The following is a 72,089-nucleotide window of genomic DNA, read 5'->3' as shown; positions in this document are numbered from 1 at the left end:
AATGGAGCAAATAGAAGCAAATGACTTTATGAGAAACCAAGAAATCACAAAACAAAACCAAAAGAATGAAAAAATAGAAGACACCGTGAAATATGTCACTGGAAAAACAATTGACCTAGAAAATAGATCCAGGAGAAATAATTTAAAAATTATTGGTCTACTTGAAAACCATTATAAATAAAATAGCCTAGACATCATCTTCCAAGAAATTATCATGGAAAACTGCCCTAATATTCTAGAACCAGAGAGTAAAATAGAAATGGAAAGAATTCACCATCACCTCCTGAAAGAGACCCCAAAAGGAAAACTCCTAAGAATATTATAGCCAAATTTCAGAGTTCCCAGGTCAGGGAGAAAATAATACAAGCAGTCAGAAAGAAACAATTCAAGTATTATGGAAATACAATCCGGATAACACAGGATTTAGCAGCTTCTATACTAAGGGATCAAAGGACTTGGAATATGATATTCCAGAGGTCAAAGGAGGTAGGATTAAAACCAAGAATCAACTACTCAGCAAAACTGAGTATAAAATTCAGGGAAAAGAATGGAATCTCAATGAAACAGAGGACTTCTAAGCATTCTTGTTGAAAAGACCAGAGTTGAACAGAAAATTTGACTTTCAAATACAAGAATCAAGAGAAACATGAAAAGGTAAACAGGAAAGAGAAGCCATAAGGAACTCATTAAAGTTGAATTGTTTACATTCCTACAAGGAAAGATGGTGTTTGTAACTCATGAGACCTTTTTCAATATTAGAGTAGTTAGAGGGAATATATGTATGTATGTATATATATATACACACACACACACATATAAAGATATCTATACACACACATATAATACATATGTATATACAGGTATGTATGTGTCTATGTATGTGTAGGTACGTATATATGTGTGTATGTGTATACATACATATATACACATATATACACACAGAGGGCACAGGGTGAGCTAAATATGAAGGGACAATACCTTAAAAATAAAATTTACTGTTGAGAGAAATGTACTGGGAGAAAGAGAAAGGGAGAGGTAGAATGAGGCAATTCATTTCACATAAAAGAGGAAACAAAGAGCTTTGGAGAAGAAGAGAGGGGAAATGAAAGGGAATAAGTGAAACTTACTGTCATGGGATTTGGCTTAAGGAGGGAATAACACACACTCAATTGGGTATGGAAATCTATTTTACCCTGTAGGAAGGCAAGGGGGAAGGGGATAGGAGAGGGAAGATAATAGAAGGGACAGCAAACTGGGGAAAGGGATAATTAGAAGCAAACATTATTGTTGGGGGGACAGGTCAAGGAAGAGAATGGAATAAATGGAGGGCAGGATAGGACAGAGGGAAATGTGGTTAGTCTTTCACAATATGACTGTTATAGAAGTGTTTTGCATGGCTACATATGTCTGACCTTTATTGAATTGCTTGCTCTCTCAATGAAGATGGGAGGGGAGGGATGAAGGGAGAGATTATGGAACTCAAAGCTTTAAAAATGAATGTTAAAAATTGTTTTTTGCATGTAACTGGGAAATAAGATGTACAGGCAATGGGGTATAGAAATCTATTTTGTCCTATAGGAAAATATAGGGGAGGGGGGTTGGGAGAAGGGGGGAGGTGATAAAAGGGAGGACAGACTGGGGAAAGGGTTGGATGGGGTACACACTATTCTGGGGAATAGGGAGAGAAGGGGAGAAAATTTGGCATTCAAATTCTTGTGGAAATGAATGTTAAAAACTGAAAAATAAATAAATTATATATTTAATAATAATAAAAAAAGAAATGATGAGCAGGATGCTTTCAGAAAAACCTGGGAGATTTATGTGATCTCATGCAAAGTGAACTGAACAAAACCAGAACATTGTATACAGTAACAGCAATATTGTAATGATAATAGATTGTGAAAGGTTTAGCTACTCTGCTCAGTACAATAATCCATGATAATTCCAAAGGACCCATCATAAAAAATGCTATTCACCTCCAGAAAGAACTGATGAAGCCTGAATGTTGATTGAAACATAATTTTTATTTTCTTCATTTTTCCTGCTTTTTGTGTGTCTGTTTTCTTTTGCAACATGGATAATTTGGAAATATACATGGTATATCATCAATATCACATTACCTGCTTTCTCGATGGATAGTGGAGGGGCAGGAAGGAAGGAGAGAATTTGGAACTCAAAATTTTAAAAAAATTAATGTTAAAAAAATTTGACGTGTATTTGGGAACTATTTAATGAAATAAACAAAAAATATCTAAACAAAAAAAAATAAGAAGAAAAAGAAAAAGGAAATTCTGTGTCTATAGACCTTATCAAAGAAAGTACTAGGATCTTCCATGTTGAGGCTACTCACAAGGTCAGGGGTTGGCAAACTTTTTAACCCTGAATACTACCAGTGGTGCTTCTGCCAGGAAAGTAGGAGAAAAGAAAAAGCAAAGAAAAGCAGAGGAGGAGGAGAAGGGGAAGAGATGTAGCTGAAGGAAAGGACGAGGAGAAAATAAAAAGAAAGAGTTACACTTTGGTGACTCCTCAGAGTAGAAGTGACACTCAGTGGTTTCCATGTTCCATGGCACCTATTTACTCCTAAAGACAAAGTGGTAATGTTAAGACTCTCTGTGATGAAAGACATTAATTCGGTTAAGTTCAAATAGAACTTATTAAGTGTCTTCTATGTGCCAAGCATTGTGCCAGGCTCGGGGGACGTAAGGAGAAAAACTAAAAGAGTTCTTGCTTTGCAAAAGCTGCTGTTCTACTGGGAGGAAACAAAAAATAAAAGATAAGTTAATGCAAAATGTACACACACACACACACACACACACACACACACACAGAGTATTTTTTTATTTGAGAAACTATTTATTAAACTATTATTATGTACCAGGAATTGTAGAAACATTTTAGAACACATAAACAATCTTATGTCTCTTGAACATAGCAGTCATTAATGCTGGTCATACTGAATTCAAACCTGGCTCAGTCCATGGATTGGGGAGCACTTACATCCATTTATCATTTGGGAAATAGTTCTTATTCTTATAAATTTGAATCAGTTCATAACATATCTTGGAAATGAGACCTGTATCAGAGAAACTTACTGTCAATATTTTTCTCCCAGTTAATTGTTTCCCTTTCAATAAAGCTAAGATTAAAAGGGAAATGGTTAATTGGGGGAGGGGAGAGTCTTGGCAGCAGATTTCTCAGATCCAGTTCTCATTTCCAAGATGAATAAATACCAAGTAATTCTAGGTGTGAGGTGGCAAAGTACTAACAAATGAGGCAATTAGGAAAGGCTGAGCCTTTCCTGTTGAAAGGGGCTCTTGAGCTGAGCCATTAAGGTAGCTGGAGAGCCCAAATGGCAGAGGAAAGAAAGGAGTATATTCCAGACATGGGGACCAGACTGGGCTAGGGCACAGAAACAGGAGATGGAACATTGTTAAAGGCATGGAGAGTCAACTTGCTGTTTGAGGGGTAGAGAAAAGGTTACCTGAAGGTCCCAAATGCTTTCAGACAAATGTGTTAGTTTAGAGGCAAGAAATAATCAGATTATAACTCCTGTATCTGACTACTCCCTGTCTGAAGCAATTTTATAGGTAACTTGATTGCATTACCTATCCCTGGGCAATCTGCTTTCACTTATTATGGTGATTCTGCATCTGAATGACTTGTAGAAAACTGGATGTTCTTTTCTTTCTGCATGATTACACTTCTTGTCATCTTTTCAGAGTTCTTGATGTTTCCTGATGTGGTGCTTACTTTGTGTTTGATGCAGGTAACTGATAAGGCTGAGTCAGTTAAATGTCAGAGGTAGACTTCATTTAAGACATTTATCCAAACCCTTCTTTATATGATGTGAACAGCATTATCTTAAACAGGAACATTCAGAAGCCGAAGGTTTCTATTGTTTCCTCTTATCGGACCAAGTGGCCAATATACTGAGTCATCTATTACATAGAACTTTTGGCCTACAGAAGAACTAAGTTCTGTTCCATTTCTACCATTTTCTTGCTGCATGACTAGGAACAGGTCTCTTCTCTGGGTCCCAGAGAATTTTCTTATCAGTTTCCTTATCAACAATTTCCTTATCAGTTACTTAATGGTAATACCTTTCTAGTTGACCTCACAGGGTTGTGTTGAGGATTAAATGAAATCATGTTTTTTAGAAGTGCTTTGAAAAAAATACAAAGTATTGTGAAATGCAAGGAATTGTTATTGTTATCCTTTTTCTTAAAATGGTATTGAGATATTACATGTTCTGTGACAGTTACAAGTGAAGCCTAAAACAGGGAGATATATGGTCACCAAAAGCGGTCATCGCTGAGAAGGAATCCCTAAAGATGATAAGATTCTCCAGATAAATTAATTTTCAGTGAATATTGTGTTGATCAAAAAAAAAAGATCAAATAAAAGAATAAAATAAAATAAAAATAAACTGTGTAAAAATTACAAGACCTCCTCAAAAAGATCCTTGATCATTCAAAATATATTGGCCTAACAAGAAAAAACAAACAAAAGCAAATGAAAGAACAACGCCTGTTTTCCAGAGTATGATGTGCAGTTCGATGGTTAGTCTATTGAGTGAGTTATTCCATCACTTCACATATCTTGGTCAGGTACTGAAGGTGATCAGAAATGAATAGAAGATAGAGAGAGAACTGGATTGCATGTGAGAAATAGCAAAGTGCTATCGGTGATTCCAACCTGGTTGCTAACACCTGGTTAACCTGGTTAACCAGGTAACCTGGTTGCCTATCTTTTTAACATCAAGATTCTCCTGGTGGTGCTTTATGTTGGTGAATCATGGAACACCATGAATTCTGAGTAACCAAAATTGTGGGTGACCCAAAGAAAGATGGAAAGACTCATGGTGAGTGCTCATCCCTATCCAAACACTGACCATAGGTTACTCTGCCTTCTCTGTTATGTTGCCCTGGAATTGACTCTGGAAGAAGTTGTAGAACTATGATGATGGAGTCCACTACAAATTTATGTCAGCTGATCATTGCTGGGCCCCCACTGCTGCAGTCCAGCCTTTTATTGTTTCCTTACTGATTCTCCATCTCACCTCCTATAGTGGCTATTCTAAACTTTCTCTTCCCTTCTCAAGTTATCCACACTACCCTCTCTATCTGCCATCTTTCTTAGCAGAGTATGTAATTTTGTACTTCACTGAGAAAACTGAGGCCATCTCTTTTGATCTCTCCTTCCTAATTTCAAACTTCAGATCACTTCAGCATCAGTTTCCATCCACTCATCTTTTCTTTCATCTTGGATGATGAGATGGCCCTTCTCCTTATCATTTTCAGTAACTTCTTTTTGTACTGCTAGGCACATACCTTTTCAATCATCTTTTCTTTCCCCCAGTCAAACAGTCATTATCTCCTGCTTCCTTAAATTAAGGTTGAAAAATGTTAAAACAAATTTGTAAAAAGACTAAACTACAGATTGAAACATAAGCAAGATCCTACACTTACAAAACTACAGGGCTACATTTTAAAGAAGTCACAGTGGACTAATTGAGGAGAAAAGATTTACATGTCACAAAGATAAGGAAAGATTCAGCATTAGTGAAATTCTTTCATGGACAAAATCTTTTGGGAGGTTTTAAAGATGCTGAATTCTCTTATTCTTTGTGTGTGTATGTGTGTGTGTGTGTGTGTGTGTGTGTGTGTGTGTCTGTGTCTGTGTCTGTGTGTGTGTGGTTTCTTATCTGAGGAATGTCAAAAATCTTCCCTAAATATTATCATTTCATAAGCCAGATTTTAGCTAGGTGAGGTTAATAACATCTAAAAATTAACACTAACTAGTATTATTAGCTACTACATATATTAAAACAAGAAAGAATAAGACTTTAAGAAATACAAATGCAACATGATGTAATCCTGCCATTTCTTGGTTCTCCTTCAACCTATCTGACCACTGCTTCTGAGACCTTTGCTGGTTCTTCATCCATGTAATGCTGACTAACCAAGGATGTCTCTGAACCTTCTTTTCTTCTCCCTCTTGGAGAATCTTGGTTGGTGATCTCATCAGTTTCAATGAGTTCCATTACTATCCCTTCCAGATCTATAAACCAGTCCTGGTTTATATCTTGTTTTCTACTTCATCACCAGTTGTATTTTGTACAAACTCAGCATGTCCAAAACAAACTCATTATCTTTCCCCCACACCCTGTCTGCTCCCCAACTTTTTTTATTACTGTTCAGAGTACCAACAGCTCTCTCTCAACAGTCCCAGTCACCCAAGCTCGCTATTTTGGTGTTATCCTCAGCTCCTTCCTTGCAGTCATGCCACATGTTCAATCTTTTTGCCAAGTTTTCTTATTTCTCCCTTCACAATATCTCTTCTATATTTCCCTTTATCTCTTCTCACATGGCTACCACCTAGATACAGGCTCTTCTCACCTCATGACTGGATTATTGCAACAGCCTTCTGATTGGTCTCCCCATCTCATCTCTTCCTACTCCAATCCATCCTCCGCATAACTGTGGCAGTGATATTCTTAAGCCACAGATTTGACTATATTACACCTCTACAGGAAAAGCTTCAACGTGAAGTATGATTTCATCTGATTGGGGAGTCCAAGTTTCTCCTGTCATGCCACATACTGTTTTACAGCAAGTGTTTTCTCTCTTCTATCTGATTTATGAAGTTTAGCTTCTATTGCTCTATAATTTGTCTGTATGAAGCAACCAGACATTCTATCTCCTGACTCTGACTGTACCCCATGCCTGGAATACTTTCCCTTCTCATCTCCACCTCCTGGCTTCCCCAGGTGCCTTTAAGTCCTAGCTAAAATCCCATCTTCTCCCATAACAGTGCTTTCTCTCAGCTATAATGTCCAATTTATCCTATAAGTAGATTGTTTGTACATAGCTGTTTGTATGTTGTATCCTTTGTTAGACTCAACTCAAGGTCTGTCTCCTTTAAGAGGCCTTTCCTGGTTCATCTAGCTGTAAGTTAACCTCCTACCCATAACTTTGTATTTAATTTAGATAATATATTTTGAATTTTGACAACATGTTTTGCATTTCCTCATTTGTGTACATGCATTTTTTCTACAGTAGAATACAAGCTTCTTAACAGTTTAATCTTTGTATCCTTAATGCGTGGCAGAGTGCCTAGCATATAATAGGTGTGTAATAAATGCTTGTTAAATGGAATTAATTGGTACCATTTATATAGCTCTTTAAGGTTTGTAAGATGCTTTACCAGTATTATCTCATTTGATCCTCCCAACTATCCTAGGCGCTATTTTTATATTTTACAGATGAAGAAACTGAGGCAAATAGCAATCAAATCACTTGCCCAGGGTCACATAATTAGAGTCTGAGCCTAGATTTGAATACAGGTCTTCTTGACTCTAAGAATCCACCACCTAACTGCTTAACTGAGTCTATAATTAAATTGAATTTCTGGCTCCAACTCCAGCACTCTAACCACTGCTCACTACATTGCCTCTGAGGTCCTTTCATCATCTGCTTCAGGGTGATGATTCAATGTTCCTTAAAATATTCACTAATTATTCTAGTCTTAAAAACCAGTGGAAATGACAGAATTGCATTAATAAAATAGATAAAGGAAGGCACTTTCTAATGTTAGGGTATGTGATCTTATAGCACCAACAAAGGAGAAAGTTGTACTCTTCAGCTAGGTCAAGTTATGATTAGCATTGGCTTGAAATCAATATTTTTAGAATTTCTAGTTTGCTTTTCTGGTTCTTATTGTATTACTATGAAATACGTAAAGTTTAGTCCAAACCATTTATTCTTCCTTTCCCTGTTATCTCCTGGGTCTACCTGTGACAGCTCAATTGGACTATAGACTGATCCTCTCTTTTTCAGAGTGTTCCCAATCAATGCTGAAGGATCTAAGCATGTTGACCACAGGGGTCATCTTCCAGAACTATTCAGGTTGAGGGCATACATAGTCTGTCTTAAAAGACCCCTTACCTGGCTGACAGTTGATCTGTAGTTTATCAACCTATGACTTGCCACGAGCTTCTCCTTTATTTTATTTTATTCTTAAGAAATGGGATTAGATAAAAGTCACCTGATAAAATTACATAGTACAGTTGTAAACACATGTGAAAGAGATTATAGAAGCCTCTAGTAAATTTTAGCCACTTTCTTTCCTAAAATCTTGATATGTTTTTAATTTTTCATGGTTACCCTCCATTTTCTCTTTCCTCTCTGTTAATCCATGCTCATCTCCTCTTTTTATTTTTGAAAACCCCCATCCCCACTCTCATCATTCTCATCCAGGGCCTGCTCAGTGTTTAGGCATGATACTTCCTACTCCACGGATGGCTGTAACTTTGTACCCTGTTTAATAAATGTCATGGCCTCTGGCCTATCTTCTCCCTGCCAGAGTGGTTAGTATAGTGTTCAACACATAGTGGGCCCTTGGAAAATGTCACTGAATAACATGCTAACTTGTCAACCACTGATGCTTATCCTTATTTGTCACCTGGGATGATCCAATTTGCTGCTAATTTGCAAAGCAGTAAGAGATAAGGATGTTTTAGGATTAGCAGAGCTGTTCGTGGTCCTGTAATGCTTCCATGGATGTCCTCATGCAGCATGGTATTTGCATTTTGTTGCCATGGATGTCTTTTCCAAACCAGATGAAACTCTAGACATATTGTAATCAACCAAGCAAATTGTGTTGATGAATTTTGAAGTCTGAGATATATTTTAGAAATGCTACTAATATAGTCTCACCTCAAAACCATTCTTTCTCTGTCTTACTTCCTCTCTCTATTTTTATCTCTACTTCTTTTTCTCTTTCTCTGTTTCTTTCTTTCCCTTTCTCTCCATCTCTCTGGTTTTATTTCTTTCCCTTTTCACTCTGCTTTGACCCCTAACTCATCAGGACTCCTTATTCTCCTTCCTTAAGATACCTCCTTTTCTCCCCTCTTCCTTTAACTGACCATACTGGATATGGTTGCTATTTGTTGTACTTACTAAATAAAGTTTTATAATCCTTGAGATTTTCATTTTAAAAGTAGATGAGTTGACTGAGGTATCCTCTCATACAAATTAGATTGACAAAGTTGACAAAAAAGGAAAATGTCAAATACTGGAAGGGCTGTGGGAAAGTAGGTACATTAATGTGCTGTTGGTAGAGCTGTGAACTGGTCCAGCTATTCTGGAAAATAATTTGGAATTGTGCCCAAAAAGCCATTAAACTTTTGACCCAGTAATACCATTGCTAGATCTGTACCCCAAAGAGATCAAAGACAGAGAAAAAGAACCCAAATGTACAAACTTATTTATAGCAGGTCTTTCTATGGCAAAGAAACTGGGAGTGCCCGTTAACTGGAGAATGACTGAACATGTTACGGCATATTATGTCATGGAATGATATTATGCTGTCAGAAATGATGAAGAGGATGGTTTTATAAACACATGAGATTTGTATGAACTGATGCAAAGTGAAATGAGCAGAAGCAGGACGACAATTTATACAATAATAACAATCCTGTAAAGACAAACAACAATCAGCAAAATGAACCAACCACAGTTCCAAAGGATGGACACATGCATATATTACACATATATGATATGATATGATATGTATATCATAGATATGCTCCAATGTGCATTTGTATGTGTATAAATTTATATATATGTGTATATATGTGACGTATATGTGAATGACATGACTAATGTGAGAATTTCTTTTGCTCAACTATACACATTTGTAATGGGCTTTTTTTCTTACTTTCTCAGGAGTTAGGGGAAGGGGAGGTAGCAAGGAGGGAATTCAGAACCAAAAATAAAATAAAATTGAAATTTTTAAAAAAGTGAGTGTGTTGAATGTTTTATATTCCTCTAAGAAGAAAATACCCAAATTCAATTGCCTTGTCAGGTCATTTCACTTCCCCCTCCCCAGGGGATTAATAGCCCTTCAAGTGTTATTATTTATTATCTCCAGGTTTTTGAAAAGTTGTTTACTTCTTAGTCCAAGATCTGCTCTAATCCTTAAATGTTTGGAGTACTATTCTGAGTTTGATAAGCAGAACAACGTAACATGATCGAAGTTATTCCATGGGCTATAGCAACAGAGGCCAACCAGTGCCATATCATACTGAAAATCAGATGAAATCAAGCAAAAAACTGGATATGGCTCCTGCAACCGAGTTTCACGATGCCTACCTTAAAGATCCAGAAAAAGGTCTACAACTCTAACTATCCTTAATGTTTCTATACAGTCACTGTATATTAAGTGCTGAGCATACAGTCAAAATAATAGTTGAAATACATAAAAGTTAGGTTTAAAGATAGCTGACAATCAAGGAACTTTTAAAATGATAAATAGTCAATGTAAATGGTAGAGTGTAAAACTTTGGAGGATTTCTTCATGAAGTAGCTCCCCAAAAGCTGGAAAGTGAATATAAGCTAATTTAAAGAAAATACTAAAAACAAACTATTCTTTTTTTTTTTTTAACTTTTGAGTAATGGGAAGACTTTTGGGAAAGGATAATGTTTTGTGGACAAAAGTATTATGAAGTACACCACTAACCCTTTATACCAGTACTATATAAACAAATCATAAATGACATGAGGTTAGAACTGTAATTTTCTAGTCCCACAGTTTATGCTTCATTAAAAAAATAATATATCCCATTTCCCACAATTTCTATTTCATTTATATCTTATTCTTAAAATTCTCTAATCATAGTATTTTGTTCAGTTCTGGGCACCACATTTTAGGAAAAACATTGGCTGACTGGAGTGTGTCCAAAGAGTGAGAGCATAGAGAGAGAACTGAGACTGTGCCCTAGGAGAACTGGTTGAAGGATCTGGGAATATTTAGTTTAAAGAAGAGAAGGATGGAAAGGATGGACTTTCTTTAAGTACTTGAAAGACTGTCAAGTGGAATAGGCATGAGACTTGTTATGCTTGGCCCCAGAGGTTAGAATCAGGAAGCTGGAGTGGAAGCTGCCAACAGGCAGCTTTCCATTAATCAATTAATCAATCAACAAACGTTCATTAAGTGTCTATCATGTGTGAGGCCTTGAATGAAGTGACAGATAGACAAATAAAAGCAAAAATAGGATCTCTGCTTACAAGGAGATCATATTCCAATTGTCTAGACAATATGCAAATAACTACGTATGTGTAAAAGACATACAGTATAAGTGAAAGGTGATTACCAAAGGCAGGCCCTAGTAGTGGAAGGGACTGGGAGGGGGCTTCTTATAGAAAGTGGGATTTGAGCTGAGTCTTAAAGCAACCCGAAGAAGCTGGGAGGCAGAGCTGAGGAGGAGCACTCCCTGTATGGGCGACAGTCAGTTTAAATAGACCGTAGAACCAATGGAAGTCAGCTCATTCCACTTTTGTACGACTCTGTTAGGAAGTCTTACAGCTCTTGCCTTCACAACATCCCTTCCACACTGTCCCCTTCTCTTTACTCACATGGCCACCACTCTGGGGAGGGACCTCATTACCTCACACCCAGAATATTACAATGGCCTGCTAGTTGGCTTCTCTGTCTCAAATCCCCACTCCAATTCCAGCTTCCACATTGTTGCCAAAGATATTTTGTTTTTGTACCCCAGGATCTAGCAGAGTGCCATCTGGGCATAATAATAAAAGCTTTTTTAATTGGTTTGAATAGAATAATCTTGTGACTCACAAACTTTCTGCCACAGTTGACCCATTCACTTGAAACCCAAATTTGGTAGAAGTCCATCAGTAAAATATGTTCAATGGTACCACATAAATAAGACCAATTTAAAGTTTTCCATTCAATTTGCTCTCTGCAAATGTTTTATAATCGAGAATCACACTATTAAAGCTTACCTTGTTAAGATGCTTCCTCGCCATTTTAATTTTTCTGTTTACTGTGACATCACTTAAGCATTTTAGGGAATTGTTTTAGGCTTGTCAGAGGCTATTAAACATAACTTGCACAAAACCAGGAAGTGTTTCTGCCACAATACACAAAGCTTAATGTTGAATTTGACTGCATTAAGAGAAGCAGATGGTCCAGAGCAAGAGGTTCATCATCTTGCAATGAGAAGACACCTGTGTTATTGTGTTCAGTTTGCAGCACTGAATTTCAAAGGAGACTTTCACAATCTGGGGCATGTGGGGACTATATTGTCTCATTACATTTTTTTCCCATTAAAATGAGTTTTGTTTTAAAATTATCTGGTTTATTTGCAAGTGCCTTAGTAATTTTGTTGTAATCTAGATTCTTTTTTTAAAATTTGGTAGCACAGCATGCATTACATCAGAAGTAAATTCACATCGTGCATGGCTGTTGTTTACCATCGTGTTACTTTTGAGAATATGTTGCTTAAAGTTCTCATATGTTTGTTTTATTGTTAGGATCTTGATCATTAACACTCTTACTTTCTTTTCTCTTCAGACTTTCCTAATTCTATCTAATTATCCATAATGAGTTTCAGGACAAAAAACCACTTTTATCAACCCTTCAGCCTCCAAAACGATACAGCAATTATTTTAAACACACACCATGGAGACAAGCCAGCAATTAACTGATAGTGCATCATACCAAATTAGGTGAGGTCAATAACAGATTCTAGACTAATAGGAAGCCAACTTTTCAGTCATATGATCAATTTCAATCAATCTTCAATGGTTTTCCACAGAGCGAAAGTATTCTGAATCCAGAAAACAAAATATACAACTGCAACAATGTAAACAGAGAGCATAATAACAACAAAGAAATGAGATACTATGTAACTGTAAAGACCAAAGCTTGGTCCTGGAGAAGAAATGTAAGAATAGCTCTCTTCCTTCATTTCAGAGGCAGGGAACCATGGGGGACATTGAACGTTTGTCCTTCTTTCTCAAAGAGGACCATGACATATACAAATCAGGGGTGGCTGTCAGATGTGGGTTGGGTTTGCTGAATTGTTTTTTTTTCCTTTGTTAATATTTGTTACAATGAAAAACATTCTTTGGTAGATCGAGGAGAAGGATATATTCAGTAATGTGCAGGATATAGAAACAGAAGGTGTCAATTTTAAAAAGCTATCTAAAACCACAAGACTAGTTAATATTACCGTCTTGCACATAGTTTCATAATGAGGTTCCATGGATGATGCTAGTTATTGTGCTGTTAAGACATATTTGTGAATAATGAATTTAGTTTTGGGAAAGGCACAGACCAGATAGTCTGAGACAGCAGACCCTCTCGGATCAGTGATGGCCTGGAGGAGTTAGCAACAACTGTGCCCACAGACCTCAACTTGAATCTTTAAGAACCACTTTTTGGGTAAAGAGAAATTTGGTCTATCTGTTCATTCAAGATGTCAGCAGTCTGTGGAGACTGCCAGCCTGAGGGCCAATTGTGATGTAGATGATTGTCCCCTGGGAGCTATACCAGAGACCACAGAGCCAATTTACGTGGGTAACTGAGCAGCTGTCTGCTGCTTATGACTTTCTGATTCATCAGAGACGCAGGCAACATTTGAAATGCTGACCTAAAGGTGAAAAACTTCTTTTCTTATGGTCAGTCCCCAGATCCAGTCAGTGCCTCATTGGAGTACAGTTTCTATTCTAAACAACCATTAATCTTTCTGAAGGTGAAAAGGTCAGAAAAGCAATTTTCACTCTTAAGTATTTTTTTAATAGCAGAAGTGATATCTCCGCACTACTCTTAATGTTTGTGTTTCTTTGTATTGTATCTTCTTCAAACTTTTATTTGAAGATGACACACTAATTTCATGCCACTGACCATTCATTCCCCTTCTGCCCAGCTGCGTCCAGATCCCCCACGACAATTCTGAATGAAAGGCTGCCCATAAATGGTATGTTAGTGAGGGATGACAGAGAGCAGAATTAATTAGCTGTTTATTGGAGGATTTTATAATTAAGCTTAATATTGCGGCATTTTGTGAAACATAATAGTGTTTAATGCTTTAAAGGTAGAAATAGACAAACTATTAAAATCCTTGGGTAAATCCCTGGTTTCAAAGGTGTGGGTACTGCCTTCTTAATTCTTTTCACAAACACTTCTTGTCATCTTATATTGTGTGACTCTTACCTATTTTTTCCTATGAATTCTACTCATTAGGGTGGAGGCTTTCTATACGTTTAATTTTATTTTCCTTAGCATAATTACAATCTAACACAAATTACATTCTGATAGTTAAAATGAGGGGGTAAAAGTTCCTATCCTCCATCAGGAATGAAATCAAATAAAAAACCCAAAGCAGGTAAGGACTCAATTTTAATATAAAATAGTTTTGTAAATTTTATTTTTAGGAGAAACTTGGGAGAAATTACTCTGTACTTAATTATATGACATGATAAAACCAGACATGAATAAAATCTTCCATTGAATATTTTTTAGCATGCTAGATCTTCATTTAAAAAATGAAAATAGAAGGAGAGAAAAATGATTAGCTGGCCATAACTTTGGTTAGAGAATAAAAATTTATGATGAATTTATGTGAATCAAGAGAAGAAGCTATAACCCTTTCTTCTGTGAACTGGTGACCTTAAAGATACTTTGTCCTAACTGAACTTCATAGATAACATTTCAAATTTATGGAATTGAAAAATATGGAACTCGTTTTTTTACAAAATCTGAAAACTCAAACTTGAGGAATTTTCAAACTAGAGTCCTATTTATCATGCATTAGGTAACACTGCCAAAATGTTCTCTATAAGAGGGAAGTCCTATTGGGTATCATAAATACCCAAAAGAAGGAGTCAAAACTCTGGGAACTCCCAAGATAGTCAAGGATCTTCCACATACAGAACCTAATTTGACCTATTTGATTCAATTCAAATCCAATAAACATCCATTAAGCATGAATACATGGTAGGCAAAGAAAGGTGAGGGAGGAAATGTGACTAATGGCAGAGAGGAGATTCATGACTGAGAAAATTGTTATAATATGATAAAAAATGGTGTAAGGCAGAAGAAAACTTCAAGCAGGGGATATAATTTCCAGTTGGCATTATATTGTCAATGCAATTTTACCCCTTAGCATGTTACAGAGCTGATTACTGTTTGAACTCCAAATTTTCAACTCAGTCTTTCAGAGTCATTTTCCCCCAAGGAAATGCAACTTTCATTTTACCATGGGAGTCAACAGAAAAAAAGGGACATAATTTTATGGAAATTTACTTTTAAAACTATTTTCAATGAAATTCAACTGTTCCTCAAAAAGCAAAATACCTTACAGAATTAGCATTGATAATATATCTCATTCTTGTTGGCTACAAAAGGAATCGACATTTTCATATTCTCAAATGAAAGGAATTAAAATAAGAAATTGTGATTTCCTAAATCTGTTTCTTTAATCCTAACCTTTAAATTCTTCTCCATTGATGTGACTGCCAAGCACAGTTACTTGTGATTCACATTTAGACATCTGGCTACTCTTAGTAAAGGCACTGAACATTCAAAAAAGAAAACTTAGTATTTTTAGTTCTCAGATTTTTTCATGATATTTTCTGAATTTAAAACTTCAGTTGATGACCAGAACATAATTGGGTATTAGAAGCAGTGAATCATAGCATTTTTTTTGGATGAGATGGAACCTTAGAGACCATTTAGTCCAACACCTTCAATTTATATTGTGGAAATTCAGATCAGTAGGTGTCACATGATTTGTCCAAGGTGGCTAAGCTGACACTAGACCCTAGGTTGCCTGAATTCTAGTCTACTACCATTTCTATCATATTATCTGACTTAAATATATTAATGTTTCTCAATTAGCTACCTGAACTGTGTTTTTAATCACTATGGAGGATTTTAACTATGTCAGTCATTTTTAGTTTTTGCCTTGCTGGTTGTTCAAGCTTCACAGAGGTTTTTCTGAACTCCTTTCAGATTGGTAGAGAGCACATAGATGTTCTCTCCTATGGCCTAGCTTGGGATATTGAGGCTCTCATGTTCCTTTCACAAGCCTAAGTGAAATTTGGCTTGACTGTTCTGTAATTAAAACTTTATCAAAGAAATAGTTGGCCTCATTCTACATTAGATAGATAATAGCTATTCAATTACCTTAAGGCTAATCTAGAAGAAATTAGAGTAGTAAAGCCATTGAGAGATATGGTAATGTCTCCTTCCTTTATTTTTCTTAGCAATGTAATATTCATGTGTACATTATTTAGTTACACATGCACACTTTGAAATGTTAATAAAAATTAAAGAATATGATTCAGTACCAGTATCATACTGTCCCTTTTCAGGAACACTGTTGCCATTACATGAATCACTGCTAAGACCCTAGCCAAGGAAATGAAGGCTGAAGAAGTTTTTGTAGGCTAGTTGTGACCGAGGGGAATAACTGCTAGAAATTCTGGATTCTTATCTGCAAGTCTTTATGTGGTGCAGGGCTCTGATTCAATTGCTTCTCTTTCAATTAACTTATTCTGAACCAAAGAGGCATTTTATGACCCTTTGCTTCCATGGGTGAATTAAATGTTCCTCTCAAAGAACATTCTGCTTACTAGCTTAGGGGTTCTTAACCTATGATCTCTGAATTTGTTTTTAACAAATGTATTGTTAGCTGTATCTTTGTAATCCTATCTATTTATTTTATGCATTCAAAAACATTAGTCTGAGAAGGAGTCCATGGGCTTCACCAGAAAACCAAAGGGATCCATGGCAGAAAAAAAAGGTTAAGAACACCTACACTGGAGCAAAAGCAGCCTTAATATTGCTTTCTTTTGATTTTACTATATCCTGTTCAATTTTAGTGTTCCTGGAATTTTTCATAAACCAAAATGTGCCAGACATAAAAGCATAACTTCATGGGGTCCTCCCCCCTTTTCCATATTCTAGTACTCCTTTAACTTATTAGATGGCTCTAGAAAAATAATGAATATCTCAATTTTTAGAAAATTTGGAAATAAAATCTGATGAATTTCACTGGACGAGACACTCAGCTTGTTTTCTTAATGTGACAACCACAAGAGTACAAGTGACAAGTCATGGGAGAGAGGGAGAACAAAAGACTGGCCAGATCATAAGAGGCAGGAAAGAGGGAAAAGAGAACAGAAGAGGGAAGAAACAGGGGGAAGGGGAAGAAAGAGACAAAGGAAGAAGGAAGAGACAGGGAAAGAGGGGGAGAAAGGAGATTCTCCCTTTTTATCCTTTGCCTCCTCTTACTTAGATGGCTCCTATTTTATGTAATTTTTTCCTCAAAAGAGAAAAATCCTATGCCATACTTCAAAAACAAAAAATTGAATAACTGAAAACTCACAAATCCCAAATTTCTCCCTATATCATCTGGCACATATTCTTTGGTGTGTTAGTGGAAGAGACTGGAGTGGACCACTCCAGAGGGACAGCATGGATGAGGAAGCAAAGACTGCTTTGTGGAGGGAGTCTGACCCAAGGGATGGAGGTGAAACCAACGAATCTTCCTCAGATGAGATAAATCCCCTGAAGACGTTATTGCCAGGTGTGCTAGCAGCAGGGAGACGATCTGTAGGTGAGAAAAGGTCAAGATCTTGGGAAGGCAGCTTCTGTCTTCTGAACTGGTTCAGCTGATGATAATTCTTTGTGTTCAAGTTTAAATTAATACAGTTTCATTGAAGCCTCAAACAGAGCTGACAGATCTTCTTCTGACTGAGGGCGTGGTGCAAGTTTAGTTACTCTTTCCTGAAATAGTAGAGGAAAGGGGTTATGTGGAATCTGGAAAAGCCTAAAATACTACTAAATTATACTAAATTGACCTGGTTTTTAGAAAAGAGTGACTTGGTAACAAAAGAATATGGCTTCTTTTTTCAAAATCTTTTGCTGGGTATATGCTATACTTAAAAGCTAGAAGGGCAGGTAGGTGGTGCGGTGGACAGAACACCTGGCTTGGAAAGAGGAAGGTCAGAGTTCACTTATGGCCTCAGACACTGTGACCTGGGCAAGTCACTTACTCCCTTTTTGCCTCACTTGCTCGGATGTAAAATGGGGACACATGGCAAACCACTCTAGTATCTTTGCCAAGAAAACCCCATTGATTTCTCCATGTGGTCACGTGTAGTTGGATATGACTGAATGACAACTTATTAGTTGATTTTTATAGAGTACATGGGCTACTTACATCGATTATCCTGTTCCTTATAATGACTCTGTGCAGGTATTATGGACTACATTTTTCAGAGGATGAAGCAAGCTCAAGGAGATTAAGTGATTTTCCCAGTGCCATGCAATGAATAAATGAAAAAACTGGGATTGCAATCATGTACTTTTTACTGTCCCACAGTTGCCATCTCTTATGCTGTGTATACCCCCAAATAGAAGACAAATGCAGGAATTTTTCTGTTTTGTGTGAATTTTTAAAAGTTGTGTCTTCTTTCCTCACACCACTCTGCCTCTTTATCCTGACCCCCAAAAGGGTTATTGTATTCTTCCTTTGTTGCCAAAGAAGACCAGGCCATCAGAGAAATGATGACATGACTTGGACTTGACTTTGTTTTGAGTGAGGGAGGGCTGTGCAGGTCACCAGCCTCACTTCTCCTCCAGAGCAAAAGACCAACTGAGTAAATAACCAAGATTCCAGTCAGTGAACTATACCATACTACCTAGACCCAGAGGAATGATCTTGATGTGGGAATGACTATGAATTCTTATGAAGATCAGATTTGGAGCTAAAACCTAGTTTTGGCCTCTTATTTTATAGCTGAGGAAACTGAGGCCCAGAGAGTTAAGTGACTTGCCCAACATTGCACACATGAGAGGTGGGATTTGAACTCAGGTCCCCTTGTCTTCAGAGCCAGTGTTCTTTCCACTGCACATTACTGATACAAAGTCATTTCCTAGTTCATCCTGCTGCCAGGGAGTGAGTGGAAGTGCTTTTTTGTGTAGACAGCTCTTCTCAAAAGTGACATGTTTTCATTTTGAATTTAAATGATTATTTCCAGAGGTTTCAGAGACCCTAAAGATTAATTTCTGCTCCTTTGGTTCCTTTTCAGTGTGTGCTTTATAGCATTTGGGTCTTCTGCACACTGCAACATTGTGTGTCGCAGCCAGCCTGTGATGTACAGTTTGGTCGAAGATATTGGCCAAGTTGTTTCTTCCAATGGGAACTGATTGCTCCCTGTTGGACATAAAAGATCCTTTGACAAATGCTAGATGACATGAAATATTCTCTCTGGTGATATATTCTGCATGAATCAGCATGTCATCCTCATTACATTAAATCTTACCTACAGTCATAAGAGAACACGAAAAGTGTATTAGTCTTTAATAATTGTAAAATTCAGCAGTTACCATGGTAGCTTTGAAAGTTTTTACTTAGAACCTCATGGATGCTGTAAAAAAAAGAAAAAAAAGGAAAACAATGCTATATGATCTCTAAAGCCTCTTCTGGCTCTACAAATGTATGAATTTATACATATGTGTGCTAGAGAAGGAAGGAAGGAGGAAGGGAAGAAAGAAAGAAGAAAAAAAGAAAAAAAGAAAGAAGGAAATAAGGAAGGAAAGACCCACATCGACCCCAAAGCAAAACTAGTTAGAATTCTTTTGAATTCACCAAGTAACTATAAAACAATTACACAAATTTTCCTAGTGGTTCTTGTAAACAATCTTATTTTGCAGTAAACAATTGTATTTGTAGTCATGGCTAGTAGTCAGAACATATGATTTAGCAACACTATTTTAATCCAGTTAGCAAACTCATTTTGTCTGATGCTAGCAAAAATAAATAGAGAGCTGACTTTGGGGTCAGAAGGACCTGGGTTGACTGACTCTCACATACTGGTGATGTGACATTGGATAAGTCACTTAACCTCAATGTAGGAGGCAGGTTTCTAAGACTATAGATTGCAGAGAAGATGCTAATTGGCACTGGTAAAAAGTTCCTCACTAGCAGTTCCCCACAATGATTTTTTTTAAAAAAAAGTAGTTCTGGTCAACCTATTTTTCACAATGTGACATGACATGTTAAGCAATCAGAATAACTACTAATTAACTGGCTGTTTTAATGGATGTTCTTGAATTTTCAACCCTGTCTGAAATTACATTTTAGAATGGAAATTTGAGAGCTCTAATTCATATGGAAGAAAAATGTTGATTTGGTGTTGGCGGCTAAAAAAGTCACAGCTAGTGACTAAAGTCAGATTATCAGGATTATCTACTGATGCTAGGAGATGTAAATGGCCATCTTTTGGGTTTCTTTGTCAGTTTTGCTTAATAGTATTGCTTTGATTGTAATTGTTGTGGGGGGGGGGTTCTGGTATTTCGGTCAATAACTGGAATAAAACAGAAATGCTCATTAATGAATTTTTTAAAACCTAGCAGGTCATTATATACTGATTTAGTGGAAAGTCTAGATTTGGAGATCAGGGGTGGGGTGGTAACAAGTCTCATTTCTACTTATTACCTATAAGACATGGTTACATCATTTTACCTCTCGGGGCCTCTGTTTCTTCTTAGTAAATTGAAGAGGTTAGATTAGATGACCTGACCGCTAAGATCCTTCTTTCATCTTTCATTTTTATGATCCTAGATCAGACAATTTAATGAGAAAATCACAGATTTTTGTTTATTTATTTTTGGTGATAAAATAGCTAATATTCCTGGCACTACACTAACAGAAAGGTAAAAGGCAATCACTTTTCACAGGTTCTCTTGTGGAATAAGGAGTATCTCTTTAAATGTCCTATTTAAAGTCAGAGACCACATTCTAAATCAAATTATGGGTTCCTCATTCCCAAGGGCAGTCCTTGATTTTAACCACCTCACCCTGGTTGAGCACTGTCTAGTTTGAAGGGCTCTCTTAAAAATTATCCTGCTTGCTCTTTTTGTGGTGGGTAAGAATTGGAAATTGAAGGGATGCTCATCAATTGTATATGACTATAATGGAATATTATTGTGCTATAAGAAATGCCAAGCCAGATGACTTCAGAAAAACCTGGAAAGACTTACAAGGACTGATGCAAAGTGAAGTGAACAGAACCAGGAGAACATTGTATATGGTAACTTCAATATTGTTTGATGAAGAATTGTAAATAATTTAGCTATTCTCAGCAACACAGTGATCCAAGACAATCCCAAAGACTAATGATGAAGCATATTCTATACATTCAACTCCAGAGAAAGAACTGATATTATTTGAATACAAGATTGTTTGAAGTATGCTATTTTTCACTTTCATTCTTTTTCTTTTATTCAAGTCTTTTTGTACAAAATGACTAATGTGGAAGTGTTTTACATGATTGCTCATGTATAACCTATATCTGATTGCTCACTGTCTCGGAGAGGGAATGAGAAGAAGGGAGGGATAAAATTTGGAACTAAAATTTTTTTTAAAATGTTAAAAAATTGTTTTAATGTGTAATTGGGGGAAAAATAAAATATGTTTTAAAAAATTATACTGCTCATATAAGCTGAAATAGTGACTCAAGAGAGGCAAAGAAAACAGAAGAGAAATTAAGCCCTGCCAAATTATCTGAATATCTGCCTTTGGATAGAAAAATATGAAGTGGCTCTAACTTATGGTGTTTAAAATATGTTTGTATGTACATATATACATTCATGTATATTTGGAGTCAGGAGCTTTTAGATATGACATAATTTAGTATAACATTTATATTAGCTATAAATATGCTGAGGAAAGAAAAATTATTAGGCTTTTTCCCCACCCCCACTTGACACATTTTGTTTTTATTTGACATTTCCTAGTATACACTGTCTCCCCCACTCCCCTACAAACATCAAACTCTAAAAATATATTCCTGGAAAACTGTTAGGCAAACCTCTAACAGGTTTAATTTTAAAAGTACTGTTGTCGTTAACAAAATAATAGAAACACTAATTTTTCTTAAGGAAAGGTTATAGTGAAACTTTAAAGTAAAGTAGTGACACTTTCAAAATATTTTCACCCTATTTCATGGGAGTGACTCTCAAGACTACTTCATGGATGGGGGAAGGTGGGAGGTAAATAAAAGAGATTTTTGTTAATTGAGAAGAAAAAATGCTACATTCAGGAAAACTCTACAGAGAGGAAGGACAGTTTCATTGCAAAGCCAAAGCATCTTGGGAGTCTTGCCTCGATTCTTAACGGACAGCCTTTTGGTTGCATCACAGAAGTATCACATTAACAACACCTGGCTCTGTGTTTGTGCCTTTATGGAAAAACATAAAGGCAAAGGGACATTTGGCGTCTCCTCCCTCCTCCCTCCCCGCTGTCCTTCTTAAGAAAGGCTGGCACTGCCAGGTGGACTTGAGAAAGAGAAGCAAAGTGTCTTCAAGGAGACCATTGGGTTTCATTTCTTTTAACATGACCGAAATAAATCTTTTTTTTTTCTCCTAAAAAGAAATAAAATTTCCAAGTACTTGCATTTCGTGGGGAGGACTGTGAGGACCGCCTGTCTTACCTGAGGCAGCGTGCCTTTGACTAGCGCGGGGATATCAGCTTTAGAATAACCAAGGGCGGCTAAGCCATCATCAACATTCAGATCAAATAAAAATTTCCGGAGCGTGTCAGCCAAAATAAGCCCAGCATCTTTGATTTTGGCAGTGCGGATGTCGGCTCCTGAAATAAGACATAAAGCCTGGACTGTAAGATGGAAAGAGGGGAGGAAGCCTGTTCTGAGTTGAATTTAATCATGATATCAGCTGAAGACTTAATTTGCACATAACTGTCATTTCCCCAACCTCAAAGAGAAGGGCCAGCAATGTCTTAGCCTTAAGTTAGAATAACTTGTAAAATATGGCATGAAACCAACTAGGCGTGGCGACGCCGCCGAGGAAACATGTAATACCTCTGGCTAAGGGCAGACAAGTTGGCAGATGGAGCCAACTCCTTTTCCCGCCTCTCCGGAACTATCCTTTTTGAAAAATGACCTTGACCAAAAACAAACAAAACAGCCACTCAGATCCTTCCTCCGAAATCCCCCCAAACTTGTCCTTGGTTTGGTAGGAGGGAAAGGAAAAGAGAAAGGGATGAAAGGAGACCAAGAAAGTAAGCCTAAGGGAGGGGAAAGGCTTGCATCTGGAAGTGGAGGCTGCCACTTTTGTAGGAGAAAACTTGACAATCGTAAATTTCAAGGACTGGAATTTGCTGACATCTAGAGGTGTATTCTTTCGATTTCTCATAGCTCCTCCCCAGCAACATTTTGATTCCAGAAAGTAGGCGCTTTGAAAACACCTTTGTCTTCAGCAGAGATACAGGAAAAATACAAGTAAGGCAGTCAATCACAACAAAAATCACAACAAAACAGGAAAATAAAACATACATATGTATGTATATTACATATATAACACACATGTATACACATATATGTATACATGCACACACATATATGCACACACACATATATATGCACACACACACACACATATATACACACAGAGTTATATGCTACGTTGGAGAAATACCTTCTGGTTCTTATTATTTTCAATTGATCAATCAGTTGATTTCATTATATTTCAAGTTCCCAAAGGGTAGGAACAACCACTAAATAATAAGGAGCTGTGGGCCATGCACATAAGAATTCTCTGAAATGACAATTTCTAATGTGGACATTTATAATGATGAGGAGAGGAAAGAATCAGATTGCAAACAAATCTAAGGTTTGGAAGGAAAGATTCTTATATCTTTATGAATTCATTCTGTTATTCATTCCTAGGAAAAAAGGTCTGCATTAAAGTACATTATACCCTCAGACAGGGACACTTCTAAAGGACAGAAGAACAAAGGCTATTTTATTCTTTTTTCAAGACCTTCAGGTAGTAAGATTCCATAATCACCTCCTTAAATTCATCCCATGGTCTAACTACCATTATCGTCAAGAAATTAAGACCTATATAAACATAAAGTAATATTATCATTAAACCTAACTATACTCTGTCATGCTTCAGTTTAAGCTAATTTTTTTCCTCTTTTGTCAGTAAAAAAAACAAAAATTAATCAAACTCTCTATATAATAGTTCTTCCATTTTTATGACTGTTTTTGTAATCCAGCTGTGCCTTCTGCTGTATTTTAAGATCTGACAAACTTGGGGAATGAAGTATAAAGGATAACACAGTGTATTATTTGAAGGAAGAAAAAGGAAAGTTTTACAAGGTACAGAAAAATCTGTGGATTACTCATTTTAGAGATTAGTCCCTTTTTGGCAATGGAGGTGACTGCATCAAAAGACAGCAATGTATGTTTCCTTTTGTTAGAAGTCAGGTCATGGCTTAAAAATGGTAATTCAGATTTATAGACAATATGAAAATAAGCCCAATAAAATGACACAAATACTAATTAAATATGGAGCAGTGGGATGGGAGGGCAGCTCAGCCATTGAGTTATTCAGTCAGCCTAGGTTTGGAGGAGCTGAAATGTGGCTTAGGCAGGAGGCTGAAATACGAGAGGAGTATTTTTATAGCTTCCCTGATTCTGGGAGGGCAGATATAAAATACACCATCAAAGACTCCTTGTGAGGAGTATTATTACAATGTAAAAGTATTGGTGCTGGATGGAAACAAAATCTCAGATTGCTTAAAGAACATTTTTTAAAGCAGAAGAAAAAAGGGAAAATTATAAAAGTAGAGCAGCTAAGTGACACAGAGGATAGAGCGCTGGGCCTGGAGTCAGGAAGACCTGAGTTCAAATTTGGTCTCAGACACTTACTAGCTGTGTGACCCTGGGCAGCCCTGTTTGCCTCAGTTCTCTCATCTGTAAAATGAGCTGGGGAAAGAAATTGCAAACCACTTTAGTATATTTGTCAAGAAAATCTTATATGAAGTTGTGAAGAGTCAGATATGGCTGAAAAACAACAAAAGAAAAGTTTAAGGTTTCAAAAGGGGTCTTAAAGCATTTTTAATGACTCAGTAGAGCATGACATAAAACAAATGAATAAAAAAAGGTTATTTTTTGGAACTGAAGTTTTACATTGCTGAAAGGACAAATGATTAGTTCTTAATATACAAGTTTTACCCTAAAGAGGAGATAAATTCTCCATATTTTCCTTAGATTTCTTGGATGTTAAGTAATTTTAGCCTCTAAATTATCTTTACTAACCATAGCTAACCAAAGTTAACAATTGGGGTGCCTCCTCTCTATGAAGTCTAGATATATTACAAAGCTACTCCAGTACCAGTTTGGGTATGGTACATCTCACAGAAAGGGAAAGGTGAAATAGAATACCTTTTCCCCTCTAAAGATGAACAAAAATGATTACAGGAAAGTCAATCTTCTTGCAGTAAGTATGGCAATATCAAATTGCTTTGTGACAATGCTCATTTACCCCAGGTTTCTTTGAGTAACATAATATGAATACTATAATGAGAATAGGGAGGCTGAGCTCTCAGAATACTCAATGCACCCCTAGTGTATTACCTGGAACCCAGGAAGGATCATAAACGAGGAAATGTACAAGAGCACAGACAAGAAGTGGAGGGAGACGAATAGCATAGAGTTTAAGGAAGTTTTGGCACTTACTGCTAACTTTTAAAAGAACTAGAAAATGAAGCCAGAACAACATGATGACATAGTCTGGCTAAATAAATATCCTGGAGCATCTATAGTATAAGTATTTCAACAATTTTCAATTCTTTAAAAATTGTTAACATACTTGTGCTGTATATAAAGTTCTCCGATTAGATAATAAAGAATTGGGAGAGGGGGAGGAAGAATTGAGAAGGAAGGAGCAAGGCCCCAAATGAACATATCATTGATGTCCAAAATAATTCTGAGGATCTTTCAGGGTCTGAAAGTACATCAGAATTATCATTAAGGACATCAATCATACAATATATCAATATTATATCAATACAATGTCACTCCCCAAAATCTTATTTGGATTTAATGGGTATTGGATACTAGATAAGTAGGGTTTTATGGTATAGCTTAGATTTAATTTAATTTATTAAAATTATTTTTATTATTTTTTTCAAAAATGGACATAGCAGTCACTTGATCCACCAATGGAAGATTAGGAGTTGCACTTTTGGGAGGCAGAGAAATTGGTGAATACTATTAATTTCTGTGAAATTAGTGGAAACAGTATTTCCATTTAATTGCTCATGTTTATAGGATCTAGAGCTGGGAGAGAACTTAATCATAGAACCTAACTTCTTTGTTTTACAGATGAGGAAACTAAGGTCCAGAAATACTGACTTGTTAATCACATTAAAGAATCATAGGGTTGGAAGGAAACTTAGTGGTCATAGCATCACAGTATTCCCAGGTCTAGACCTGTAATGGACCTTAAATATCAGAGTCCCTGGTTTACAGATAAGGATCTAAAACCCAAAGAGTCTTAATGACTTGTCTGTGGTCACACCTGCTCTAAGTGGCAAAGTCAGACTTTGAACCCAGATTCTTGGACACCAAAGCCACAGCTTTTTTTGTTGTTTTTCAGTACTTTCAGTCACGTCTGACACTGCGATCCCACTTGGGTTTTTCTTGGCAGAGATACTGGAGTGGTCTGCCATTTTCTTCTCTTGCTCATTTTACAGATGAGGAAACTGAAGCAAACAGGGTTAAGTAACTTGTCCAGGGTCATACAAGTAGTAAGTGTCCGAGGTTGGATTTGAACTCAGGAAAATGAGTCTTCCTGACTCCATGCCCAACACTCTATCTACCTTGCCCTCTTGCTGCCCTGAAGTTATAGTTCATCAATCTATCCAGAACAAAACATCCTTCTCTAGAATCTCTAACTGATGGCCATGTGGCCTCTTTGGGTACTTCATAAAAAAGCTTTCTATGCTTAGAAACTTCTTTCTTGTGTTTCACTGAAACATGCCTGTTGAATAACTAGTGTGCCATAGTGTTTATTGTTAGATAGTTTGGAAGCATTTAATAGAACAATCACTATTGTTCAGTTGTACTCTTTATGACCCCATTTGGGGTTTTCTTGGTGGTTTAGCCATTGCCTTCTCCAGCTCATTTCACAGATGAGGAAACTGAGGCAAACAGGGTTAAGTGACTTTCCAGGAGTCACAGAGCTAATAAGTGTCTGAGGCTGGATTTGAACTCAGGTCTTCCTGACTCCAGGCCCCCTGCTCTATCCACATCACCACCTAGCTCCACAGAACAATCACTACAAAATACTAATAAACTCTTGTAAGGAATGGGATGAGTAGGAAGGAGGCCGGTCTTCACTAGACATTTATACTTGGGTAAGTCGCTTGATGTCTGTAAGCCTCAACTGCTCCATCTGTCAAATAGGGATAATGCCTTTCTTACCTGAAGACAAAGGGAAGAACCAGATGATCGTTTATAGTCCTTTCCAGCTCTGAAGTTTAGGATTCCATGAAATATTGTCATGATCTAAGGTGAATTTCTGATTTATTTTATGGTATCAAACTCTTCCCTCCCAGCAATAGCTTTAGAAGATTATATATAGTTTTGCCAATGGTAAGCAACATTGAGAAATTTATGTCATTTATACGTATAAAGTAACAGATTCATGAATAGCACAACCATACCCAGAATCTTTGCAGTCTCTAAGTGCCGTTCAGGAAGCATTTGTGCCGTGAAAGTAAATACTGCTGGGGAAGTGAGTACCACAGAAAGGCCATGTGGCTGCAAGGAAAAAACAAAATAAAACACCAAAAAATGATGAGCATTCAAGAATATGAGAGTCAGTTCTTCAATCAGCAGGTTCTAAATACTGACCAGTTTATCATGTGATTCAAATAACTGAACATTAGCCCAAAGCTATCAAAAACAGACAACGGATTTTTAAAAAAATTACCACCAAAGGATGGTCCACTTTATAATCCTTTGCCTTATATGTCTTCACCAACCCAGAAATTGGGTAAGACATCCCATGGCTGGAAACAAAAGAAATTTGTCATTCAGATACATGGATGTGGCCATTTCAAGTCTCTAAATCAACAACAAAAAATTTTAACACGAAAAATTCTCCTCTAGGCAGGGCATTTTATAAAAGATACTAATGAGATAGATTGTAGGAATATCATACACAATTCTGTCTCATGTAAATCTGCCCATTTCTCCTCACCCCTACCTAGTTGACCTGGGAAACTTAGGGATACTAGAGCTACAGATATGCCTTGTTGATGAACAAAATCTGTGAAGTATTTCAATCCCAGTGCTTATACTATGAATGAGAAATGAAATGTGACATATGAGAATGAATGCTGACACAAGAGAAAAAAGGTACCCATCTGTCCCCCCACTTAATTGGCCTTCTTGTCTCCAAAGATGAGACGGTATCATTCAGAAAGCTTCTTTAACCAAATATGATGGAGTTTTTAATGATGCACCCTGATGATGCTTCCTCAGCACCCCCCCCCCAAAGGATGTTGTCTTCATTGGAAATGCTACAGACTGAAGGGAACATTGGGGATGCAATGTGCTCCTTAACGATACATTATAGTCATCACTGATGTTTTACCAAATGTTTCATTTAGTAAGGTTGGATAAGTAGTTCTGTATGATAATGAAAGACTCCAGAATATTGCTGGTACTAGTAAATATACTAATTAATCTACAAGATTATATATTTCGTGTTTTCACTTGTATATATATATATATATATATATATATATATATGTGCATATATGTGTGTGTATATATACACACACACACATGCACACACATATATGGAATTCCTGGTTTCCTTCAAAACTAAGCTGAAGCACACCTTTTACATGAAACCTTTCCTGATCTCTTCTATAGTTTCTAGTGTCTTTCCTCCCTCAAATACCGTGTATTCATTTTGTATAATATTCTATGTGTATAGATATACATACATATATATATACATGTGTGCACATATAAATATATATATGTATCTGTATCTATCTATATGTGTATATAATGTGTCTCCATTAGAACATAATCTCCATGAGGTAAGGAGCTGTTTAATTTTTGTCTTTATAGCCCTTGTACCTGGCATATAAGTAGGCACCTAATAAATGCCTGTTGATTGATTGTCTATAAGTTCTTTGAGCAAATAGGTGATGAAGTGGATAGAACCGCTTGCAAAGAAGACCTGGGTTCGTATCAGGCTGCAAATACTTCCTAGTTGTGTGACGCTAGGTAAGTCACTTAACCCTGGTTTGCCTGAGTTTCCTCCTATGGAAAATGAGCTGGAGAAGGAAATGGCAAACCACTCTAGTACCTTTGCTAAGGAAACACTAAAAAGGGATCATGAAGAATTAGACTCAACTGAAAACAACTTAAAAATATTCTTTGAGTAGAGGGATAAAGCTTTATTAATTTTTTAATATTTCTCTTGATACTTAGAGTAGTGTAGGCACTGACATGTAGAAATTGAATTAAATAGAGTACTATTGAAGAAGGTTAGTTCTACTAGTTTTTTTCTTTTTTCCTTTTTGAGGAGATGGTGGAGAGTATAAAAGATCAAATGTCTTGCTGGAAGTCAGCAATTAATGACATTAATTTATTCAACAAATATTTAATGAATATTTATGATGTGTGAAGTGATATATTAGATGTAGATAATAAGATTCACTTCCTGAAGTCATGGGCTTTACAATCTAAAAGATGAAATCAAATTATCCATTAACTGAGAAACCATTTGTGGTAAGTTAAGTTGAAGTCCTTACAATAGTATCTCCGAATTTACCCACTTGTCTTAAATCTGGATATTAAGATGAAATCAGATCTGGGCTTAACTTACCAGAGATGAACTCCAGCATTTCCAAAGCCAATCCCAGCAAAAGCACTTGCCAAGTGCATGCTGGACCTTGCCTCAAGGTCATCAGGATTTCTGACAGCTCTGTAAATGACAGAAATAAATATCCAATGTTAAAATATTAGCACTGGTATGACCACTTGGAAAAAGATGCTTGAGAGAAAGATAAGAAAAGAAAGATCATAGGAAAAAAGGTTTTGAATAATTCAAACTAGTTTCCTAAATCAAAGCAAAGGGAGAAATACTGTCCAATAAATAGTTTCAGTAGAGGAATAATAAATATGCTGTCATAGTGGCCATATGAGACAAAAGCCCTGTGGGAAGAAAAGCACTGACCCTTAAATTTTAAGACATTGCTTTAGAAAGAGTCTCATTTTTCTTCTTCAATTGTAAATGATCATGACTAAAACCATAGCTTTTTGTATATATATATGTATATATGTGTGTGTGTATCTACATACATATGTATGTGAGATATATGTATATGTGTGTATGTGTACACACATACATACATACACAAACACACATTCACATATGGGATTATAATGAAACTCTCTCTGTAGTCAAGTGACCTATGCATACCAGGGAGCTTGTACAGACTGGAATATCATTTTTTTAATTTATGGTTGCTTCAAGGTGGATCCATTAGCAGCTTCTTTTGGTTATCTTTAGAAACAGCACACACCCTTTAAAATTTATGATGATAGAACTGAGATATTATTATAGTAAAAGTTTTTCTTTACTCTTCATATTTTCAGGGTCACTAGAATAAACAATGAATTTTTGAGTCTCATTTTCAAAGCAGCAAAATCCTCATATAGTACTTGAAAATATTATTTAGAGCAGCAAGGTGGAACCCTATCAACTGAGTTTCTTTCTCACTTTGTTAGTCAAGATTTTATCTCATTGAAGGTTTTATGCTGTAAAATAATGACACAGCTTCCCACCCCACCCTGCCTCCAATCTCACCCTGCTCCCCACCCCTGCTCCTTTTGGAGTGGTTAGGTATTTAATGTTGTTCTTCCATCAAAATCCTATAAAAGCTCCCCCATTTTCTTTTATAGAAGGCTAAAAATAGCTGACTTGGGAGGTTTCTATGTCTCCCAACTCATCTGTCACCCTAATCTCCTACTACTGCTCTGACCATTCTCCTGGCTCAATCTCACCACCCCCTGCTGGCAAATGAAAGAAAGACTTGCAGTCGAAAGAGCTGAGTTTTAGTTCTAGCTCTGTGACCTTGGGCAAGTTACTTTTAGCTTTGAAGAGCTTCAGCTATAAAATGAGGATAATAATGCCTGACATGCCTATTGCACAGAAATTGTGAAAATGAGATAATGAACATGAAAGCAATTTTCACACTCTAATGTGCTACATACATGTATGGTGTTATAGTTTTTTTCCCCTAGCCCACCTGAAAGTTTGTTTTCTTTCCTTCCTTTTGATACTGGAGATGGTATCCTTTCTTTTCTCCAAAACACATAGCTCAAAGCCTACCTCCTTCCACGAAGACTTCTCTGTTAAGACTAACATGAGGAAAAGTACTCACATCTACACATAGCCCTCCAGTGTACCTTTCCCCATGTGACAGAAATACTGACTTCCATATTTCCAGGATCTGCGATTTTTATTGGTACAGGTGAATGAAGCCACTGATGCAGATGATAACCTTTCTACAACTTAGATGATGGTTTCTGAGAGTTGCCATGGTCAAAAAACTCATCATGGCCAAACTGGTAATGAATATGCAAATAGTAGTACACACACAAACAAAGTTGTCTTGATTGCATTGTATTTGCATTTTTTGATGGCTAGGAAATAAGCTTTTAAGAGCAGGGACCATAGTTTCTCAACATCTTTGTACTTGTATAATGAAACTATTTCATGAATATTAAAAAAAAGTTAACTGATAATGATCTACATCTTTTTTTGATCACTCTGGTGAACAATTACTTTACCCCAACCTCGCCCAACCCTGACCTCACATAATGCTATATTATGTTGTTTTCTAATGTATTTATTATATACTAATGTGTCTTGAAGTCTTCTGTGTTAGTATTTTAAACATGAATATAGATGAAGTGAATGTTTAGGGTGAAAAAACTGCTACAAGAAACCTTGTATAAATTCATATGCTAAGCCATGTGATACATTAGTTCATGCTTATAAGAACTTATATACGTAAGGGGTATTGATAATTTCTCTAGGAAAGGGAGTGCTTTAATAATCATAACTATATTTAACTCAGACAATTTTTCATTCTCTTCAAGTTAGTTAAGACCAGAGGTGGGGAACCTGGGGCCTCAAGGTCACATGTGGCCTTCTAGGTCCTTGAGTGAGGCCTTTTGACTAAATCCAAACTTCACATTACAAATCTCATTAATAAAGGATTTATTCTGTATAACTGGGACTCAGTTAAAGTCAAATTTGATCTCAGGTACTTATTGGCAATTTGACCATGTCACTTAATCTTCCTTTGCTTCAGTTTCCTCAACTGCAAAATGGCAGTCATTACAGCACCTACCTTGCAGATCATATTTGTAAAGTGTTTGGCAAAGTACCTAGAACATAGTAGGGACTACACAAAAGATTAGTATTCCCCATTTCCTAAACTCTGCATCCTTCTCCACCCCTTCCTTCCCCATACCTAATGTTGTTCTATGCGCTGAGTAGACAATAATGTTTGTTGTTATATAAAATCAATTATGGCCGCACTGGATCAGAACCATGGTCTATCTGGCTCAACAATCTCTAGTAAAATGTAAACTTATTGAGGGCAAGGATTGCTTTTATTTTTATAAAATCTCAGTATCTATCTCAATATTTTGAACATAGGAAGTACTTAAATATTTAGTGAATGAATATTTTCCTGCTAATTGAGGGCCCCCAGGAAGGTTGATGAATTCCTTGTATATTTAACTATAACTATAATACAGATATTAGACTCTATTAGCAATTATTTATGGATGTATATTTCATAAATTTGTCTAAACCTTTTCAAAATTCATTTATATATTTTTCCCCTTTACGAATTTCCTCTTGTTTGCAGCACCATAATTTATAACTCAGTGCATTAAACATGACAGATAAATAGAAATTAGAGTCAGAACAGATGTAAGAAAACCATTACTCCAACCCTCTCCTTTTGTAGAATTAGGAACCTAAGTAGTAACTTCCTTTTATTTGTCCTTGCCTTGTTCAGTTTCCAAAGAGTGTCCACCCTCGTCTTGACTAATTACTGACATACAGCACTTTAAGATACGTAAAGCAGTTTATATACGCTATTTAATTTCAGCCTTACAACAAATCTGTAAGATAGATACTACAAGTATTACTATCTCTCTTTTACAAATGAGGAAACAACTTCAAAGAGGTTCGATTTGTTCCTGGTTAGTTACACAGCTAGTGTGAGTAGTGAGATATGATCTTGGCTTTCCCAGATCTAGATTCAGCACTTTCTGTGACATGCTATGGTGCCTTACAATGCTAGCATTCTGGGATATGGTGAAAGACTTGTGATGACCTCATCCATACCATTCAGGATTTTATGGATTTTGGTCATATTTTCCTCTTGGTCTTTTAACCTTTGCCTTTCTGGTTTGGAGGACCCTAGTCTTTTAAGTCTATCCTTATATATCAATCCTACCATACTTTATACCACTTTAGTGGACATTCTCTAATTCCATCATGCCCTTCCTGAGGTCAAATGATCAAGAATAATGTGCAGTATTCCAGAGCAGGTACCTCATGCTTTCACATAAGGGTAGGATAATGTTTTAGAGTCTATATAACAGGCAGAGCATACCTCTTAAGATACTTGGCGACAATTTGAAGTGCATGTATGGCCCAGACATCACTTATGGGGTTGCTGCCCTGGTAAGCTGGTCGATTGATTGGATTTAAAGGGCAAGGGCTTCGCATGTGGTAAGGAAGAGCTGTGTATGATTCCAATGCGTGGCTGGAAAGGAATGGTAAAACAACTGAATGAAATGAAAGAGCTGTTTTCTCTTCATACAAAATATAAATTATTGCTTTGCAAGTTTTTAGTGTTTGTTTTACTGTGGATATGCTGTTGGACCTTCCGTTTATGAGCTTTTATCTACTGATGGTTTTATCTATCATGGGGGGTGGCTCTTAAGCTCTGTAAGTCTTTCAGTACATATATTAGGCTTCTTTTGGCAACACAAATAAGCGAAGTAATACTGAGGTATTGACTCATCTCACTAACGAGCAGATATTATGAACTATGAACAGAATTGTTAGCTTTGGCGGTAAATAGGACTCAGACCTAAAAGTTCTCAGCACCAATCTCCAACTTCATGCTTTTCCAAAGGATGAAGCCTTCTTTGGGGGTACCCAGTTCCTCTTGTTCCCCTTTGATGCCAAACATTTTTTCTTTCTACCTTCACTTTCTCTCCAGTGCCTTACCCTGCCTATTTAAATCCCACTCCTTCTTACTTCCAAGTTGACATTTAGCTAATCTAACAATCCTATTTTTATTGCTGTTCAGTCATTTTCAGTTATTTATGACTCCTTTTTTGGGGTTTTCTTGGCAAAGGTGCTGGAGTGGTTTGTATTTCCTACTCCAGATCTTTTTATAGATGAAGAAATTAAGGCCAAGTGAATTAAGTGACTTGTCCAGGATCATATAGCTAATAAACATTTGAGTCCAAATTTGAACTCAGGAAGACTTCTTCTTGACTCCAGGCCTACCCACTACCTATCCACCATGCTACCTCGCTACCCCAATCTTATTTTACTTATGTACTAATGGGAAAAGACTTCTGGTCCTTGGATAGCAGGCTTGATCTGTCATCTTGATTATACTGTAAATAGCAGAACATATATTGTTAAAAAGAAAAGAAAAAAAGAACAACTTCACAGTTTATATATGATCCTTACCAAAGTACATCAAAACCACTGTTAGCTACCACACGTGGGGGCATGTGAAGAGTGTGCAAAGGATCAATTATTCCTAGAGTGGGTTTGATAGCTCTAGAGGCAATACCTAAAACATAGGAATTATAAGAACGAATTATATGCATGAATATAATTTTTAAAAAAGGAACATTTTACAATAATTCCAAAAAAAAATCAAAGAGATGAGATTCTTTACCTTTATGACACAGGGCAATGTCACATAGTGAAATTATACTGGCAAATAAAAGAGAGGCCACTTAGCTTTTTAGTTTTAGCTTTAACCACTTAAGGCTAAAACGTTTCACTGGGATCCAAGTATTACACAATAGAGGCTATGCCTCATTTTAACTATGTCACAGGTCATAGTAGCTGCTGCAATAAACTGGCTAAGTCCTCATTTTGCTGTGCTAGAAAAGCTCAAATGTGATACTGAGCCAGAATCTAGGAAAGAAACATTTGGACAAGATTAAACTGGGAGTGAAATGTGATTGTAGGATTGGCTTTTTATTTTGTTTTTTTAGGGAGGGGGAAAATGTAGAAAGGAAGAAAGCAAGCTTCACAATTACATAATGGAATTTCTTAGCTAGGAAGATGTCTCATTGGTGGGGGAGGAGATTGGCATCTCTCTATAGCTATCATGAGACAAATCTCTACTAAAGTTATACGGTTAGAATTAAACCAAAGGGGCCTTGAATAGCTACTTATTTGCATGTTTACAATGAGAAGGGAGGAAAACATATAGATATATAGAAATACGATATTAAATCTTATTCTCTTAATTTTTATGTCAGAGATTTAAAAAAAAATAAAGTGTGGAAAGCAAGAGAGATGATGAAGCCAAGATTTATTAATAACTTACTGACATTAATGTTCTTACCAGTTTTTACTTTTAAGTGCTCATAGTCAAAAATGGCAACCCCAGTGGTTTCACTCCCAGTTCCAGCTGTAGTTGGGACTAGAAAAAGAGAATATCGATATCAGAATGCATCTCAACAAGGGCTTATGGAAATATTTAATCCGGCCTCAGAAAACAAGGAACAAAATGACATAGTAGTAGGTCAGCTCTCCTGACCTCATTCATTCATTCATGTTAACAAAGTCTGTATTAGCTAGTGGAGGTGCATTATGGGAAATTCTGGAGTCTTTCACACCAGTGCACCAACAGCCACAGCTGTGCGTTCACTTGCAAGCTGCTCAGCATCCCTTGTAAGAAAACTCAAATTTAGGTTCTCTGAAAGGCTTCTCCTCTGGCAACAAGCATGGCAATGTTCTGCCTTTGCTATGCTTCATGGTTCTGGACATCCTGTCAAGGTTTTAAACTTTGCTAATCACCCCTCTGTGTGATGCTGACACAGTTTTCACCAGGGGGTGCCATTTGCCAGACATCAATTATCCTCCTTCCTGCTGATACCTAATTCATGTCAAAACACTTCATTTGTCATCAACTGAATCCCACCACACATCACATCACAATGATCCTTCACAATGGGCAATGGGCTGGGGGTGGAAGTAGGAAGGACTGCTTTTAAGTGTAGATGTAAACAATTCAGCTTAAAAAAATACTACAATATTGATAAGCTTCCCATAAAAATAGGAAGGGAAGAATGGCATAAAGATGATAAAGTATGATGTGACTGGGGAGAAACCATTGTCATTCGCATTTGCATGTCCGTGAAGAAATGGTAGGGAATGGAGCAGATGTAATTCACAGCCGCTCCCATAATGTGGCTGATGCTATCCACATGTCACTGGGGATGGACAAAGCACTGGCACAGCTGAATGGTAGATCATATGGGAGAAAGGGTCAGGCCAGCACTCGAAGAAACAATGAATGGTACCCTTCAACACGTCAACAGCCAGTAAGATGGAAAAAGACAGAGAAAGATTTACAGCCAATAGGAATACAATATTCTGTGTCCAAAAGTATAAAGTTATTTGGTAGTGGGGCAGGGTATTGGGTAAAGAATTATTCTTCCCACATGGTTACTACTTCATGATTTAAATTTAGGGAATTTTCCATTCATAAGTTTTCCTCATTTGTGGAATAATACAGATCATAGAAATGGATTCTAATATTTAATAATACCCACTTGTTTTCATCTCTAAGCTGTCAAAATCCCAAAGTGACGTCAAAACAAGGTATCATCCTCATGAGCTGTCTTTTATGAAGTTGGCATTCTTAAATTGTTGGATTAAAAAATGCCCTTCTCCCTCCCCCAATGCATCGAAGGTGAGGAGGTTAAGCAAAAGTGCACTTTACCTGCAATCAGTGGCTTTAGAGTCACAGTGACAGGTTTTCCTTTTCCAATGGGAGCATTGACATAATCTAAGAAATCACCATCAGGGTTGGAGGCATACAGGTTGGCAGCTTTACAAGTGTCTATGGCAGAGCCACCACCCACAGCAACATAGGCATCAAATGCTTCTCTTTTGGCAAATTCAATAGCTTCCATGAAGCTTGGAAGAGAAAAAAGAATCTTGTCATCTTTCATCAGAAATCGACGTCCATATTATTAAATATGTCTGTTCAATGACAAGTATTTGTTAAATGCTTGCTATGTTTTGAGCACTGTGCTAGGTGCGGAGGATATAATGACCAAAATAAAAGAACGCTGGACTTGGAATCAGGAAGACCTGAGTTCAAATCCCACCTTGGACACTTACTAGCTCTGGGCAAATCACTTAAACTTTCTGTGCCTTTGATCCTCATCTATAAAATAAAAAAGGATTGAGCTAAGTGGTCTCAGAAGTCCCTTTCAGCTCTAAACCTGCAATCCTATGGACATGCACACAGAAAATATATGAGTTTACAGAAAACAAAAACAGTGATAAGAGGATGGGTACCACTAACATAAGGACCATGCAAATATTAAGTAATAAGAGTGTTTATCATTTGAAGGAGCTAAAATCCTCCCCAGATTTCACCTCCCCTCCCAGAATACCTTTTATCGGTTGGTTCCACCCTGACTTTATCGTAAACTTTAAAGTTTATGCCATTCTTTGTTAAGGAATTCATGACTGCTTCTACTGGTGGCAGCTGGGAAAGGTTCTTATCTGTCATCAGGCAAACATTTTTAGCACCCATATTTTGAAGGTCCTATAACACACAAAAAAATAGTAATTCTGAAGTGATAACTGGATTTGTTAGAATCACGGCTCTCTTGACAGATAAATTTGAACAATTCAATTCCTAAGACACTATTTTTCCTAGTACTCAATTATCACTTATTATTATTTTCAATGGATGCCTACAAAATAAAATGTAGACTCTTAAATACTTACCATGCCCACCTCTTTTGTTACTCCTGCCCCATATCTAATATTTGAAACTGCCATCTGTAAGAAAAAAGTTAAGTTGTAAAAATGTGATATATGTATAAATGTTTATGATGATGATGATGATGATAAAAACTTAACGTAAAAGCTTTAACATAAAGTTCTCATCTGCCATCCTCTCTTCCCTCACAATATTACTACTATAATAGGCTATTAAAAGGATGGTGTCAATATGGAAATGTTTTATATGATTGCACATGTATAACCTATATGTAATTGCTTACCATCTTCGGAGTGGCAAGAGGAGGGAGAAATAGAATTTAGAACTCAAAACTTAAAAAAGAATTCCCAATGTTAAAAAATTACTTTAACATGTACTTGGGAGAAAAATATATATATTTTATATATATTATAATTATAAAATCACAATATAATATAATTATAAAATTATATATTATATATACATATACAATAACAATAATAATTTAAAAAGAATAGCATCACACTGCCTTGAACTTTTTCCAGTCCACCCTTCACATAATTCTAAAATAAAGTTCCTAAAGTACAGCTCTGATTATATTACACATGCTCTGCTCAAAAATCTTTATGGGCTCCCTATTTCCTATAGCATAAAATGCAAACTTCTTGGTATAGAATTTAAGATCATTCACAATCTAGTTCCAACTGACTTTTTCCACCTTATTTCCTATGTCTCCCTGTCATGTACCCTATATTTTAGCTGATGAACTAGACATTTTGTCTCATTTCTGTCCCCTATTGCCTAGAATGCATTTCATCTCTGCCTTTTTATCTATCTATATCTATCTATCTATCTATCTATCTATCTATCTATCTATCTATCTATCTATCTATCTATCTATCTATATCTATCTATCTATCTATCTATCTATCCATCTACTTATTTATTTGTCTGCTTATTTATTTACTTATTTATTCATTCATCCATTTATTTATCTATCCATCCATCTATCCATTTATTTATTTATCTGAACTCTTTATTCCTTTAATGTTTTTGAGTTCAAGTATGTCTTTCACGGAGCCTCTGATCTGCTTCCCTCCTCCAAGTAAACATGTCCTCCCCCATCAGATTTTCCTAGTGTCCTTTTACTGGGTCATTCTTCACTTCCATCACACTCTTTTACTTATCTGTGTACATGTTATTTTCTCTAGTAGGACACGAGCTCGTATGAGGGTAGAAACAGCATATCTTTTTGGTGAGACAATCAGGGTTAAGTGACTAGCCCAGGGTCACACAACTAATACGTATCAAGCATCTGAAGCTAGATTTGATCTTCTGGGCCACCTAGCAGCCCCAATATCACTTTTCACACTTGTACTTCCTATACTTAGCACTGGGACTTTGAACATAGTATGCCCTTGTTGAACTGGACTGAACCTAAGACATATTTAGTCTCCACTGTCCAACTGTATGTTGCCAACTGTATGTTGGCTTAACTTTCCCTCCAAGTCAGCAGCAAACTGTTCATATTCAGAGAAGAGCTCTAATTTGTTGACAGTAATTCTTCTGGTAGTACTTTGCCTTGGGGGTGGCTCTTTTGATGAATGTGAATATTTATCTTGGAAAGAATAACTCTACGATCACTCCAGCACTCTGCACCACTCATTGCTTTTGTGAGTCTCACATCTTGTCTGTCTCTTCTTACAATCACATAGTCTAGTAGATGCCAATGTTTGGGGCTAGGGTGCATCCATGAAGTTTTATTGCATTCATGTAAATGGAAAACAGTGCTGGTAATGAGAAGGTCATGAGATGCACAAGTCTTCAGTAGTAAGTGACCATTGCTGCTGCTGTTTCCAACTCCATTCCTCCTAGGACTCTCTGCCAAATCTGGTAGTCTGAGCCTACTCTAGCATTAACATCACCCAGAATTATAAGCTTGTCCTCTTTTGGCACATTGATGATATGGGGCTCTAGGTCTTCATAAAATTTTTCTTTGACTTCAACAGGGTTAGAGTTAGGGTTAGGGCGCATTTAGTCTACATACAGCATTAGCTGACTATCTATAGAACTGGAATTTTTATCACATCTGTATGATGATAGAACAGAAGGCTTCTAGGCATTTGTTATCTATTACACAGAGCTTCAAGATTTGCAAAGTGCTTTATATGTTATTTCATTTGGTTTTCATAATAATACTGTGAGCTAGGTCCTATTGTTATCCCAGTTTTTTCAGAAGAAGAAACTGAGGCAGAGAGAAGTTTGGGTGACTTTCCCAAGGTCATTCAGCTAGTATCTGAGGCAAAATTTGAACACAGGTCTTCCTGACTATAGGTCCTGACACCTTGCTGCCTCACAAGAGATATACCCTGAATGTAATTTGTGCTAGAAAGGGTTCTTACGATTATAATGAGTTTATATCAGTTTAATTATTAGCTTTAAAATATAAATATTTGATGATTATGGTAACTACAGCCTTAAAAAATCACTAACTAGCTAGGTTACACAGTGGAAAGACTGCCTGGCATTGGGAAGACCTGAGTTCACATCTGACCTCAGACATTTACTGTGTGATTCTGAGCAAGTCACTTAACTTCTGTGTGCCTCAGTTTTCTGATCTATAAAATGGGGATTATCATAGCATCTGCCTTCCAGGGTTGCTGCAAAGATCAAATGAGATAACAATTTTAAAGTGCTTATTTAGCACAGTGTAAGTGCTACAAGGATTTTATTGTTATTATTATTTTTATAGAAGTGATCTTGGTCTCAGTAGTGACCTTGCATATCAAATCTGTGAAGGCAAACTTAGCTATGGAGAGGTTCATTTACCAGGTTGGCAGTAGGGTGATCATGATTTCTTTGTTTTGCTGCAGCCATCACAAATATGATCTACTAAATTATGGGGAGCTTGCTAGTTCTGTCACAACAATGACTTTACAAACACACCTGAACTATTGAAGCAAACTTTAAAAAGGCACCAGATAAACTAAGTATTGTTTTCTCTGATCATTTACAAGAAATATTAAGTTGTTTTCTACCTCAAATGCATACTCTGTTGTTTTCTCAGAGGCAGGAAGCCCAGGAGCTGGAAGAGAAGTTGAATGATGAAATCAGTGTCAAAATGAGCCTCAAAAAACAAAATATCATTACTCAAAATTGACTCAAGTTTCCAAACAGTGAACATTTAAGTTTGCCCTTTTGTGAAACCCTCTTTTTTTTAAAAAAAAAAAAAAGAAAAAGAAAGAAAATGTGTCAGATTTCACTGTTGCAATTCTAATTAAATTTAGAATATTTTTGTTTAAGTTAACGTATAGTCCTAGACTGATGTTGTTGGAGGTATGGCTCTAATGCCAACATTCTCTTAGTTCAAGTTCCTTCTGGGGATGAAAGGAAGTACTCTTAAGTCATTGAATATTTGGAAAAAGGAGATTTACCTTGCCCTAACACAGCAAAGACACAAGGATACAGTGACACTTTGCTTCCTTCTTTGGATAAGGCCCAACCCCCTCTCCATATGGAAATACACTAGTAGGTAGGTCAGTGTGCTCTTAGGCACCAGTCCCACATGGCTGGGACTTTTGAAGCCCTTAGATGATCGGGAAGCTGGAGTAGTCATATCCCAAAGAAACTTGTGTCTTCTTTTAGATAAAGCCTCCCCATGGTGTGGGTGGGAGGAAAGAAGCTGTGTCTAAGGAGATGCCTATCACAGATGCTTATTTTGAAAATGAATAGAATGATTTAAAATCTTCTTCACCGAATACATTATTAACTATGTAAGTTAAAAGTATATCAAATGTCTGTAGCCTAGGTAAAATTAATTGATACGTCCAGCCCAAGTAGTGATTAAGCAGATAACTTGTACAAATGTTATAGCTCAGATTAACATAGGGCTAACATCTTTAGTTGTTGGGGGGAGGACTCACTATTAAACTTCTTGGAAAACTGGAGAAATGGTAGAAATTAGATAGAAATTACACCTCAAACTGTATGCCAAAATAAACTCCAAATGATTACATTATTTAGACGTAAAATGTAACATCATAAACAAATTAGAGGAACAAGGGAAAAAATATGTTTCAGCTCTATTGATAGGGTAAGAGTCTGTGACCAAATGGAGACAGAAGATCTCCCAAAATAAAATGGACAATACTGATTATATAAAATTTAAAAGTTTCTGCACAAACAAAACCAATACAGCCATTAGAAGGGAAGCACATAAATAGGGAAAAACATTTTTGTAGCAAGTTTCTCTGATAAGATCTAATTTATTATTTTTAATGACTTTAATAATAGTTATCATTTATATGGTACCTTAAGGTTTGCAAAGCACTTTGCAAATTCCATCTCACTTTATCTTCTGACAACTCTGGAATATAGGTACTATTATTATTACCATTTTACAAATGAAGAAATCATGGCAGAGTTTAAGTTAAGTCATATAGCTTTTAAGTGTCAGACGCAGGATTGAACTCAGGTCTCCTTGACTCCTGATCTAGAACTCTATCCACTGTATTACCTTTCCATTTGTGAGAGACAGTAGAGTTAAGTTTCTACAGAGCTGCTAAGTTGAAGAAGTCACTTAAAAAAAAAATAAGTTAGATAAAGAGGTCTAGCAGATTGCATGTGGGCTCATCCAATCAGAAGACAGTCAGTGGTCTTCAGAAAACTGCAGAATCAGAATAGGGGTCGATCCATCCTGAACTGGTTGGGGAATATGACCAGGAATAACGAGGAGAAATCTTTTCTTCTTTGCTCTTGCTTAATAAGGTCCTTGCATATTAACTTCTCCTCCCAGCGGGGAGAAATAGCCCAAAATTAGGCACAATTCATATGTTAGAGAAAGGGAGGAAACATATTAAGGAGGTATGTAATGGGCATGTAAAGAAGGTTGTGACCTAAAGGGGAACAGACCAATCTGTCCTCTGATGCGAGGATTTGTTCTGAATTAACAGTATAAAACCAATTTTACTTCTGTATTAGACATTTCCTCCTCCTGAAAAGGAGTGGAGTTCACTTTGGCCAAAGTATTCAATTCCTCTGAGCTCTGCTGTAATAAATTTTCCTTGATACCTTTTAGTGTCAATCGTGTATACACAATCAGTGTATAAGTTTAAGAGTCAGCCCCCTCCAGTTCACAAATGGTGAAAGGATATGAACAGGTGGTTTTCAAAGGAAAACAATTCAAGCTATAGTTGTGACTCTCTAAGCTCCAAATTACCCAGCAGGTGCCAATCTGCATTGATTGAGGATGTTTCCTCATTAGAAATTTATTGACTCAATGAAATCCCAGGTCTTGTTTTTTGTCCTTGGTTTTTAAAGAGGACCATGACATCTAGAAGATGATGTCATGACTTGCAAGTGAATTGGATTAAAGTGAGGAGGGCTGTGCAAGGTCACCAGCCTCATTTTCTCCTCCAGAGCCAGCTGGGTCCAATGGCAAGATATTTGTCAGGATAACTGCAGATGGCCCCAGCTTTATAGCTTTTTAAACTGTTTCCCCTCCTTTTTTTTGTGGAGGAAATTCTAGATCTGTAATTTCTTCAGGAGGAAGACTCAATTGATGCACAATTTTTCTATAACTTACCGCCTTAAAAAACCATCTGAGTTACTGAAAGGTTGTGACTTACTTATGGTTATATACTGTAGTATTGTATATGTCAGAGGCTGACTTTGAACCCAGGTCCCAGATTTTCCTGATGCTAATACTGGTCTTCTAGCCAAAACACCATGCTTCCTCTATTATATATTTTCCCTTAAAAAAATTAGGGCACCACAGAAGCTGAATCCTTGATGTCTCTCTAAGAGTTGATTCAATATTTTGAAGTGGGAATCAAGTGATTCTTTGTTAATTCTTACATAGAAGAAAATGATTATGAAAAAGGAAAGACCTCTATGCTTTCCAGGAGGCTCTAATGATTGAGTCATTCCTCAGCCTGACAGATGAGTTAAAATCTGGAATCTGAATCAATGAATCAAGCTATGATAATAAGCCCTAAATGCTTTGGGGTTAAGCTTGAAAAGCTGAGCCAACAGACCAATATGGAAATGCACTATTATGTCTTCCTCTTTGTTCCCCTCCTTTACAAACTTCTCTGTTGTTTTCAGCTGTGGGTTTCATGCTGTTAGGCGCCTTCCTTACCACCCCTTGTCAGGTTGCTTGGGTTTGACCTTTCTTTCTAGGGTCTAAATCAGTTTTTGTACTACTAATTAATATGACATTCGATGGACATGCTGATGTTACAACGGGTGTCCTGCTGGTCTGTTGGACAATAGACATTGTGAGGACAATGGACTTTGTAAAGGTTTAAGACTTTGTGGGAACAGGAGACTGTTAGTTTATTTTAGAAATTTGGAGAAATGTGGTGTTATTTTAAACACACACACACATATATATATATACACACATATACCCCAAAATATCATTTATTAAAAAAAGACCAAACTAGTGTCTTTTCCTTAGAGAAGCCACTCTTATCTTTGGCTTCCTTTTCTAACTTCTATTGGAAGAAAATTTCATCTTGAATAAAGCACCTTTTTGATGAATTCAGATTGAAGTTCAAATTCTATCTGAGCCACCATTTTCAGACCTGTCAAATCACGTACAGTCCTGTGTATGTCACTTCTATCAAGGGTAAAATACTGTAAAAGTATATACTTCTTATCTATCCTTAACCAACATTATATATCAAACTACAACTACATGCTAATGTAATTCAGTTGTGTACAACTGTGACCATTAGGTCATTAAACAGGTAATTTAACCTTTTATATTCACAGAACCTCTGTCTCCCTCTTAAAGTTATGTTTATTTTCTTGCTTTGTTCTTTGTCCTAATTTATAGCAAACTTGGTTTGCAGAGATTAAAATTGTAGCTATTTAAAAAATAAAATACATTACCTTGGGAATAAGTGTGAGAATGAGTTGGACACTGGCACCTAAGGAAAAAGAAAAGAAGAAAGAATTATTTAAGGAAAACTTACAAAGTCAGAAGTTAAGATACTTGGTGTAACTGTTCTATTATATTCCATTGCCCAAATTCTATAAAATGCAAGATGGGTAATGAGTGGCTATTAGCCATTATAGCATAAATATATATAGGGATCACTGTGGATAGCAAGTGGATAATCTGTATAGCTACAGATGGACAGGGGCTAGACCATTTATTCATTCATTCATCATTCATATTCATTTAATAAGTATTTACTGTGTAACTACTATTCTGGAGACAACAGTACCTAATATAATAGGTATTCAGTAAATATTTTTATAATCTATAGTGAGGATCCAACTGATAAATTCCTATCCCTTCTACAGTGAAAGGCTGGAGCCTTGAGTTCAAATCCCATCTCCAACGATGACCATTTACTATCCTATGGCTTTAGTTTCCCCATCTGTAAAATGGCAGACTTGGACTAGAGGACCTCTGAGGTCCCTTCCAGTTCTAAGTCAATGATATATATTATTGTCCTTTTCAAGGTTAACCCCTTTATCTATGAGCTCTGTCTTATTCCCTCCCACATCCTCTAGCAATTCATTTCTTAAATCTTTCCCACCCTCTTGAATCTTCAATCTTTGTTTCTTATGAACTCTTTTCCCTTATGCCTTTAAATCAGAACAGAACTTCCTTACTAAAAACAAAAATATTCCTCCTTCAAGTGACTGTCCCTTTTGTTTCCTTCCTTTGATCTCCAGATTTTTGTAAAATGTGATCTGCCTCTTCTTCATTTATTTATTTTTCCCACTTAATAGTATTTTATTTTTTCCAGTTACATGTAAGGATAGTTTTCAACATTCACTTTTGTAAGATTTTGACTTCCAAATTTTTTTCTCTTTCCCTCTCTTCTACCCTCTCCAAGACTGGAAGCAATCTAATATAGGCTATATGTGTATGATCATATTAAAAATATTTCCACAAGTGGTCTACCTCTTCTTCCATTTCCTCACCACCTCTTTACCTCCTGAAAGTCACCCAGCCTGACTTCGGCCCCCATCACCCTGGTGGTATCTCATCAACCTTCTGAAACTACCCTCTTGATAGTGACTAAGTTAATATATCAAGTGACTTTTTATTCATTCACCATTCTCCATTCTTCTACAGTTAACACATTTGCATCCTCCCTCCCTTTGGTAACAGTTCTCTCTTAGCTTCCAGAACTCTGTACTATCCTGGTTTTTCTTCTATTTCTCTACTTTTTGCATCCTCTTCCTGCTATTTCAATAGCAAGGGTTCATCTTACATAGCATTTTAAGGTTGATAGAGTGCTTTTGATGATCTCAGAGGCCAATTCTTATTCTTCTGGGCAATCACTAGAGTATCTGCTGCAGGGACTTGCACTTGCTATATTGTTGAGTGGTTCAGATAATCAGAATTTGGAGAGAAGGAATGAATCATGAATGTTCACTGAATGGCAATATATTTTTATAATAAATCACGACTGCCACCTAGTGTTTTGAATGGTGAAACATCAATTGATTTTATTCAGTGAAGTAAACATACTGGAACTCTGAGGGAACAAAAGTAAAGATCCCGCAGGACTCTTGGTTTTCATGACATCGCCCACTTGAGTGCTCTTGAATTTCCACCAGAAGAAAGACAAAGACCAAATCCAAACTCATCACTTTCAAGCCTGGATGTGTTTCCCCATTATTTACATCGTTAGGATCCATCCTAGTCCTAGGATGATGAGGTACCTCACAGGGCCACCTGGTCTTGTCTTGTCATTTTATAGATGAAGAACTCAAGTCCCAGGGACAATAAGTGATCTGTCTGAGGTCACATGAGCTCTTCCAACAAGAGCCAGTACTCTTTCCACTGTGCCAGGCTGCTATGTTTAGATTTTCTTTCCATCTTATTTCCACTTATGCCTTTCTGTCATGGGGCTTGCCTCAACTAAATACTTCTTTTTTTTTTTACCTTCCTGACTATTTCTACTTGTATTCCTTCACTGCTTTCCCCCCTACCCCCCATCTTTTCCATGTTTCAAATTGTTGTTAATCCTTCATTTTCTAAAAGGAACAATGTTTCAACTAAAGAAAGGATGAACAGGTGGTGAGAACGTCCTTTATAGGATGGACTGAAATGGTTTCCCTAATTTTTTAATAGGTTACTATTGTTCAATAGTGTCTGACTCTTTGCCACCTCATGGACCACAGAACACCAGGCCCCTTCTACTATCTCTTAAAGTCCCTCCAGGCTCATGTTGATTGCTTCCATCTATCCATCTTTTCCTCTGCCATTCCCTTTTCCTTCTGCTTTCGATCTTTCCCAACATCAGGGGATTTTCCAGTGAGTCCTGTCTTCTCATTATGTAACCAAAGTATTTAAGCTTCAGCTTTAGCATTTGACCTTCCAGTGAATAGTCTGAGTTAATTTCTTTAAACATTGACTGATTTGATCTTCTTGCTGTTCAAGGTACTCTCAAAAGTCTTCTCCAGTAACACAATTCAAAATCGTTGATTCTGTGGTACTTAGCTTTCCTTAAAGTCCAACTCTCACAGCTGTACATTGATAGTGGAAAAATCATAGCTTTGACTATACTTTACATTCCAGGTTCTTGGTAGATTGGATCTATAGTTAAAACACTCAATTTATTTCTCAAATTCTAAGCATTAGTAACAAGTATAGGGACTGGATCTGAGATTTCATTGGCCCAGAGAACTTCCAGGTGAGGAAACTCTCTCTAACAATGAAGACTGGCACCTTCTCTGTGACTATAGTCTTAGAAAATGGCCTAGAACATTGAGAAGTTTAGTGACTTGCTCAGCCTATATATAGCAGGGCAATACTTGAACCCAGGTCTTTGTGACTCTGAGGTCAGCTCTCTACTATGTGATGCTGCCTGTCAATAAGTAAATAGGTGCTGAAATAGCCAAATGACATATTAACAACAAATATGAAGGAGAAATGTGGGCATAAACATGGATATCACATACATGATGGGAAACACATACCTATCAGGAGTAAAAAATGGAATTTTGCATTTTAAAATGATATGATGATACTTCCCTCCCTTCTCCCTATTACCTGACAACCTCAGAACTATTAGCCAGAAAGGACGTTAGAGGTCATCTCATCTAAGGCATTCATTCGGGAGATGATAAAACTGAAGCCCACAAAGATAAGTGATTTTTGGCTAGTATTCACACTAGCCAAATTACTTGAGTCAGGCTGTTGACATTTGCCTTTGTATTTGTCATTATTATTTAGGGGTTGAGAGATATAGTCCTTGAGGTTGTATGGGTTGTATAATATTCAGGGAATTCCTTCTTTCATTTGTTAAGCACTTAGTGTGTGCCTGCCAAAAAAAACCAAAACAAAACAAACAAAATGGGGCAGTAGGGTTAAACAAAGAGCAAATAAACACCCCCCCCCCCCCACATCCCTGCCTTCAGGGATCTTACCTTCTATTGAAAGAAGGTATACAGATAAATTTAAAAAAACAACAAAGTAATTTCAGGTGGAAAAAAGGTATTAGCAATGGGAAGGGAAATCACTGGGCAAGTCCTTTTACCTCTCATTACCTCAGTTTCTTCAGCTGCAAAACAGAGATAAGTCCTTGCACTATGTACCTCACAGGAATCCACCTTTTTTCCATTCATTTTTTGGAGAAGGTTTAGATTATGCTGAACCAAGTATTATTAATAAAATAATCTGTCTCAGGAACCCTCCCCCCCAAATCTTGAAGTGTTATAAAAATTTGAGTTATTACTACTATATTCAAACACATAAATGGATCTCTGTTATCTGTGTGGTTATCGATCCCTCCAAAGATGCAGATTGAAACTCATCAGCATCTCTTTATGCTGTTCCATTTTTCTCCCTGTCCTCCCGTAAGTTCAACATTCCACCTGCTGGTGGGATGCTCCTAAATTTTGGCTGTCTCTGTTCTCAATCCATTATTGTTACAAAAGAGGAAAGTGAGGCCTAGAGTGGGTAAGTGACTAAGAATTGTGGAATATTAAAGCTGGAAGGGAAAAGGCCTTAGAGATCATCTGGTCCAACCTTAGTTTCCTGAAGCCCAGAAAGGTTAAATTCTTTCAAGTCACGGAATATTAGAGCTTTAACGGTCTAGACTAGAGGCCAATCCCCATGAGGACACGGAGGGGAGGGAATGCAGCTTTATTCCTCCTTTCCTCACGCTACCTCCTCCCCAATCCCCACAAAAACACAGAAGTCCCGCCCTTTGACAATGAACTCTAAACCAGCGTTCAGCCTTACGCCTGCCCAGCTGGGACTCTGGGGAAGGCTGAGCCCAGCACCCCAGTGTGAGGACCAGCGGGAAGCGGGCGGGCTCCGCCGGGGCATGCACGAGGGCTAGGCTCCGGGGCCAGCCCAGCTCGGATTCCTAGGGCTTCCCGGGGGCCGCTTAGCTGGCTGGCTGGTGGCCCGTCCCCACCCAGGGCTCTCCCTGGGCTCGCTCCGGATCCCCGGGGCCTGCCCCCAAACTGGGCCCGCGAAGGGGGCTATGCACTCACGCCGCGCGCTGCAGCTGCCTCAGCAGGTGAGCGACCCTGTCCCTGCCCGCTGCGGCCATGGCTGCCCCGCAGAGCTCAGGCTGGGGACAGACACACAGACCCACGACAGGCGCTGCCTCAGTGCCGCCCGCTCCGGGGCGGAGCCAGCCTGGCCGCGCCCACCGGGCGGTTTGCCCTTTGCCTCTGCTCCCGGGACAAGTGAGCTGGCTAGGCACCTGCCCCTTGTGGGACGAGAAACGTCCTTCCTATTCGCTTCCCCCCTCCCCTGCTGGTCACCAGCGGAGCCACTTTTTTTGTGATCCTGCTTCAGGTTCAAGGGGGAAAGTCCCTGCCTCCAGCTCTTGATTTGTTGCCACCACTGACCGCCCCAGTCCCCCGCCCACTGCTCACTCCATCTTGGGGCAGACCAGGAGCAAATCCAGAGGGCCGGTTCGCTGTCCTAACTTGGGATGAAGTATTGAAAGAAGACACTTCAGACTGCATGAAGCACCTAACGCATGGGTGCAAACTAAACCCCCTTTCCTCCAAACACTTTTGAGTTAAAAAAGAGGGGGGGGGGGGGAATCTTAGTTCAGCAGTGGGCGTTGCTAGGGGAAGGGAGGAAAGGGGCTAGGCTCCCAGCCTTCTCTCTAGTCTCTGGACTTGTTTTTCCCTCTGTAAAATGAGAGGGTTGGTTTCGATGATCTGTTTCTGAGACCCCTTCCCTTACAGATATACTGTTCTATGATTATAGGTCACTGAACCCTTTCTGGGACTCAGTTTCCTCTGCTGTAAAAAAGGGGGGGAGGGAAGAAAGGAGGGGCACAGAAAAAGCTCTTTCCTTTCAATCTATATTCCAGTACCAGGACCTGTGTTAGACCCTGAGGATACAATAAGCAGAAGCCTTACAGAGCTTATATTCTACCACAGGGAAACAATACATACAAAGATAAGCATGTAACTAATACATACCAAAAATACAAAGTAATTTTAGGTGGGGTCTAAAGTCCCCCGTCTACAAGAAACTTTTCTTTAATTTAGTGTCTTTCCTCAGATTATTTCTATTTTTCCCCGGATATACTTCTAGTTTGTACATTGCTGCTTGCACACTGTCACTCCTGATTGTGCGCTCCTTGAGAGCAGAGGGAAGGGCTTGTTTTTTGTATCCCCAGCTCTTAGTACAGTGCCTGGCACATGCAATAGAATCTTTGTCCTTCATTCTCAAAGAGGATCCAAATGACATCACTATGCTGGAATCAAGGTACAGTGTGTCCGACTGTGGCTGATCAGACCAATAAGAGCTTGAAAGGCTCTGGCACAGAGCACAGACCACAGGTGTGGCAGAAATTGCTTGCCACATAGCAGGCAATTAACAAAATGTTTGTTGACTGGCAGGGAAGGGGGAGATGCACCAATAACTAGGAGAATAAGGAAAGGTCTCTTGAGGGCCCCTGAGCATGATTTGAAGGGATCTAGGGATTCTATGAGGCAGAAGTGATCAAGGAAAATAAATGGAGGGTGTGTTTGTCCTTCATTGCAGAAGACCATGCCAGCAGAGAAATGATGGCATGACTTGCACTTGACTTTGAGTGACGGAGGGCTGTGCAGGTCACAGCCTCACTTCTCCTCCAGAGCCATCTGAATCCAGTGACCAGATATTCATCAGGATGACTGGAGATGACCCAGGAGGAGGCAGTGGGGGTTAAGTGACTTGCCCAAGGTCACACAGCTAGTGAGTGGCAAGAGTCTGAGGTAAGATTTGAACTCAGGTCCTCCTGACTCCTGCACTGGTTCTCTATCCACTGTACCAATCTAGCTGCCCCAAACGGTGGGTAACAACCACCTGTACAAAGGTAAAGAGGTGGGAGACAAGATGTTATATGTACAGGAAACACCAAGTGGACTAATCTGGGTGGAAAGTAGGATATGTGAGGAAGAATACTTGATGAGAAGTCTAGAAAGATAAAATGGAGTCCTATCATGTTGTTGTTCAGTCATTCCAGTTGTGTCCAATTTTTCATGACACTATTTGGCGTTTTCTCAGAAAAGATACTGGAGTGATTTGCCATTTTCTTCTCCAGCTCATTTTACAGAGGAGGAAACCAAGGCAAACAGGGTTAAGTGACTTGCCCAGGTCACACAGCTGGCAAGTGTCTGAGGCCAGATTTGAACTCAGATTCTCTTGACTTCAATCCTGGCACCCTATCCACAACACCATCTACTTGCCTCAAAGCAATATTATGGATTTTAAATGCCAGGTTGAGGAATATGTATTTTGTGTTAAAGGCTATCTGAAGCCATCAAAACTTCTTAAGCAAGAAAGTGTCACTTTCAGACTGTTGCTAGCAGTATATTCTACAAAGTAGGCTCTTAATATTTTAAAATTAATTCTTACTTTCCTCTCTGCTTTTAATTTTTCCATTTTAACAAAAATTTCTTCTGAAATCTTATTATTGATTAATGTTGGCATGGAGGTTGAGACTGCAAAACAGTTTAGTATAATGGAGGAAATAGTCTGGGGAAAGTGCTTTGCAAAGCTCAAAATGCTACAAAAATTTGAGTCATTATTGTCCTATTAAAAGCAAATTAACCTGTGAGGTTAATGTTGGATGTAAGTTGGATGCGGATAGAAACCCATCCACATCTATTCATCCTACACTTCCCTGGCTTCTTTAGGCTATGTCCCATGAAGGTGAACTTCAGCAGGTACTACAGGACCAGAAAAGCTTTGTACAGCCCAACTGAGGGTGCTTTTCTGTTTACTAGAAGACCTAAGGGTGAAGAAACTTATCAATAGAATTAGTCAACAAATGGCAAATTTTTGGGGTCATAGCAACTCATGAAGAACACCTATCAACAAATAGAGCACTTATTTGTGTTGGTGGAGGAAGTAAAAATGAAATTCAGTTTCTTCCCCCAATGTAACAAAAACGCAGTTTTTCGTTTAGTTTTCAGCCAATAGCTGACATTTCTATAGTGCTTAATACTGGATCCTCATAGCAGCCTTATAGTGATGTAGGGATTATTTCTACTTTGCAGATGGAAAAAAAAATATAGAGAGAAATTCAGTGACTTTTCCATGGTCATACACAGCTTGTGTCAGACAGTAACTACAATCAGTTATTTGTTAGTTCCAGACCCTATGCTCTTACAGCATTGCACCACATTGCTTGTAGGGAAATATATGAATTGAAAGCTGTCTGTTAGCTTTTTTGATTATTTTAATTACCCTTTCTCAATTGCTTGGTTATAGTGGGTTGTCTAAAACATGTTATTTCCAGGGTTAGGAGAAAGAAAATCTCTTAAAAGTCCTAGAAAGCTAACTACAAAGAGCCAGATGTCAAATGGTTGGCAAGCAGGCTGACTTGCCATTCTAGGGAACTTAATTTCCTAATTAGTTTCCGTAAGGGTTGAAGGCTTCCCAAGTTAAAATAAACCCTTGAAAGGCCTAGCATGTTGCCTTTCCCATAGCAGGCACTCATGTTCATTGATGACTTAAAACAGTGCAGTCTGCTGGAGAGTATTAGACTTGGAGCCACTTTTTAAGTTTAAATGCCATTGCTACCATTGGTTACTTATTTCCGTTGGTAATTTGGTTACTCACTTCCCTTTTCCAGCCCCATTTCATTTATAAGATGGTGGCAATGGTTTACACTAAATGATCTCTAGGGTCCCTTCCAATTAGGCAAATTTTACTTGACCAGAATGTAAATTCAGTTTAGCATTTGAATCTGCAGTCCTGGATTCAGTTAGAGGATGTGGGCACTGATACTTGTGACTTTGGATAAACTTTTTAACCTGAGTCTATTCTTTCATCCATAAACTGAGAGGTGGCCCTAATGATATCTAAGTTATATTTTAAGTACTATTGAATTTGGAATCTCCGAAACTTTACTGTGCAATCATGTAATTATTTGCTATTTTGGGGGGAGTGTGTGTGTGTGGTATCTACAGTTTTATCAGATTGCAGAGCTTCTGTTGAGGAAATTCCTTCTTCTGCTTGTGGGGTCTGCCTGCCTCAAGTGTTTACCCACTAAAGTGATTTTTCTAAAACAAAGGTCCAGTCATGTCAACTCCTCCGTCCTCCCAACTTAATAAACTCCAGTGGCTTCCTATTGCCTCCAGAAGCAAATATACAATGCTGTTTGGCATTTAAAGTCTTTCAGAACCTACTCTTCTCCCCCCCCCCCCCCTTTGCAGTCGTCTTCTACCCTACTCCCCAACACTGGTCTCCTGGCTGTTCTATGAACGAGATACTCCCTCTCTCTGGGCATTTTCTCTAACTGTCCCCCCCATTCCTGGAATGAGTTCCCTCTTCTGATCTGACTACTTAACTCCCTGGCTTCCTTCAAAGTCCCAACTAAAAATCCATCTTCTAAAGGAAATTTTCCCCAACACCTCATAGTTCTAGTGCTTTCCCTCTCTTATTTCCTGTATATAACTTGCTTTGTAAATCTGTTTATATTACCTCTCCCATTTGATTATAAGCTCCCTAAGGGCAGGAGACTCTTTTGCCTTTTTCTATTTCCAGTGCTTACTTAGCAGTGTCTGTCGCCTAGCAGGCACTTTATGTTTGTTGAAGTGATAATCTAGTTCTAATCCCTTGACCTTCCAGCTGAGGAAACTGAATCCCAGAGAGTAGATGTTACTTGTCTAAAGGATCTGGTCAGACTTTTCTGAATCCAAATCCACCTCTTTCCAACGTACTATGCTGCGTTCAATTCATTAATTGCCAGACAACGCAAATTTATTTTCAGCAATCTGGGACATTAAAAATATTCATATACTTTTACTATGGATTAATTTGAATTTTCATTTTAAAAAGTTAATAGGGGTTGACCCTAACTGACTAGAAAACATGAATCTGTCAGTTTTTAAAACAGCAATAGACAGCTCGGATGGAATATCAGTGCTTCTGATATAGTAAAAATAAGGCAGCCTTCATAAGTTAAGCATTTCTTTAGTGGACTTATGGGAAAATAAGGAGAATTACTGGTGAAAAAGCATGTGAGTTATGATCTATGTTGGTAAGAGCACTCGTACACCAGTGAGAGGGCAAATTCAAAATAAATTTTTATGGGACCAGCATAGAATTACTTCCTAATCCCTTATGAAATGGCTCCTGAAATTTTCATCTTTTTAATGCAGTTACCATATTCTGTTTTGTATTTCCATGAAGGCCTGATGTATGCTCCTGAAAAATTCCCTTCATTTTGGCATTGTCCTGCAACTAATACAAAATATGCTTAATATACGTTCAACTGAAAATTCACCATTTCCTCTATTTTGAACCAACAAAAGGATATGGGTTGCCTAAATATCCACTACTTAGGGATACCGTGCTAAATTATTACACAGTAGATTCTACCGTTTGGCTAACACAAGCCAAAATATTTGAGGCAATACAACAGGAGACTATGGGGGATGAGAAGAACCCCATGCCAGTTATCTTTACTCATACTTACTTGTATTCAGATCCCATCAGTTAGGATGAGTATTCAAATTAATGATTTTAAACAAGTTCCCTCTCCTAGGAGCTTTCAAGTTTAACATTTATGTGGTATGAATGTACAATTAAACGCTGTAAAACCAAAACGTACCTCATGTTTTTCCAGTTTTTAGGTATTTTCCCCAGACAACCAAAAGTTTTGCAGTATTTACTTTCCCTATCAACCTGGCAGTCTGGTGGCTGCAGGCTGCTGTTTTGGGGAGGTAAACCCAGAAAGCTACAGTCATATCTCTAAAGATAGAAGCTCCCAAATAAGAAACATTTTGGATACGAATGTAACATTTATTAATCTTGACAACTGGTTGCTTCGAAGCTTAATTCTGAACTCACAACATGAAACTTTTACTAATATGAACTCTATCCATACCTTCCTGAACAATTCCCCCCCCCCAAAGTTTTCAAAGTCTAGAAAACCATTTCAAGTCAAGCCTGAGTCGCAATTCCTTCGCAAAATATTCCATGATTACTCTGTCCCCCATTCATCTTTTTGAAAGTCCAAAGCAATTAAATTTTGGGCAACAAAGTTAGGTGCTTAACTATTTAACACCAGACTTCTCGAGGACAGGGGGCCATGTCTTTATTTCTGTATCCCACTGAGGCCTCCAACAAAAGAAGGCACTACCAATATTGTTCAGTGACTGAACACAAGTCAGAGAGGAAAATGCATCACTTCCTTCTCTTTCCTCCTTGACGGAGTCCTTTTTTGCCCCCCACGCCAGGTGGTCCCCCTTTTCGCTTGCCTCCTGGGCCAGGCGGTCCGCCTTTGCCCCTCCCCCCTGGACCTGGGGGTCGCCCTTTCCGCTTGCCCCGATGGCCCTTTCTGTTGCCCGCCTTGGCCATCTTCCTCTTCTTGGCAGCCTCTTCCCGGTCCTCCTCCCTCATCTGCTTGTTGGTCGCCCGGGTCACGTCCATCTTGGGCCTCTTGCTGTTCATGACCCTAATCAGCTCCAGCTGACTCTTCTTTTCCGCCGCGAAGTCTCCGATGTTGGGCTGGAACTGGCGCTTCTTGCCGGGGCCCTTGGGCGGCTTCTCCTTGGGCAGCCGCTCCTGGAAGCGCCCCACGGAGGCGGTGGAGACCTTGGCCACCTGCATGGCCTTGCTCAGCTCGTGCCGGCTCTGGTAGCCGGTGGGGTGCATCCCTCCCTGGCTGGGCAGCTGGACCTTGTGCGCCCGGGCGATGTTGCGCAGCCGGTTCAGCTCGTTCTTGGCCACGCGCTCCTTCTTGGCCTGCAGCCTCTTGGCGAACTGGTCCTCGTTGGGGTCGGCGCCGCCGGGCACCTCGATCAGCCACGCCTTGGTGTCGTCGCGGGCTCGCTGGTAGCCCCAGCGCCGCCGCCACTGCTTGCTCTCCTCGTCCCACACCAGGCTCGTCTTCTTTCGCGGCCGGATGCCCTTGAGCTGCGCGAACTGCTGCCAGCGGGTGAGCGGCCGCGGCTTGGGCAGCGGCTTCTCGCGGGGCAGCCGCAAGCTGGGCTCGGGCAGCTTGGCCACCACCGCCTCCTCCACGCGCTCCGCGGGCAGCTGCCACAGCTGGTTGATGAGCAGCTGCACGTTGTCCCGGGCCAGCCCCTGCAGCTGCGCCTCCAGGGCCGGCCCGCTCCGCTGCCGCAGGCCCGTCGGGGGGTTCCGGTCAGTGGCCAGCAGGTTGCCCAGGTCGAATTCGAGCTCCAGGTCCTTGTGCACAGTGATGAGCCGCAGCTTCTCCGCCTCGGCCCGCTCGGCCTTGGCCAGCACCTCTTCCACGCTGCGGGTCTCCATGGGGACCTGGGGCTCACAAAACCACTACCGCGCGGCTCGGACCATGTGCGGCTCCGAGTCCTCTCTTCCGGAAGTCAAAAGCTTCCTCTTCCGGTGCCACAGGAGGAATTCCGGGCCAACGCGCCGTGACACGACGGCAGGGGGCAGCGTTGCCGTACTGATTGGACAAGGCACTCGGAGACTTGAGTTGGGAGGGGCTGTGGAGGGGGCGGTGGCGTGTCGTTGTGGGACTACAAGTCCCAGCGGCCCAGCTAGAACTACGGATCCCAGAATGCGGTGCAGCTCGGCTCCCCACGTGTTAAGAGCTGGTGAGTAGCATTACAAACTGAGGTCCTGGAAACTCAGAGCCAGGATTTTTGTCTCCTCACCTCACCTCTTAGAAGTTAGAGATATGAAAAAGTTGCAAAATTTTTTTAAAAATGTAAATGAATAAATTTTAACCTGATTTTTTTACATGGAAAGCACCCTGCAAAAATGAGTTGGGGGATGGAGGTAAGGATTATTAAGGTCCTACTATGTGCCCGTCGTTGGTGCAAAGTGCTTTCCGATACTGGGTCATTTGATCCTTTCCCAACAGCCCTGGGAAGAAGGAGCTATTGTTATCGACGCTTGAGGCTGAGAGACGTTAAGTGACTTGCCCAGAGTCACACAGCTGGTGAGTGTCTGAGGCTGAATTTGAACTGGCCTTCCAGATGCCAGGCTGAGCGCTCTGCCCACCTTGCTTCCTGGCTGCCTGTGACATTACAGAACTGCGGCATCTGCTCCTTTAAGGGAGATGCTGAAGTAGGTGAGACAGGTATTAGCCTGACATGGCAAGGTCTGGTAGCAAAAGAGAGTTAGATGGGATCCCCAAGGCTGCCACACAGTCTGCTTGTCTCTGATTCTTCTGGGAGACCTTCATTCTGTAAGAGGACTGTAACACCAGGAAGGTGATGTCATGACTTGCAAGTGAATTGGGTTTAAGTGAGGGAGGGCTGTGCAGAGTCACCAGCCTCACTTTCTCTTCTGGAGCCATCTGGGCTCAGTGGCCAGATACAGCTCAGGACAATTGAATGTGGCACAGGATGTAATGGGAGACCTTGGCCTTTTTAAGCTAAGGTCTTTCCCAGGTCTCAGTTTGACTGAGGCAATACCCATTCAGTGATTAAGGCTAGGTAAGAAATGGGGTGAAGAATGGCCTCTTTTACCTAGTTAAAAAAAAATCAACCTGCGAGGGTAAGACCCTCCAGGTTTCTGGCCAAAGCAGAAATAGTTGCTATTTACATTTGGCCAAATAGCGTTTCTATTTTGGCTAGAATTTGCTTAGGGAGTCAATAAAGATGGATAATTCAGGCAACAAACACTAAACACTGTTTATGAGAAGAACACTGCTGGGTACTGGAAGAAAGATTTTTAGATTAAAAAATAACGACAATGGCTCTTCCCTGGTAGGACTTTTCATCTAGAGGGGGAGTATAACAAATGAATAACTACCATACAAAATGATATGTCATTGTTGTGTTAAAGAGGTATAAACAAAATATTTTGTGAGATCTGAGAGGATCTGGGCTGATTAGAGAGATGAGGGAAAGTTTCAAAATGGTGGTGGTAGAGTTCACATTTGAATTGGGCTTTTGAAGGTGGCTAGGGGAGAGAGGAATTTCAGGCACAAAAAGTGAAGCAAGATGAAGGCAGATGGGAAAGTTTAGCACTTGTAAGAAACAGTTGCAAGATTCCTTAGAGGTCAATGAAAAATGCAGTTTATCTGGAGCATAGAGTATATGGGAGTTTATTAAGGATAATTTTATAAATGGTAAGAGACTTGAATGCCTGGATGAGCTGGATATTTATTCATTTGGAAATAGAGAGCTACTCAAGGGTTTTGGGTAGAGGAATGACATGGCCAGTTAAGAAATACATTTGGCAGTAGCATAAGGGATTTATTCTACTGGGAGGGAGTGAAGGCAGAAGGAGGAGTCTATTGTAGCAATCGGTGTTGTTGCTGGTGAGAGCCTAAGGATGGTAATGCAGGAATGGGGAGAAGAGATGAATGGGAGATGTTGCAGATAACTGGCTGGATATGGGAAGTGAATGGGAGAGCAGTGTTCAAGAGAACACCAAAGCTGTGAACATGGGAAATCAGGTTGTGTTCACTTTTGGGTACCACAATTCAGGAACAGCATTGATAAGCTGGAGATGGTTCAGATGAGGTCAGCCAGGATGGTGGAGGGCTGGAAGATAGCCTGGGGAAGAGAAGACTTCTGTTTCATGCACTCTACATTCCAGGCAAATTGGCCTGCTACTTATTCCTTATTCTATGTCCTGTCGCCATGCTTTTATACTTACATTAAGGATCTACTTCCTCCTCTTTTCTTTGTCTTAGATTTTTTTTACCATTCTTCAAAGTACAGATTTGGGACTATCTCTAACATAAGGCATTTCCCTAAAATTACTGTATTTATTTATCTTTGTATATGTTCTTCTCCCTTCCTGCTTCCCTTTAGAATGTAAGCTTCTTGAGGTTATTTTGTTTTTATATTTCTACCTTTGATGCCTAACACTCTCTAGCTACCTGACCTTACCAAGTCAAGCTGAGTTTCAGTTTCTTCATCTGTAAAAAGTTCAAATCTGACCCCAGACATGTACTAGCTGTGTGACACTGGGCAAGTCACCCAACCCTGTTTGCATTAGTTTCCTCACCTGGAAAATGAGCTGGAGAAGGAAATGGCAAAACCAGTCCAGCATCTTTGCCAAGAAAACCCCAAATGGGGTCATGAAGAGTGGGACATGACTGAAAATGACTGAACAGCAATAGTCCAGATGTAAGGTGATGGCATAGAGCTTGTACCAAGGTGGTAGCAGTGGCAGAAGAGAGAAGAAGAAATGTATGAAGGTAAGATTTGGCCACAGATTGGAATTGTGTAGGAAAATTGGGAAAAAAGGATATAGTCAGAGAAATATATGACCTGAAAAACATAATCCATTTGCACAGCAGTAAGGAAGAATGACAAATAAACATGCTCCACGTTTGCTAGCTCTCCTTTCCACTGACATCTATCTAATCAATGTGAAGAACATACAAAGAGGATTCCTGATAAATTGGGTGGACCATCTTCCCTATGGAAGGACATGAATGAGTATCCAAATGGGTAGACATGGATGGGTTACCCATTTGCATTTTTGGATGGAGTGCCCACATGGAGGAGATCACACATTCACTGGAGTATTGATAAACTTGAGAGCATTCATAGAATACCAACATGGTGAAGGACATTGAGACCATGCCATATGAGGATCAAATTGAAGAACTGTCTTCAAATATTTGAAGGACTGTCATATGGAAGAACAAGTAGACTCATTCTGCTTGGTCCTAAGAGGGCAGAACTAGGGGTAATGGGTGGAAATTGCAAAGAGGTTGATTTAGGTTTGATATTAAGGAAAACCATCCTATGTTATTAAGGTTCAAAAGTGGAATGTGAAGACCTTGGAAGGTCTTCAGTCATTGGCTGTGTAGCTTCTTGTCAGTTTTGATGTGGAGGAAATTCTTGTCTAGGTACAGGTTGGACTAGAGAGCATTTGAAATTCCTTGTAGCTCTAATAGTCTGTTTGTTCTGTGATTGTTTAATATGTGGTAGTCTTCTTCCCAACCAGACTGCAAGTTTCTCAGGGGCAAGAACAGGGTCTTATATAGCTTTCATTTTCTCCATAGCACTAAGCATAGATGCTTAGGAGAAACTCAACAAATATGTGGTTGGATGGTTAGTGATTACAGATATTTGTAAATAAAAATGAAAAGTGTACAGTTATCCCTTCCACATCACAGCTTTATATCATGGTTTAGATATATTATGGAGATTGGCATAAGAAATTAAATGGGAATTTTGGGGAAGTTTTGCAAAAGTCTCAGACAGCACACAAATGCCAGAAGACAACACAGAAAAAGTTTAGAAACTTGGAAATGCATAATATATAGATATATAGTTTTGTATAATATCAATATATTTTAATACCATAATAATTCAAATTATGGAGAACGTTACTTGGAAATAATTCAGTGCCCACATTGACAGGGAGACAGGACTTCCTGAGACTTTCCTTCAGAAAATGCCAAATACCCAGCAAGGTTGCTTCTGGGACTGTATCCCAAAGAGATCATAGAAATGGGAAAGGGTCCCACATGTACAAAAATATTTATAGCAGCTCTCTTTGTGGTGGCCAAAAACTGGAAATCAAGGGGATGCCCATCAATTGGGGAATGGCTGAACAAGTTGTGGTATATGATTGTAATAGAATACTATTGTGCTATAAGAAATGATGAACCGGACAACTTCAGAGAGGCCTGGAAAGACTTACATGAACTGATGCGAAGTGAAAGAAGCAGAACCAGGAGAACTTTGTACTTAGTAGCAACCACAGTGTGCAAGGAATTTTTCTGGTAGATTTAGTACTTCATTGCAATGCAAGGACTTAAAAAATTCCCAATGGACTCTTTTTTTTTTTTTTGAAACAAAGTTGCGAGGATTTATTATACAGGCGTGCTACACTTGGCCACAAAGAAAACAATCAGTTCGGAATGGCCGCGGCCCCACGGCACAAACTCCAAGAGGCGGGCAGGTCGGTGGAATCGGCCTTCAAAAATGGCATGTCCTTGGTTGGGAGGGTGTCGGACGGTGGAGCCAGTCGTCAGTCGGTGCTTTGCGGGGAGGGAGGTCGGTCCATCTCTGCTCCTGTGGCCGCCGTGGGCAGCAGTCTGCTTACTTGGACCTCTGCCTCATCTTTCTTCTCTTGCGTTTCAGCCTACGCATTCGCTTCTTCCTCCACTTGGCTCTCATGGCTCAATGGGAGTAGACAAGATGGTGCTAGGAAGGGGAGCCCAATGGACTCTTGAGGCAAAACGTCTTCGACATCCAGAAAAAGAACTATGGAATTGGATTGCAGAATGAAGCAGATCATTTTCTTTTGTATTATGGTTTGTTTTTTTTTATGGTTTCTCTCATTCATTTTAATTCTTCTATGCAACATGACTAAGGTGAAAATGTATTTAATAGGAATATATGTGTAGAACCTATGTAAGATTGTACACCGTCTCAGGGAGGTAGTGGGGAGGGAGGAGGGAAAGAAGGGGAGGGAGGGGAAAAAATCTAAGATATTTAGAAGTGATTGTAGAACACTGAAAACAAATAAAATAATTTAATAAAAAAATGTAATTGAAGAATAAAAAAGTGCCAAATGGTATTCCAATACCTTCAAAAAAATTGAAATTCTTTCCTGAAGGCTAAATTATCTTCAAGAGTATATCTCCCAATCCTGAAGATGGTCTAGGAAATGTGCTCAGGTTTTAAATATTGTCAATTATTTCCAAATCTCACAGAATATGACCTTCTAACACAAACTAAGACACGAAGCAAATACAAAACAAAATGCACAAAATTATTCACTCATCCTTTTTCCCTGGAGAAGATCTAATTGTTGTCAGTAGGGAAAGAACCAATCCACAATCATAGAGTCCCTAAAAAAACTCTCCCTTTCTGGAAAATTTGTTCCTCTTGGGCCAAGTAGAATAAGGGGGAGGTTCTGATAAGGATCAAGGGAGCAGCTCTTATTTCCCCATTGCCCTGCTGCTGCCATCTGTTGTATTTGAGATTTTAACAAAAGGGAAAACTGAGGCAGATCTCTGCACAAGATAACATTTATTAGCAGAGGCATGCTACCTGTTAATAAGTGGGTCAGTGGATTGCCTCCATTTATGTTAAAGACCCTGAGCAAAAGGACTGTTCCTCTTTTATAGGTTTTGGGGAGTACAGAACAAAAAAGAGAACAGAGTAAGTGATACCATGGGACTGGAGTCAGCATGACTGGTTGCAGGGAGAAACATGACTGGTTGGAAGTTTGGTAATGGGGGCTAGCAATGATCCTCCGCCTTCTCTCAGGAAACTAAGAAGTGCTCATTCTTTGAGTTCAGGTGTGAGACAACAATCTAGACTTTTGGACGACAAACCAGACGTCTCTGAATTATAGCTTGGTGGAGTAAAGATAATCAGGTCCGACTCTCTTCCTTGAGTTTAATTCCTTGAGGCAGGAGAGTTGGATTTTAAAACTGAACTCTGAGCTAAATTCAGAGATAAAGAACCATCCCATATGCTTATAAAATGTATTGCACCCCCAATTTGGGGTCTTTTGGCTATTTGTGGGGTCAAGAGATCTGCTTTGTTGATGGGTAGTACCTCTACTAATAAAATATAGCTTTGCTGGGAGAAATGTACCCTGATTTACCCTTTTATTAAATATCCAATGCAACCACAAAGAACAAAGAACAGAATTGTGAAGATGAGGAAAATAACACAATCGGTGATAGGGATGGCTGCATCGTGAGGGTGAGGACAACAAGACTGACGATGTTAAGAAGAATGAACTAACACTCATGTGGGGCTAGCACCACCCTTCTCTGTGTTAGAGAAATGCTTGATTAATTTATGGGCCCCATCAGCATCCCATGGATAATGGACCAAGGATACTAGACTCCCTGGCTCCTACAAGGGAGATGAAACTCTCCTTAATTGTACAAGGGATAGGCAAGGATGGACATTACATTTTGTGGAGATGTACCAGGTTAGCTTGCACGACTTCAACAGTTGCAAACACATGTCATGGAATTTTTCAGGAGCTTACGGCCTACCTGCAAGGTTAAAGGTAGTGGACCAAACTCCCTGGTATCTCTGCATTCCTCAACAATAGCAGATTTCCTTGAGGCAAGAATAGAACAGAACTGAAGTTCTAAACTTAGCTCATAGGCAAAGAGATGAGAAAAATATGGCTTGAGTAATACAAAATGGTGCAGTAAAACAGAATAGAATAAATTATAAAGTGATACAGAATCAATTTAATTCCTTCATCTTTAAGTCTGGTAAGTCTGAATGCAGGACTGTGTATGTATGTGTGTGTGTGTGTGTGTGTGTGTGTGTGTGCGTGCGTGTGTAAAGAGTGAGACAGAGAGAGACAGAGAGAGAGTGCACTTTTTGCTGACCAGAATGCTAACACAGATCAGAAGTTTTGGTGCTGGCCAGTATGTATACAATAAGGGCAGAAATATAGGAAAAGGTAGAGGTTGATAGCCTCTGTGGCTTTACCAGTTTTTTGGGTTGTTGTACTTGCGCTCAGAGAGATCAAGGAAGTCTCCTCCTACCTGCTGTCTAATGCCACCCCCATCCTCCACTTCCACCGAGTCTTATACAGCAACTATGAAATTTTAGGAAGTTGATTGACCATCAGGAATTTGACAGGATTTAAAAGGAATTTCCTAACTCCAAGTCAGATAGTTCACTAAAATGGAAAGCCGCAGAAGTCAATCTAAAGTGTAGAGTTCATCTTCACTTTCTGTTAGTTCTGTTTCTGTTAGTTCTTTTTATTGAGTTCCTGGCTGAGTGTCCTCATCATGACTTCTATCTCTTTGGAAGATTAGAAGTGCTTTAGTTCTGCCTTGTAAAGGAACAGGCTTTTAGCAGTTGCACCCTAGAAAATGTCATTGGAAATGGATTGTATATTTGAAGACCAGTAGATGGTAGCAGAGAGCAGTGAATGCCGCAACTGAAGCATATGGAAACCTGGGGAGCCTCTTCAGAATGTGGGCACGTGAAACAAAGCAGAGACCACACAGCATCCAGCATGAAGCATCTGATGCCTAGCACTGGAGGTGGAACTTCCGCTGGAAGGCAGCACAATGGCAGTACCAGAGAACCCTGGCATTTCTGCAGCCTCAGAGATGGAAGTGTGGTCACTACAAATGTGTGTTTATTACTACATTGTGCTGTTTTGATAGATCATCGCATATAACAATAACATAAAATAAGATAATAACTAGCATGTACATGTGCTGGTTCCTTAAGACTTGTAAAGTACTTTACATGTGTTTTCTCATTTGATCCTCATAATCCTATGAAGTAATTACTATTATTATTTGATAAAAGAAGAGACATTAGAAGTCATTGCATCTGTCCCTTTTGCTTTATAGGTACAAAGGCTCAGAAAAATTAAACTTCTTGTCCAGGGTCACATAGCTATTAAGTATCTGAGACAGGGCTTGAACTTAGGTCTTCTTGACTCCAAGGCCAACATTATCTATCACACCAAGCTGGAGGGTATATTTTTCATCCGTCTGATAATTTAGTCAGGTAATTCTCAGACCACTGGTTCAATTCTAGCCCAAAATATGGACTCGAGCTCTAAGCACTTTTTTCACTTTAAACTCTTAGGAGCCTAAAGCTTTTTACATTTGGGCAATGTTTATAGGATCATCTAGAATGTGCTATGTCTATTGTGGGTAAGTGAATTTCCAATTCAAGATGGTAGAGTTGCCATGTGTCATGTGGAAAATAAGCAAAGTAGAAGAGTTCCAGGAATGTGGGAGGCAGAAGGACCAGTGCTCCTGTTAACCAAAGCATGTACAGGCTGAAGGATTCCATAGATGTTAGTGATTACTATTTTACTTAGCTGAGAAGGATGCTAGTTTTCCTCTGGTGTAGCTACTCTCTCTTTTCTGGTGTTTTCACTCAGGAAAAGGAGGTATGTGGTACAGTGGGAAAAATACTGAATTTGTAGTCAAAGGGTTTGGGTTCAAATTCCAACTCTACAAATTCCAACACACAGTTTACAGTGTGACCTTAGGCAAGTTAACTTCACTAGATCTGTTTCCTCATTTGGAAAATGAGGGGATCAGAAGGACTTCTGAAGTTCCTTAGCAGCTATGAGTCTATGACATTATGATATGTATTCAGAAAAGCAGAGTTGTATAGAAACGGTAGAAAAAAATAACATCAGAATTGCCTCTACAGACTTTAGATGTATAAATTAGTGTGGTATCCATTCAGTCTCTTGAGATCTACACTGGCAGATTTGTTTCAGTTGTCCTCCTTGTAAAAAGAAGAAATATGGGTTTTTTTCAAGCCTTAATTCAGTGAGTCATCTCATTAAAAAACATTTATCCAAGCATCATCTGAGGTGGTGGGGATACAAAGAAAAAAATGAAAGTCTGCCCCCAAGATGCTTATATTCATCCATCCAAATATTCATTCATTCAACTCCATAACTATAACTAGCCCAGGCATTCCAGTTTAAGGAATCATGCCTTAACTATAGCCAACTCTATTTGGTAAAGCTGGTATTGGGCACGGAACTCATTCAGTATGGGAAAGGTAGTAGAAATGAGCTCTGTATTTACGTTAGAAGACCTTTGTAAGTTAAGAATTTTCTCCCTGATATGTGTTTGGTGGTGGGTACCTTTTAGAGGGAAGCGTTAGCACCTCAATGAAGGTGACAAGAGCCAAGGCTCAGCAAATGGTGGCAGTGAGAACAACCCAATGGGAAAGAGGCTCAGCAGAGAAGAGGAGAGTGATGGTGTCACCAGAAGACAGCAGCCCCCTTGTAGCTGCCTCATGTGTCGCCCACACATGCTCTTTATATGTGAGCCCTGTCTTTATTCGCTCTTCACAATGATGGGGTGTGTTTTTGTGGGAGAGTGCGCTACAGGCCTGCGAGTGGGCAACGCTTCATTGCTGCTTTTCTTGCAGTTATTTCATACCTTTGCTTTGAACTAATTCGGGGGGGGACCTGTGGCTTCATGGCCCCATGTGGTCTCTGGGCCTCACTGCCTTATCTAGACCACATGTGGCTTGAGGCTGCAGGTTCCCCACCCCTGATAATTGTACTTTCTAACAGACTAATAAAGGGGGACTCACCTGGAGGGGCCCTTTGAGCTATAGTTTTGAGCAAAAAGAGACCTACACAGTGTCTTGAGCCTGAGCTAGCATTTTTTGTTCAGAGTGTGTGTGTGTGTGTGTGTGTGTGTGTGTGTGTGTGTGTATGTGTATGTGTACCTCAGGTGTTCCATATGTGAAAGTACTTTGAAAAGTATAAACAGGCAAACAAGTGTAAAAGTATTATTATCATAGTTAGATATCCCACTTGTAAGGTAGTATCACAGTTGTGATTTTTAAGTAAAGGCAATGGGCTAGCTAGGTGGCGCAGTGGACAGTGCTGGGCCTAGCGTGAGGCAGACTCATTCTTCTTCGCTGAGTTCAAATGTGGCCTCAGATACCAGCTACGTGATCCTGGGCAAGTCATTCATAACTTAACCCTCTTTGTCTCAGTTTCCTCATCTGTAAAATGAACTGGAGAAGGAAATGTCAAATTAGTTCAGTGTCTTTGCCAAGAAAATTCCAAATGGGGTTACAAAGAATTGGACATGGCTGAAAAACGTCTCAACAACAAATATAGGCAGTAGAAGGCATTTATAATGTTTTACGAAGTGCTTTCCTTGCAACAGCCCTGTGAAAGAGGTAGCATGGAATTATCTCCACTTTTTAGGGAGGGAACTGAATTCCAGAGAGATGAAATGGTTTTAAATTAGAATTCAGCTGGATTGGACTTCAGAGACAATCTCAACTGAATGTTATCTCAGAAGGAATTCTCTGGGTAACATTTTTGTCACATGTTTGCCAGTCTCCCCTTATAGACCTGCAGGGATGGGGAATTCCTGCTTTTTAATGTATATTTTTGCATTACTCTTTCCTGTTGTTGCTCTGGCTGCTGTTCAGTTTTAGTCATGTCCAACTCTTTGTGACCCCATTGGAGATTTTCTTGGCAAAGACACTGGAGTACTTTGCCATTCCCTTTTCCAGCTCATTTTATAGAGGAAACTGAGACAAAGAGGGTTAAGTGATGTGTCCAGTATCACACAGCTAGGCCAGCATCACAAATCTGAGGTCAGATTTGAACTCAGGTTTTCCTGATTCCAGATCTAGTCTATCACACTACTCCACCACCTGGCTACCTCTCTAATGGTTAGGAAGTTTTTCCTTATATCAAGGCTGATTCTATAATGCCTGCCCACTGGACTAGAAAGTTTGTGTGGTCCCAAAGGAACTTATAAAATACTAACATATATCTTTTATAGTTAGTTTAAAAAAGTATTTTTGGTATTAAATTTTAATTTCAGGGGAATTTTCATCTGAGTTTATAACTTTATTTTGTATGTTTCACCATGGTCTTAATATATCTCCAGAAGGCAAAGGTGAGGCATTGGACAGAAAGAATGACAATGTTTTTCATCTTTTTTCAGTAGGAAATGAAAAAGTTATAAAAATGTTATTGGTTTGTTTTTGTCTTTTCTTTTAGACTAAGTTTCCTTGTCTCACCCAGGCTGAAAGTTAAGGGGCTACTCATGGTCCGAAATGCACTACCCAATGACTTGGGAGCTTTGACCAAATCCATTTTTGACCTGTACAGCCTGGTGGCTCCTAGCTCCCTGGAGTCTGCCATATTAATGCCCTCCTTAGTGCAATCACCTGGTAAGCATAGATCACTGTGACTCAGAAGGCCTGTACTCTTGAGATCTGCCAGCCTCAGCCTCCCTTGTGGTTGACATTAAAGGCCTGAACCACCACACCCACCATGATGTTAATGTTCTCACAAACTAGAGACAAAAACTTCTTAAGTATATGTCTGTCTTGCCTTTGTTTTCCCAGAAAATTGACCTTCTCTCGTCAAAGAAACATATTCGTACGTATTTTTTTTCCCATTACTTTTTGGATTTTATATCGCCTTAGATTTTCTCCCCAAACTTTTCTCAATTACCTCTAGTTGTCAACAGAAATTATTATGGGAGTGATTCAACCATTTCCTTATCCCTGATGTGAGCATAGTTACTATGAGTATTTCTGTCTAGAAAACTTAATGTACCTATAATTTAATAAAATAGCAGAAAAGGGCCCTTAAAATACTTATTCCATTTCCAAATGATTCCTGTTTGCTGATTTATAATTTTAATTTAGGAGTGCTTGAAGCGAAAGTTTCATTCTGATGACATTAATCACAGCCATTGTAAAGATTGCTTAGTCATGTGTTCCTGCGTCAGTCTAGAAAACTACATAGAACTTGTACCAATGTAAAACATTTTCATTTTAGAGAAGAAAAATGAAGACAACCCACGCTCAGGCTTTTCGCAGGGTATAAGCTGAGCCCTTTTCAACTGAGGGCAAAGTGCTTCAGCTCCTAGGATATTACAAATCAGACAGGTGAGGCCACTCTTTGGAAACACGGTGACCTGTTTCCACATGTGGTTTTCTCAAACTCATTGTGTCCAAATGGTGCCCCCCATCACTTCCAGAATCAAATATGAAGGGTCCTGTTGGGCATTTAAAGCCCTTTATGACCTGGCCTCTTCTATTTTTTTAGTCTTCTTAACATTTTGTCTCTCTCTGTGTAGTCTAGGCTCTAACAACACAGGCCTATTTGAAGTTCTTCATGCATAACACCTCCATCTCCTGATTTTGTGTCTTTGTACTGGATGTCCTCCATGACTGGAATGCTCTTGGCTTTTCCATTTCTACAGAAGGGCTAGGAGGGCTTTCCTAGTCTTTTCACTGCTCGTTCCTTCTTCCCTGGGATTACCTTTCAATGTACCTTGTGTATTTCTTACTGTTTACCTGGTTGTTTAGGCAACAAGGTAGCACAGTGGTTAGAGTGCCATGCCTAGGGTCAGCAAGACCTGAGTTTACATATGGCCACAGATACTGACTGCTGTGTGATCTTAGGCAAGTCACTTAACCCTGTTTGCCTCAGTTTCCCCATCTCTAAAATGAATTGGAGAAATAAGTGGTAAACCACTCCAATGTCTCTGCCAAGAAAGCCACAAATGGAGTCTTGAAGAGTTGGACATGCATGAACAATAGCCCAATTATTTGAGTGTGTCCCTTGTTAGAATCTGAGCTTTTTGAGAGCAAGGACCCTTTTTGCCTTTCTTTGTGTCACTATCCCCAGTACTTAGTAAGCATTTAATAAATGCTTATTAACTGACTTTTCCATAGGGATAAAAGTTCAACCAATTATGCATCCTTCAGTTTGACTTGGTAATGTGAGGTCAGAGGGGTGACTTCATGGAGTAGATAGAGCTCTGGACTTGGAGTTAGGGACACTTAATAGTTGTGGGACCATGGACAAATCACTGAACTTCTGAGCCTTAATTTCCTTATCTATAAAATGGGGATAATAATGTCTACGGTACCCAACTCAAGATTGATGTAAAGCTCAAATGAGATAACTTCTGTGAAGTGCTTTACAAAGTTTAAAGCACTATGTAGATGCCAGCTATCATCATAGCAACAGTTTACACTTGAAGTGGCCAGAAATGTTCTGTTAAGGGCTGAAGATAACATTTTTCATTAATCCTGTGCTTTTGCTCCACATTTATCTTTCAGAGTATTCAAGCAAATTTTTGATGTTGCCAGTGAATAATGCTTTAAACTTATCCACAACTCAGTACACCAATTTATCTGTGATTTCATCCATCTGGATTTCCCCTTCACATATCAGAAAAAGAACCATCTATTTGGCTAAATTCAACATTTTACTGGTTGCCTACTTTCAGTGTGTACGTAGCCTGATGGTGAGGGAGATAACAAGGATAAATAAAAACTTAGCCCCTCTTCTGTAAGAGCTTACCATCTTGTCATATGGAATAAGATATTTCCACAGATAAACATAATGCAAAATAGAATATAAAAGGGGCCAGGTAGGTGGCACAGTGGTAGAGTGCCAGGTCTGGAGTCAGGAGGATTCATCTCCCTGAGTTCAAATCTGGCCTCAGACACCTATTAGCTGTGTGATTCTGGGCAAGTCACTTAACCCTATTTGCCTCAATTTCCTCCTTTATTAAAATAAGCTGGAGAAGTGATGGAGTATAGGCTCTAGGAACCCCCTGAACTCTCCTTCCCACTTGATCTGGCATTCACCTGAGGCCATGAGTCTTTCATTATCATTTTGTCCAGTTGCCTGTTACCCTTAAACTAGCCTAGCCCTCTATTGTCTGTTCTCATCAAGACCCTCCCCAAACCATTCCTCCAATCACCGGGGTCTCCTTGGCCACCCCTAAATCCTTCCCACAGTCTTTCTGTATATAAGACCCTTCTTGAAGGTGATCAGATTCTATCTAGCTCAGATTCAATCTGTCCGTCTTGTCAATACAAGCATCACAAATGCCTAAGAGTCTATTGAATAGGGCGAATCTTTAATAAACTTTGTATTTATTGGGCTGAAAGAAGGTCTGGGTAGAATTCATTTGGGCAGGACCTGGGTGTGTCAGTATTTTGGGGTTCTGAGCACCCCTAACCTCAACAGAAGGAAATGGCAAACCACTCTACTATCTTTGCCAAGAAAACCCCAAGTGGGGTCACAAAAAATTGCATATGACTTGAAATGACTCAACAACAACCACAAAAATGGAAGCACATTCACAAAGCAGAACTTCAGATATGAATCATTCCATGGTTTTGAGGATGAATTAATTAAGGAAGGAAGTCAGGGGCAGATTAATGATTTAATGGGGGCAGATTAATGATTTTAGGTAAACTGGATTTGTAACAATCTGATGTGGTATACTGACACAGGATATTAAACTCATTGAAGTGAATATTTAAAAGTCCTCATCCAAGTACCCCATCCACATAGTGAAACAATCTCCTTATCTCTAAAATTGGAGAGGGTAAGTGAATGTGTGGAAAGGAGTTGAACCAGATAATCCTTACCTTCTAGCCCGAGGATTTTATGCAGAAGACATTGGACCTTTGCTTTCCTCATTCGAAGTTCATCTCACATCTGGTGGTATTACACACTTCTTAAGCTGCAAAAAAACCAGGAGAGAAAAAGAATAAATGAAGAAGTACTTTAGAAAAGTGCTGAAAGGATCAGTGGGGAATAAGGAAGTGATTAGTATCTCTAAGAAATGAATACTTTGAGAATAGTTGCATTTTCCTTCTTTCCAATTTACTCTGAGCTTTGTGAGACAGTTTTATCTTTAATGAGAAGAGGCTTGTTCGAATTTTCTCTAATCATGAATGCTGGGTGCCACCCTTGGAGCAGATTGAAGGAGATTCACCATGATTAGGAAGTAGTTAATAGCTGATATGTCTAGAACTGTAACATTTACAGAGGGATGTACATGCGTTATCTCATTTGCACTGTCTCATTAGCTTTATCCATAACACAGGATTTTATGCTAGGAACATTTTCTTGAATATCAACTTTCAGTTTAATTCCCAGTTTTAAGCAGTGCCTCAAGAGAGATATGAATTACAAATTCTTTATTAGGCAATTGTAGTATTTTGTTAGGCTAATAAGGGTGGGTTTAATACTACAGATTGGGGTGCCTATGATTTCTTTAAAAAAAATCAATTGATAAATTTTGTTTGATGCATCATACAAATCCCCAGGGTACTTTTAGTCAAATCTCCTACACTATACAATCCTTCACCAATTCTGACAGTGTATACAAAATTATATTGTAGTTGTTCAGTAGAGAAGTAGGTATGTTTTGTTATCGGTTGTTTGGGTGTTGCATTGGTTTTCCAGTTTCTCAGAGTTTAGATTTCTTTAGTTTACCTTTTTGTGGCCATTTTGCAAATTGTTCTTTTGGTTCTGTTTATTTAGTTTTGCAACAGTTCTTAGAGTTCTTTCTGCATTTCTCTAAATTCCTCATATTCATTGTTTCTTAACTCATATTGCATTATACTCATATATCAATTATGTCAGCCACTCTCTTTCTAAAAATTAATTTACTTTTAGCATTCATTTTTTAAAAAATGAGGTCCAAATTCTCTCCTTCCCTCTAAC

General features: G+C 38.7%; 2 protein-coding genes across 2 annotated transcripts; both read right to left on the bottom strand.

The window, feature by feature from the left end:
* Positions 1 to 13,809: 13,809 nt before the first annotated feature.
* ADHFE1 (alcohol dehydrogenase iron containing 1) lies at positions 13,810 to 49,355 on the bottom strand. Its single transcript, XM_072604720.1, has 14 exons — positions 49,205 to 49,355; positions 44,627 to 44,664; positions 40,768 to 40,814; positions 37,756 to 37,809; positions 37,416 to 37,570; positions 36,734 to 36,930; positions 35,351 to 35,428; positions 34,456 to 34,561; positions 33,359 to 33,511; positions 29,542 to 29,640; positions 27,625 to 27,703; positions 27,356 to 27,452; positions 22,311 to 22,468; positions 13,810 to 17,598 (listed from the first exon to the last, which is right to left on the bottom strand). Exons 1-14 carry the CDS (start codon positions 49,261 to 49,263, stop codon positions 17,515 to 17,517), a joined length of 1,404 nt encoding a protein of 467 aa, XP_072460821.1. The 5' UTR covers positions 49,264 to 49,355; the 3' UTR covers positions 13,810 to 17,514.
* Positions 49,356 to 54,953: 5,598 nt separating this feature from the next.
* Positions 54,954 to 56,539, bottom strand: RRS1 (ribosome biogenesis regulator 1 homolog). Its single transcript, XM_072604721.1, has one exon. It carries the CDS (start codon positions 56,448 to 56,450, stop codon positions 55,359 to 55,361), a length of 1,092 nt encoding a protein of 363 aa, XP_072460822.1. The 5' UTR covers positions 56,451 to 56,539; the 3' UTR covers positions 54,954 to 55,358.
* Between the last annotated feature and the right edge of the window lie 15,550 nt (positions 56,540 to 72,089).

The sequence above is a fragment of the Notamacropus eugenii genome, chromosome 4 (assembly GCF_028372415.1).
Source record: "Notamacropus eugenii isolate mMacEug1 chromosome 4, mMacEug1.pri_v2, whole genome shotgun sequence".
Taxonomy (NCBI): Eukaryota; Metazoa; Chordata; class Mammalia; order Diprotodontia; family Macropodidae; genus Notamacropus; species Notamacropus eugenii.
Note: the sequence above shows the minus strand (reverse complement) of the source record. Positions and strands in the feature narration are given on the sequence as shown.

Excerpts from the sequence above, each read along its gene's own strand:
- ADHFE1 (XM_072604720.1), bottom strand. The coding sequence starts at position 49,263 with ATGGCCGCAGCGGGCAGGGACAGGGTCGCTCACCTGCTGAGGCAGCTG. Across the intron at positions 40,815-44,626 it reads TTCTCACACTTATTCCCAAG|CTCCTGGGCTTCCTGCCTCT; the intron begins GTAATGTATTTT and ends CTTCTCTTCCAG. Across the intron at positions 33,512-34,455 it reads AGTGGTTTTGATGTACTTTG|CCACGCATTGGAATCATACA; the intron begins GTAAGGATCATA and ends ATTCCTTTCCAG.
- RRS1 (XM_072604721.1), bottom strand. The coding sequence starts at position 56,450 with ATGGAGACCCGCAGCGTGGAAGAGGTGCTGGCCAAGGCCGAGCGGGCC.